Below are 72089 nucleotides of genomic sequence, written 5' to 3' on the forward strand. Positions count from 1 at the left end.
TTACTCACCTCTCATGTTTCTCCTGCTGTCTTTACATCTAATTTAAGGAGCATTTGTCCTCCTACCCACTCGTTCGATACTATATTCTCCAACCCCTCCCTTCTTTCCTCTGTTCCCAGGTCACATCCCCTTGTATTTGTCTGTGTTTTGTCGCGCACCCCTTTTCCACCTCTGGCACTAGTCGCTCCCCCTCCTGCTGGTGTGACCCCTTTCTGCCCCTCCTGATTGGTGTATGTTGAGGTGCGAATATTGGATTTGTGTACCTCTCTGCTGCCCTTAATTCTCGTATAGGGTATAATCCCTGGCTCTTGCCATAGCCCCTTTGTTCCCATTTTCAGGAGGATTTGGGGAAGTGGGGGCTGAGGGCTTTTCGCCTGGGGTCTCCTGTTGACTCAGCATCCATTGATGCTGTGCCACATCCCCTCCATCATCCTGGAACATCTTTTACAGCTTGAATATTGCCATATGATGTGTGTGTAACGGTTGTTGCACATATTTGGAGAAGCTCCTGTCCTTTGGCCATGGCTTAGACACATTACTCTCAGTGCTTCGTGTCCATTCTGCGCTATATTTACAAATTTTGTCCTTATATTGCAGAAGGGCCTTGCATAGATGATGTAGGGGCATTGTTACGCTCAACTGGTCTCTGCGGGGCCATTGGGGCACGGTTGCAGCCCTCCCTGGAACTGGCTCCCCTTGGTCAGACTTCTTCCCCTGCTCTTGTGTTGTGGACTGCGCTGGATGTTGCCACTGCCCCTGCGAGAATATGAGAGGCCGTGAGAATGCTGTGATTTGACTCTGGTCCCCCTCAACCCTTCTTGCCAGAATGTGGTGAGCATGTGCCGACCCATATAGTCTCACCTGTTTAATTATGATGGTGAGCTCTCCGTCCTGCTTCTCACTGCAGGGGTGCTTTAGATAGACCGAGTTTCTTCACTGGTCCATTTGCGTGGCAGCCCAGACCGGCTGTGGATGAACCACTCCAAAGGTAAGTATCCTTTCAATAATTCTTATTGTCCGTATCCTTCGTAATGTCTTTACTTGATTACTGTCTGTATCTTTTTGTAATATCTTTTCTTTTCCCCAATAGGTGATATGAGGCCCAGCGGCAGTTGCGGTGCAAGAAGCGAGCCCCAATGGAAGAAAAGGGAGTTCATGATGTCCCGATAAGTGGTAAGTTTGGTTTTAAGGTCAAGCGCAAGGATTGGTCTAAGTGTGACCTAAGGGTAATGTCTTTATCGCTTTTCTAACCTTGTTTTGTCTTTTTCTCTTGCAGGGATTGCCTGGCGATGTTGAACTGGAATGCTGTTATCCGAAGATCTGCCGGCGGGTGGAGGATGCCTGGATCCGCGATTATGCTGGCCGAAAGCGGAATCCCGAGTAAGTGTTGTGGCTGGGAGCCAGAATCAGGTAAGGATGCGCTCCGACTGCGGTTGCTGCTGGTATCAGGTAAGGATGTGGTCCAGCTGCGGTTGATGCTCGAATAAGGTAAGGATGTGCTCCGACTGCGGTTGCTGCTGGAATCAGATAAGGAAGTGCTCCGACGGCGGTTGCTGCTGGAATCAGGTAAGGATGCACTCCAACTGCGGTTGCTGCTGGAATCAGGTAAGGATGCACTTCAGGCAGCGGTTGTTGCTGGAATCAGGTATGGATTCGCTTCAGGTGGCGGTGAGCGTTACGCTGCTATAAGCAGACTAACGCGAGGCGCTTGCATGCAGGCACTGCCACAGAACAGCCTACTCTGTACATTTTTTGATTGTCAAAAACCAAATTCTGCACTTCCTTTTGCTCTCCTAGTCCTATACACAGACCTCACTGGTGACCTCACCTCTTCAGTAAATAAGTGAATGATAGAGTTCACCAACAGATCTAACAACAACCTTGTCCCATTATACTGCTATTTTTACAAACCCAACCAACATTTTCACATGCCCATCATCCTGCCTCCTAACGGGGAACACCAATATTTCTCGTGCTCAATCTGTACCCGCAGTGTAGCCTTGTAGATAATTGCCACTGCAAGACTTAACCAGAAAAACATCTTTCCTTTTTCCGTTTGGGCTAGCCTCCATTGCTAAGCCCTTGCACGGGGAAACCATCATCCAGGACCCAATCTAAAATGCCCAATCCACAGGAAATACAATATTTACATAACTTCTGTCATCCGTACACTTAAGTCAATCGTCTCGGCTAACCACCTGAACAGGCTCTTCCCAAAACTGCCACACCACCCTTTTGGTCTGCTGAGCTCCTCACGGACCAGAGCAGGATATTTTCCAAGATGACTCTTGACGGCCTCTGCAAGCGGTGCACCACTGTGTGACTCACACTCCGTGGGGCGCCTTACAGTCCTCCAGGCACTGCAATGGAAGAGGCAGCACTATGCCGAATAGGCATAGTGAGCCATCCTCTGCTTCCAATTTGTATAGGTATACCAGAGGACCCGGGTTCGTGCTGCACAATCATTGTTTGGCAGAGTACCCAGGGCCCAACAAACCCTCCCTCAGTAAAGGATGGAGTACTCAGCCAAAGGCAAGTTAGAACTGTCCTTTATTTTCCATAACAGACAGGGATCATACAGGAAATAATTCTCCAGCAATTGCAGCTCCCGAGCCTGTGTCAAGAGTTTTTGTGGACATGTGTCGTCACAAGTTGGGGCTCTTCCCCAAAAACCTAAGAGCTTACACTATTGAGTGGCTGGGGTGGTAGTGCCTATAGACGACACTTATAAAGGTTAGCTGACTGGCCCTTGCGTGTCAGATGGCTTTGCCTGAGCCTTCCCCCAAAACGATCTATTACATTGTTGCAGGGACGCAGGATTACCATTGGCCTTTGCCTTTGCCATGCACCCCTGGATTTGTGTTGCAGGATTGGCTGGAGGGGGTCTCCTTGGGCCTGGGACCCAGCTCCCAAACAAGCTTCACTGTGCTTGAGCGATCAAAAACATGTGAGTGGCATAGAGTATGAATCTATTTCCCATGCTGCTACACTGTGCCTTCTATAGAATACATCTGTTAAAAAAAGGGTTACTTTTTCAAATTTGTTGGGTGAGAGGCTAACATAAGCCTTGCCCAGCCACTGATGCATTGGAGCATGTCAAGGCAGAAATAGGGCCATGTGGGCAAGTAAGCGTGTAACTCTGTCTTCCACAACAAATGTGTAGTTTTTAATGAAGAAAGCTCTGCTCGAGTACAGTCCTAGTTGCGAGGTGTGGGCAAGATGTTTGCCATGCATCCGGTCCTGTCAATGCAACGTACCTGCGTTAATACACCCTGCAAGAAAAAGTGGGTGGGACTCATTAACATGTAATGGTAAGTGACGCTACTGGAAGTTATCAAATGTTAAAATGAATTATGCAAATGTCTTTTAATGGGTTTTGATTGACAAAAAGCATATAGGACCAATAAGAATTTGTCTCACAGAAGACTAATCGCAAACACCCCAAAAATATCCCAAGACACTGTTTCCTAAAGTGTTGCTAGCACAGAATGAAAGGTGCGCACTTTTGCGTACAAAACACATGGCCCGATTCATAGAAATATTTGCTTGGAAAACAGGCTACGTGTACGGCAAACTGTGTGCAAAATCCTGTTGGTCGATTCATGCAATCAAATGCGCTCGATATTCCGTGGACTTGTGTGGATTTCACGCAGGTTCGGCACATCCCTGTGAGCGGCCAAGTGCCTTTGAACGAGACTCCATACAGAGCGTGGGTGAGTGAGGCCTGCGCGGAGGGCAGAGTAGGGGGCAGAACTCAGAAAATGAAGAAGAACAAGGGAAAAGGTGGACGTGACGAGGGGTGGGCTGCTAGGCAGTCCATAGCACGCACACAAATGCGCACGGCAAAGCGTATTCATGGATGTGACCAGGCAACCTCTCGCTTGCAAAATGCCCACGTGAATCCCTCGATCTCTCTGGCACCTGAAGGCAGGCGTAAGCACATTTGCGCATAGGATTCAAAGCATCGAATTTAGGGGTGCGTGCATGCAGACAGGGTTTCCGATCGGACTGCTGGGCCACTTTACGGGGGTTTGCATGCAGATATTCTGAATTTTACCTGAGTTACGAAGTGCCATTAGCATGTTGTTGGGATGCTGGCATCATTTACGGGGAACTCTGCGCAGGGTTCCTTAGATGTAGGCCTGCTTCCGGGGACCCCACACACTGTATGAAGGGTGTGTGTATTCGCACCAGGGTGAGCGTGAAAATGTGCTGTTCTAGCTGTTTATGCTTTGCATGGGGGCGTGTCAGGGACATTCCGGGTGCGACTTGCGAATACGATTACTTTGCGCAGTAATTTCCATGAATACCCGGGGCGCACATTTTTTATTCTGCGCAAAGGGTTGCGCTGTGTCGTGCTCGACGCACAGCAATTGCGGGAGAAATGTGCACTTTTCCATGAATTGGGCCGTCTGTATTTAAATATTCCCTGCAGTGTAAAAGCTTAGTGAGATATTTCATAAGTGCCTCAAGCAGGCATTCACGTGGGCGTGTGGGTAAATCTTGCAACCCCAATCCTGATGCTCTTTGTTTGAATCCCAGCATCACCACGTTTATAGCAGGGGCAAGCTATTGCTTTAATTCCTAAAATATAAGGGAGGACAGCACCCACTAAACAAGCATTGGCAATAGCAACAGTTTCGTTTTTTTGTGTAGGAATGGCAAAGAAATTTGACAGCACCGCCATAGTGGTATTAACTGCCCATTGATGGTGGCAGCTGCAGAATGGTGCAAGTATCTGCACATTTAGCATTGCCTGGCAAATGCCTACTACTTTTAGACAAGCCTAAACTGTTGGCTTTGCCAATTTTCTTTTTTTTTTTTAACAGCACTTATCTAGCGGAAGGACATACATAGTGGTTATAAAGCAGAATGTTTGATGGTAAGGCTTGAAAATGCTTGCTCAAAGAGAGTGTTGTGGGTGGAAAGGGGAGAGATGTGGATGGGAATGGCAATAGGGATTAGCATGGCCATGGGCAGTGAATGGGTGATGACATAACGAAACGACACCTACGAACTTTGTGTCAGTCTTCATATGCCATTTCTCACTTGCTGTATTCCAATGCAAGAGTTTCAGGTTTTCGATGGCGCTTTAGCACCACCTAATAGCCACAACTAAAACTGTGGGAGGATGCTGTCCACTCCCGTGTTCCCTGGAATTGTGCCGTGCCTGCAAGTGATTATTTTACGTTCTCCTTGAAGGCAGCACCTTAATTGGAAAGCATTACTCTAGTCTGTCATGCTTTCCAGGTTCCCCAATAGTGAACCTTTCAATCCTTACATTTGAATATGTGTGTTCAAATTCTCTAACTTTCTGCATAAGAAAACGAAATCTCCCGACCTGTTGTTGTGTTGAAGATGTGTAAATAGTTAAAAAAAACTCAGACCGGTCGGTAAACTGCATGAAACAGAACCGTCCCCAAGAAAACAAGTCCATAAAAGGTCCAAATCAACAATATTGTTTTTTAAACCTCAAAACTGAGATTAAGAAATCTATACATAGTGTGTTGGTAGGAAGCTGAAAAGGCTGTGTACAAGAAAGAAGACAGCAGTATACCATTCGGAACGGTGAATGGTATTGGGGTGTTGTAAGAGGATTCAATTCAACACTACAGCTAAATCAATGCCTAGTCTGGGATACTGAATGGAAACCCTTATTGATATATCTTTATGTCCAGTTCATGCGTTCTGGATGACTACCCCTATATAACACCCCTCTGTTGGAATCCTCCTGACCCCACTGAGCCAAGAAGTAGTTCTGTTTTGCAAGTTAAAAGGTTTATTTGATAATTTAAACAATATATATATATCACACTTTATAATAAATTAATAATTGAATATCACACTTAATCTGATATGATAAAGATTAACAACGGAGAATCTGGCACTAGCACACTTCTTTATAATCACTAAGGAGTTGACATGAAATGGATAAGGTAGCACACTGGTAAATAGGTACAGAAGTATAATGTGGTAGAGAATGCTTTATAGGGTTCAAATGGATGCAATGTTGAATGAAATGCAGTACAAAAAAATCACTTGATAGGATTTCAGCAAAAGACAATGTAATCACTTTCTTGGACAATTTACCCCCCCCTTTTATGCAATGCAAGGAAATGGAAGGAAGGCACACAGTTCTCAGAAATGCAATCAAATGTGATTCAGTTCAATCCCCCCCAAGCACGCTTAAAGAAAACCGATAGGAGTTTTGAAAACACAGGCCCAAATACTTTTATATGTGCTAGCAATGGATGAGAAATATGCTGGAAATGCTTTTAATTCCCTCTCAGAGGTTCAGGGTGAGTGATATCTAGTTAATATTAGCTCAGGCTCACTCTTGCAATGATTCAAGGATAGTTTTTATGAGGCAAACGATTTTCTGGCAAATGGAAGGCAAGCAGCAGCTGATTTTTACACGTGAAGAAATTTGCAAATCGCGGTAAAATTCGCGAATGCGCCGAGCGCTATTACAGAGGAACTACAAAGACGATCACTATCGTTTTGGGGTCCTGAGAAAGCCTAGGATCTCAGCTTCCAGATGAAAGTTACTGCAAGTCTCTAAGACAAACGGTCGCGGAGATATGAGCGATTTAGTAAAGGTCGTTTTTGGTTTTGCAAATTTTAAACGCAGCACTTTTTCAGTTTTAAAAATGATGGCAGGATAACACAATTGCTAAGCTGCAGTTCTACTTAGATTAAAAATGGATTGAATTATATGATTTTAACTAAGAGATGTGTGCTGAGTTTTGCTGAGTACTCACAAGAGATTTTAAACAGGAAGGCGGCTTTGTCACGATCTGGTCAACAGGTCTGGACTTCGGACGGTCTCTGGGCACAGCGTCTGGTCTCTGGAACTGCTAACATGGGTCTGGGTCAGCTCTGCTCTCTCTCTGGGTACAGCACTGCTTCTGGATTCTGGAGATTGAGGGATTTGAAGTCTCTGTTTATCTTGGAGTCTAAGTGTTGGCTCTTTGAAGTTGATGGAGGTAAGTATGGATTTTTCCGGCAGAGCTTCCAGCGGCAGATGGAAATGAAGGTCCCTATCTGTCCTGTCTGTCTGCTTTTATGTATTTTGAGAGTGGGTGTGTATGCAGCATCACTAGCCAGCCCCTCTCCACTTATCATTGGTCAAACTTCCATTTCTCACTTGATTGGGGGAGCTAGGTTGTGTCAGAGTGATGTCATTTTACAGCCTGCAGAAAGTCCACTCCTCCTGTCAACTTACACACAAATCTAGATTTGAACCAAATACATATTTCATAACTACACAGTGGTTTGAAATTACATGCACCCATCACATCTCACAGGAGGTATACCCTGTTCAAACTCTGCTCTTACTGGGGGCTTGCATTCAGAAATGGCGATATTTTGCACTTTTTAACTGGTTTGCAATACCGTACATTACCCCAAATTTACACACATGTGCGCAAGGAGTATGGACATTAGTTGATGAAGTGTCCGATTTTTCACATGCACACATTTTGAGTAATATCCTCTTTTCCGCCAAAACCCCCCTGAACATGCCACCGGTTCTAAAAACCTCTTAAAATGTGGGCAGAAAAATCACAAGAATTATGGTGTCATTTATACAATTTTCACATGTCCGCTCTATGAGTTATTCATCTTTTTCTAAAACCATATTCTGGCTATAGAGGTGTGTCTTTTCATGTCACATGATACAGAAACCAGTCTTTCCAGTTTCTGGCAAGCTCAGAGACCCTGCCCCTCCCAGCTTCTGCCAAGAGGAAGCTCCATTTACGACTCCCGCCAATAAAACATTTGCCTGAGTCAGGACAGGGCTTTGTTCAATTTCCTGCAGAGCCCAGGTAATTCAATCAGGGAAGTGTCATATCCCTTTTAGTGTGAGCAGCAAAAGGGCAACTAGGCCTGGGAACACAGCTGTGACTCAAGTTTCACTCCTGATGGGGGTAGTTGCCAGGCAGAATTCAGTTCCTTAAGCCAGGTTTCAGATAAAATGTCACTTTTTGTTTCCCAGTTTTTTTTTACATATGCAGCTAGAATGCTGATTCTAAGTTTAAAACTATGACATTTAAACAATTGCAACCTATGTGACACTCAGAAGTAGGTCACTCAGTCAATTTAAACATTTAGATTTTTAATGTCTTTCAGTCCAAATTTACTTAAATTGCTGAAATCCACAGCGCAGCCAGTCTTGTTATAAACCTTCAAGTCACTTCAGAATATAATTTTAGATTGGATCCACCTCTCAGTGAGTCTTTCTTTGGCTTGCTTTGGGTTCATTTATTCAGTTTTCTACAAAATCTGGTGGTTTTAAAACGCCGGCTTTTGGATAGTGGTGAGTACTGGTACTGCACCCCTTTTTGGGATTTAAGAAAATGAATTCTCCACAGTTATGGGTTTGCTTTTGGCAATCAGCATTGCCATTCCCAATGGTTTCAGACTACTGTGTGGGTAGTCCAATGGTGGTTTTAGGCAGTGTCCTTCTGTGCCCATAACATCGGCAAAAATGAGTGGCAGCCTATTCTTCATGCATTTCCCTGTGCATTTTCTGGGAAGCTCTGGCCATCATGATGTTTTCCATGTCAGTACTGCACAGTTTTGAGGTATGGCTCGGATGCATGGGTAAATACATCCCACAAGCCCCCCTCTTGCGATGGCCATTCTATTTCACGAATGGGACTCGCAAGACCTGGGATGTTTCCTCATCTCCTTCCAATAGATGGCACAGTTCAGCATCTTTTCCTCCATCCGGTACTGATCGATCGGTTCTCCTCGCCGGTCCTGATGGGAAGATTGGGCGGTACCCCGGGCCCGTTGCGTCTCTGCTCGCGGTCTCCGGATCGTCCTCCTTGGTCATTCTCCATGGTTTCATCTCTCCTAGGATGATAAAGCAAAAGCGGCAATACCTACTCATGGACGTTTTTCCACCACTGTTGAGATAGTGGGGCAGCATATGCATTTCATCATAACAAAACATTACATTCTTATTTTGAAAAAAAAAACAGTATAACTAAGAGACAGTTTCACGCAAATCACAATATTTTAGAGACTAGATGTGGTATGTTTTATGGTTGGAACTGAATTAGTCTGAGACAGTGCCCGCTAGGATTCCAGAGGATTCCTCCAGTTGTTGCAGAGTGTGCCTGGGATGGCGACATTTCAACTGGTTTATGTGGACCCACTTGTCTTCCCCCGCTGCCAAAGGACCTTTGGGGATGTGTATTTTGTAGGCCACAGGGGAGATTTTGTTGATGATCTCAAAGGATCCCTTCCACGTAGGCAAAAATTTGCGCTGCGTGGCCTGGTTCCTTTGGAAGTTGTATAGATAGACCCGGTCTCCCACCTGATATTCCTTCCTGAAAGTTTTCAGGTCATAATGGGTCTTCATGCTATCAGCCGATCTTTCTAGATTCCGCTGAGCATAAGCAAAAGCATGTTGAAGGTGTTTCCTTAAATTCTCCACATACTCATGAGTTGTGGAGGCATTTATTAGTGTCTGCTCTTGGGTCCTGTAGAGCAAATGCTGAGGAAGCACCATCTTGCGCCCAGTCATCAACTCAAATGGTGACATTTTGGTTGCAGATGAAGGGGTAGATCTGATGGCCATTAGGACCAGAGGTAATCGGATATCCCAACTTGGCCCAGAATCTGCCACAAACTTCTTTAATATGCTCACAATTGTCCGGTTATATCTCTCTACTGCCCCAGAAGAAGCTGGCCTGTAAGCAATATGCAGCTTTCTCTTGACCCCCAGTATCTCCCACATCTTTGTCATTACTTCACTGGTGAAGTGGCTACCTCTGTCTGACTCAATCCTTTGAGGTAGACCAAAACGGGAAAAGATGTGGTTAATCATCAAGGCAGCTGCCGTTTCTGCCTTGCAGTTTGGGGCTGGGAGACATTCCACCCACTTGGTGAACAAGCATGTGACAGTCAACATGTACTTATTCCCCCTAGCAGAGCGAATCACGGGGCCTACAAAGTCGATTTGTAAATCTGACCATGGCAGTGTCATCCCCCGCTTTTGGAGAGGCGCGCGGTGCGTGAGGGATGATGGCTGAAATTGTGCACACACGAGACACCCCTTCAAGTATTGGTCGAGGTCCTGCCCCATGTGTGGCCAGTATGCAACCTCTCTTAAGATTTCCAATGTTGTGTGAAACCCCCTATGACCGGCGGTGGCCGCATCATGGGCGTGACTTAACATCAGGCTTCGGAATGAGGTAGGAACCACCCACTGATCGTGGCCAGCTTTGGATTTCCTTACCAACAAACCGTCTTGGATCCGGAACATTTTTGGACACTTCATCAACACTCTTAGGTCCTCTTTCCCAATGTAATCGGTATCCGTCAGGGGAAAGTTCTCAGGGTCCTCAAGGTGCTGGTAAAATTTACCAATTATTGGATCCCCCTTCTGAGCGGTAATCAAATCAGCATCAGGGGTCTCCTTACTCCATTGTGCAATTGAAAGGTCGTTGTGAGCATTTGTCTGGGACCTAGTGATAGCAGTGACCTGGATTTCCCCCAACAGGGACTCAATCTCAATTAGATCCCCTTGGATGGCCCCGGTTTTGGCCAGCTGATCAGCTAAGTCATTTCCAGTTTTGTCTGGTCCCTCTACTTTGGAATGACCCTTGATCTTTTTCCAATAGATGGTCATCTCATTCGAGGTGACCAGATCATCAATGTTTTGGATCAACTTCCCATGTTTCAAGGGTTTGTTGTTAGCACATAACATGCCTCTGGTTTTCCAATTAACCAGGTGCTCCACGAACCCGTTCCGTACATAATCCGAATCTGTGATTATGACCAGTTCGCGGAGTTGATGCTGGACAGCAGTGAGGATGGCCTGATGCACAGCCATCAATTCTGCCACCTGACTACTTCGGGGACCAATTTTGTATCCAGGGGAGGGTTCTGGGGACTCATTCACCCATGCATTCCCTACGCCGGCCACCAGTTCTTTCTCCCCGTTGTTGTCAACATGGTAAGAGCATCCATCCACATAGACAGTGGGCATTCCCTCACACTTGTCCTCTTCAAAGACTTTGTGTGGGAAATTAAGGTATGCCTCCGTGTTGTCCTTGATTTTTAGACTTTCGTCCTCGAGACAGTTTTCTCTGGCACAATCATGCAAGTCAGCCAGACCTTGCGCGAGGGGACTCTTCTTGTTTTGGCCATATCGGACCTCCACAGGAAAGCCTTGCATTGACAGAATCCAGGAAGTAATTCGGGAATTACTCACATTTCCGGCCCGGATTCTGTCACTTTGGAGATGTTGCAGAGGCTGGTGTGGAGTCTCCACTATGATGTGTTCCCCCTGGATAAACGGGCGGTAATTCTTCAATGCCCACACCGTTGCCAGGAGTGCCTTCTCACAATCGTTGAATTTTTCCTCCACAGAGGATAAAGTTTTGCTCGCATAGGAGATTACTTTATTGACCTTGTCATGCTTTTGGTATAATACTGCCGTCAAGCACGTATTAGAGAACCCCGTCTCCAGGAAGAACTCCTTGTTTCTGACAGGGTAAGCTAGGCAAGGTGCTTGTGAGAGGCTTCTTTTGAGTTGTTTTACTGCCTCGGCTTGTTCTGGACCCCATTCCCACTTGACCCCCCCCTTCAGGAGATGAATCAGGGGTCTGGTGATCTCTGCGTAGCCCTCAATGAACTTTCTGCTTTAATTAGTCAGTCCAAGGAGGCTCCTTAGTTCCCGCAGAGTTGTGGGGTCTTTCAGTTTCTGAAGTGCTTCCACTTTCTTTTCCTGGGGACAGAGGCCCTGAGGAGTAATCCCATGCCCCAAGAAATTAACACGGGTTCTACACCACTGTGCTTTCTGAAAGGAAAGTTTTGCTCCGGCGGCCCTCAACTGTGTCAGAACATAACGGATCTCCGCTATGTGTTCCTCCACAGATGAACTTTTGATGAGGACATCATCTACATAAGCCAGGTTACCCCTCGCACCCAGGTCGGGCATGGCCTTATGTAGGAAAATGTTGAATTCATTGCCGGAGTTGAGGTATCCGAAGGGAGTCCGGGTCCATGTATACTGCTGGCCCCCAAAGGTAAAAGCCAGTTTGTATTGGTCCTCCCTGCTGACAGGCACAGTCCAGTATCCATTGGTCAGGTCTATTGCAGTGAATACCTGTGACCCCTGGATCTGGGCCAGCCCTTGGTCAATGTAGGGCAGAGGCCATCGGGAGGTATGGACCCGTTTGTTGAGCTCCCTGAGGTCGGCGCAGAGTCTCCACTGGCCGTTTGGCTTCAATATTCCCAGCACCGGATTATTGAAGGTGCTGTGGACTGGACGGATTATTCCCCGGGACTCAAGGTTCTTAATTATTTCAGTAAGGGACTCCATTGATGCGAGAGGCAAGCGATATTGCTTCACAAACACAGGAGTCATGCCAGGGTCCGTGGGGATTGTTGTTGTGTGGATGTCAGTGCGACCACAGTCATATGAGTCTACCGCAAAGAGATCTTGGAAATCCAAGAAAACTTGTTTCAACTTTTGCTTTTGTTCCAGAGTCACACAGGCATCAGCTAGGTTGACTCTCTCTTCCACCATCTGCCTGAAGCCTGGAAAGACTTCTGGTTTGGCTATCTCAGCGGCCTCCTCCAGCTGGGTGGAGAAGTCCCTGGTCAGAGTGCTGATTTGGACTGGAGGCTTCAGGTGGAAAAGGCAGCCCTCATGGACTTGGAAAATCACCTCCTCCCTCCTGAAGTCACAAGTCACATCTTCCTTACCATAGGGGCAGGAAGTGTACACCAGGAAGTTCCCCCCATGCCGGGTAAAAATCCTGTCTGGTGTTGTTTTGTCCTCACTGTCACTGTCAAAACAGTCCTTGGGGATTGGTCCTAACAGTTCATTTACTAAGTCGATGGAAAAATGTCGGTCATCAACCGCCATTCCAATAATGGTGCCTGCGGCTAGAGTAATACTCTTTAAGTCGCTGTTATCCACCTCTATTAGAATGGTGTCATGTTCTATGTTGACTAATGGTGTTGGGTTTACCCCCAACCCTTGCTGTTGGAGAGAAGCGTTTAGATGTATGTAAGCATCAGGGTTTTTCAAATGTTGTCCTCTTTTAACTTTCACTTCCAAGGAGAATTGTCGGGTCCTTTCTGGGATGGTGACTTCCTCTTTAATCGAATTTAAACTGCATAAGGTAGCAATTGAGCTGACCTAAATGCTTTTTCTGGATCATCAAAGCCCATGGGATTATCCGCTAATCGGGACCAAGCTTTGAAGTTTATTAGGTCCAAACTAATGGCGAAGCGATTGAGAATGTCACTGCCTAAGTAAAAGGCGGCAGTGACGTCTCGCACGACCCAACAATTATGGACTATGCTCTTGTTGCCAATGGAGATTTTGAGCATACACCTGCTTGGCAGGAGATGTTTGGAATTAGGTGCTTCCAGGTCCATTTCCCATTTTCTATCAATTTGAAGGTGGGAATGGCTGGATCTTTTGGGTGTTGGCGGAACATGGCTTCGCTGATGAAGCTCTTACCGTTGTTCACACACACTCGAGCGAGAACAGAGTCCTTCCCATCATTTAACTGAACAGGGATGAACAACTGCTCTCCAATTTGCTGAATATCAGCCAGGCTCTGAGCTGATTTCACATCTTTCTGGACTGTAGGAGTGGGAGTTTCTGATTGTGGATTAGTAAAGAATTTCAGGGTGTTTCCTTCCAGGGTGGAATACCACCTTAAACTGGAAGGAAGGTTGATTTTCAGAAATAGAGAGGACCCCCCATCACCAGTCTGTTGTCCTACTGCTATTACTGTCACGTCTGGAATTTGGTTGTTCTGGAAGTGAAATTCTACTTGGTCAGATTTTTGTTCAACCATGTGGCAGGTGCCGTTTAAACTAACATGGTTGACACTCTGTTTTAATTTTATTGGTCGGCTAGTCTGGGTCCAGAGGACCTTGTTTACACAATCTATTAGGGGTGACAACCTTCTCAGGAGGTCATTCCCCAGTAAACAAGGGGTCCCCTCCGGAGTCACAACTATGACTGGGTGTTTCAACTTGTGTCGCCCAATTTTAATGTCCAAATCTGCCGTCCCCTCAACGGGAATTTCCTTCCAGTCAAAGTTCTGCAGTTGTCCAGGAAGAGAGGTGAGAGGGATTTGGTAATTCTCTCCCCTTCCTGCATTCAGTTCATCAAAGGCCCTTCTGGACAGAAGGGTAGCTTGAGATCCAGTGTCCACCAGTGCTGAGATTGTACCCTGCCCCTGTACTTGTACCGGGGCATAATATCTTCCCTCCTTCTCCTCAAGGGGGCACAGATAATGTACATTTTTGGACAACTGGTGGGCTAACTTTCTGGTTTTGGACATTGCTAGCGAAGAGATTTGGGCAGAATTCTGTGGAGAGCCTTGGGAATCTGAAAGAAAAATTTGGCAACTGGAGATCAGAGCCATTGTGGGGTCCCCTGGCTCTGGTTCTGGGCCGCCCCCCCCTTTTTGGAGGCAGTCACCAGGATGGGTTTGAACCAGGGGATTTTCTTGCTGTTGGTTCTGGGATGAGATAGTGGGCGGCGGTAGCTCAGTCTCCACATCTCCCCAGTCTGGATTTGCATCCCTAGGGACCCATTTTTCTTTGGGAGGAGTTCCCCCCTCTCTGAAGGAGAAGATCCTTTTCCCAGGATCCTCTGAGGAGCCCTCTCCCTCAAGTTGGAAGATCTGTACCTCCTCCTCAAACTGAGTCTGTTTGGGTCTTTTGTTTCTCCTACCCCCCCTCTGCTCCTTAGGAGGCAGACTTTCAGGGGCAAGAGATTTTGTTTCCGGTTCCTGGGTTTCCAGGGGCTGTTTACAAGTGAGGAAGGAAGCTTCCTCCAAAGCTTTACACCCCCCTTCCCTTTGTGCCTCCTCCCTGGGAACCGGTGAGTTATCGGGGTGCTGCCCCCGTCATTGTTCTGGAGCACCAGGTCCAGAGTTGGGTGCGTTCTGCGCCGGCATGCCGATCTGAGGGTTCTGCTGAGCCCTCAGTATGTGACCCAGATCCCACGCCATGTTTTGAACCTGGCGCTCTAACTGGGAAACCCGCTCAGGCTGATACGGGGCCCTGTTTTCTCCCCTGGGCTGATCCCGGGAAGCTTAGCTGTCCCTCCTCTGGTAATACCCCGGGTTGGGAAGATTTGGGTACCCCTCCACCCTTGGCCTCCCCTCTCCCGGATTAGGTTGTCTGGGCTCAGGGAATTGGGGAAAGAAGGATGGATGATTTTGGGGTTGGAAATTGGGTGGATACCTGGGGAAAAAGTTCTGCCCAGGATTTGGAGAATTTCTGCCCTCCTGTGGGAAGTTGGGAGGGAAGTTCCCTGGGTTAGGTTCTTGGCTGGATCTCCCCCCTTGGGCTGGAGGAGTCCACACATAACCCAGGATGGGTCTGTTTCCCTTGTAACGGGGGCTTACATAATCAGGAGAGCGAGGGACCCCATTTGTGGGGCTGCCTCCCTGGCTCCCTGTCTGTGACTGGCCCGAGGACCTTCTGGGCCTAGCATTATTAGGTGCAGGTAGGTTTTTAGGCCCCCCCATCTCCAACTCTAAAACGGGGGTGACCTTTACCTCTGCCACCTTGGCAGCAGCAGGGGTGCTGTTGGCTTTGGGGTTTTTCTGGGCATTATTTTTGCTATCTACCGGTTTCTGCACCTCATAGATCCGGGTAGCCTGTTCAATGACCCAGTCTAAAGATCTTTTCTCATGAAAATCCCTCACGAGCTGGGTCATGATATATTTGGGCAAGGCATGAAAAAATGTATTTATGAATTCTCTACTGTCTGTGCGCACCCTTCTGGTGGTCTGCGCAAAAGCACGTTTCAGTTCTTGCACAAATTCTTGTGGGGCCTGATCCTCCCCACATTGCAAATTGTAGGCTGCCTTGCGAGCCTCTTGAGGATTTCTGTGAACAGAAAAATGTTTTAAGATGGCCGCCTTATAGGTGGACCATCTTAAATGATTTTGGTCCTCCAGCCCCGCAAAGAAACTGGAGTATTCCGGGGAGAAGGTCCACTTTACATATTGAATACAGCTTTGGCTGTCCTTCAAATGGAAAGTCTCCATCATTTGTTCAAACAACTCTAAGTGCTCCCAAACAGAATACTTAGCGTTCTTATGGTAAGGCGTGATGACGCTCCTGATCGCCTTAATCTGCCTTAAGGGGTCCTTAAGCAAGGCCCTTTTTGCCTTATTGGCCTTTTTGGTTCGGGTAACCCTTGTCCATTCGTCCTCGGACTCGGAGGCACTGCTCCCAGAGGTTCCCGTCTGTTCTTCCAGGTTTTCCCGGATTCTGCGAGCCTGGGAATGGCTGGCAGAATGTGGGGACCTGGTCTCCTGTGTCCTGCGCAGTTCAGAGGAGTCTTCAGATTCCTCCTTGCTGCCAGGATTTGATGGGTACCCCCTCCACTGACCTAACTGGGCAGAGGTTTTCAGGATGCCCTTAATGGGCCTACTCTCCTGGGGTTCCCCATTGAACTGTACTGTACTTGGGTGCCCATACCCGGATGCCCACCCCTCCATTCCTGAGTGGTACTGGCCTATGAGCCCCATACTCTTAGCTGGATAGTAATCTGCCATCCCTGTGGCCCTGTGCTCATGTGCGCCAGGGGACATGGGGGTGGTAGAGTCCAGGGACTGGGGGAGATGAAGGCCCCTGGTGTTAGGGCTCTTGCAGTTATGGTCAGGAATCTCTCTTTCCCAGCGGACCTCATCTCTATCCGCCCCTGCTCCCTGTTGCAATGCAAGAGCCTGCATTTGTGCTTTCAGTTCCTCTGTTAAGGCCTTACTCGACTCTATCAGTTTCTCCTGCATCGCTACCTGTTGCTGGAGCCTCTCATTGTGCTGGCAGAGAGCCTAATTTTCCCTCTGTGCTTCCTGATTGGTCCTGGAGCACTGGGCCAGTCTTTTCTGCAGGAGGGTTACCTCCTGATTCCCATCCCTACTGGCCTGCTCCTTTCTTGCCAGAGCATCTTCCACCCTTCTGGTGTGCTCTAACAAGTTTGCATGCTCTTTTTGGAGATCACCCAGCCCCTGGAGGGCCAAGTGATTTTCTTCCGTTTTTCTTTTTAACTGGCAGACTTCCTGGCCTAAGGTGTCCCTTTCCTGAGTAAGAGCCTGCATCTGTGCCGCCAGGTCATCCCTCTGCCTTTGAAGGGCAGCAGCTTTCCGGCGCTCCTGATCAAACTCTGCCTGGGTATCCAGGTCTTTCAGAATTAGTTTGTTGCTCTCTGCCTTCACTCTATCTAGGTGGCTTTGCAGGGTGACTACCTGCTCAGCACATACCCTGTTGAAGTCCAGTTGTTGCTCCAGCTTTTTCTGGCTTTGCAGTAGGGAGTCCAAACCTTCTTGGTGTTCCTTCTGCAAGGCCAGAAATCTGGTATCCTGTTCTGACTTTTCCTTTTGCAGCACATCCATATCCTCCTTTATTTTAGTGATGTACTGCCTGGTCTCATTTTCTGACTCCTGGCTCCTGTGCAGCCTTTGCTCAGAAGAGTCCAGGTCAGATTGGGCCTTCTCTAACGCCATCTGTTGTCTTTATGCCAGATCATGGCCTTCAGCACATTTATTCTGTATGGCTCCCATATATAAATATAAATATGCCGCTATCCTAACAATCTTGTCGTGTTCATCTTTGGCCTTAGGAGCCATTTTTGGTTCACTCAGGGCCACATGTAATGGACCCTGATCTCTCCATAAGTCTGACCCTGTTTCAGTGACCTGTCGCGTGATGGCCTGCAACCAGGCATCCTGGCCCTGCTCAGCCCATTCACCTCTCACAAATAGTTTATGTAAGAAGTGCTCTCTGGCTATTTTCATATCTACCAAGGTCGTCATTCTAGAGATTGGTCTCTGTCCTGACTTACAGAAGTTAGTATTTTATTTTTGCAGAACAGAACTTTTCTTGGAGTGTCCCTTTTGAGGAATGCTTCACAGCGTAATGCAGCGTGGTGATCCGACTGGATGTATGTATCCCGTCAGTTAGCACACTGTATTAAGCTGCACAAGTGGTATTCTAACCCAGACGTCCGGCCCGAGCCCCCAATTTGTAAGAGGATTCAATTCAACACTACAGCTAAGTCAATGCCTAGTCTGGGATACTGAATGGAAACCCTTATTGATATATCTTTATGTCCAGTTCATGCGTTCTGGATGACTACCCCTATATAACACCCCTCTGTTGGAATCCTCCTGACCCCACTGAGCCAAGAAGTAGTTCTGTTTTGCAAGTTAAAAGGTTTATTTGATAATTTAAACAATATATATATATCACACTTTATAATAAATTAATAATTGAATATCACACTTAATCTGATATGATAAAGATTAACAACGGAGAATCTGGCACTAGCACACTTCTTTATAATCACTAAGGAGTTGACATGAAATGGATAAGGTAGCACACTGGTAAATAGGTACAGAAGTATAATGTGGTAGAGAATGCTTTATAGGGTTCAAATGGATGCAATGTTGAATGAAATGCAGTACAAAAAATCACTTGATAGGATTTCAGCAAAAGACAATGTAATCACTTTCTTGGACAATTTACCCCCCCCTTTTATGCAATGCAAGGAAATTTTATGCAATGGAAGGAAGGCACACAGTTCTCAGAAATGCAATCAAATGTGATTCAGTTCAATCCCCCCCAAGCACGCTTAAAGAAAACCGATAGGAGTTTTGAAAACACAGGCCCAAATACTTTTATATGTGCTAGCAATGGATGAGAAATATGCTGGAAATGCTTTTAATTCCCTCTCAGAGGTTCAGGGTGAGTGATATCTAGTTAATATTAGCTCAGGCTCACTCTTGCAATGGTTCAAGGATAGTTTTTATGAGGCAAACGATTTTCTGGCAAATGGAAGGCAAGCAGCAGCTGATTTTTACACGTGAAGAAATTTGCAAATCGCGGTAAAATTTGTGAATGCGCCGAGCGCTATTACAGAGGAACTATAAGGACTATCACTATCGTTTTGGAGTCCTAAGAAAGCCTAGGATCTCAGCTTCCAGATGAAAGTTACTGCAAGTCTCTAAGACAAACGGTCGCGGAGATATGAGCGATTTAGTAAAGGTCGTTTTTTGGTTTTGCAAATTTTAAACGCAGCACTTTTTCAGTTTTAAAAATGATGGCAGGATAACACAATTGCTAAGCTGCAGTTCTACTTAGATTAAAAATGGATTGAATTATATGATTTTAACTAAGAGATGTGTGCTGAGCTTTGCTGAGTACTCACAAGAGATTTTAAACAGGAAGGCGGCTTTGTCACGATCTGGTCAACAGGTCTGGACTTCGGACGGTCTCTGGGCACAGCGTCTGGTCTCTGGAACTGCTAACATGGGTCTGGGTCAGCTCTGCTCTCTCTCTGGGTACAGCACTGCTTCTGGATTCTGGAGATTGAGGGATTTGAAGTCTCTGTTTATCTTGGAGTCTAAGTGTTGGCTCTTTGAAGTTGATGGAGGTAAGTATGGATTTTTCCGGCAGAGCTTCCAGCGGCAGATGGAAATGAAGGTCCCTATCTGTCCTGTCTGTCTGCTTTTATGTATTTTGAGAGTGGGTGTGTATGCAGCATCACTAGCCAGCCCCTCTCCACTTATCATTGGTCAAACTTCCATTTCTCACTTGATTGGGGGAGCTAGGTTGTGTCAGAGTGATGTCATTTTACAGCCTGCAGAAAGTCCACTCCTCCTGTCAACTTACACACAAATCTAGATTTGAACCAAATACATATTTCATAACTACACAGTGGTTTGAAATTACATGCACCCATCACATATCACAGGAGGTATACCCTGTTCAAACTCTGCTCTTCCTGGGGGCTTGCATTCAGAAATGGCGATATTTTGCACTTTTTAACTGGTTTGCAATACCGTACATTACCCCAAATTTACACACATGTGCGCAAGGAGTATGGACATTAGTTGATGAAGTGTCAGATTTTTCACATGCACACATTTTGAGTAATATCCTCTTTTCCGCCAAAACCCCCTGAACATGCCACCGGTTCTAAAAACCTCTTAAAATGTGGGCAGAAAAATCACAAGAATTATGGTGTCATTTATACAATTTTCACATGTCCGCTCTATGAGTTATTCATCTTTTTCTAAAACCATATTCTGGCTATAGAGGTGTGTCTTTTCATGTCACATGGTACAGAAACCAGTCTTTCCAGTTTCTGGCAAGCTCAGAGACCCTGCCCCTCCCAGCTTCTGCCAAGAGGAAGCTCCATTTACGACTCCCGCCAATAAAACATTTGCCTGAGTCAGGACAGGGCTTTGTTCAATTTCCTGCAGAGCCCAGGTAATTCAATCAGGGAAGTGTCATATCCCTTTTGGTGTGAGCAGCAAAAGGGCAGCTAGGCCTGGGAACACAGCTGTGACTCAAGTTTCACTCCTGATGGGGGTAGTTGACAGGCAGAATTCAGTTCCTTAAGCCAGGTATCAGATAAAATGTCACTTTTTGTTTCCCAGTTTAAGTCAAGACAATTTTTTTACATATGCAGCTAGAATGCTGATTCTAAGTTTAAAACTATGACATTTAAACAATTGCAACCTATGTGACACTCAGAAGTAGGTCACTCAGTCAATTTAACAATTTAGATTTTTAATGTCTTTCAGTCCAAATTTACTTAAATTGCTGAAATCCACAGCGCAGCCAGTCTTGTTATAAACCTTCAAGTCACTTCAGAATATAATTTTAGATTAGATCCACCTCTCAGTGAGTCTTTCTTTGGCTTGCTTTGGGTTCATTTATTCAGTTTTCTACAAAATCTGGTGGTTTTAAAACGCCGGCTTTTGGATAGTGGTGAGTACTGGTACTGCACCCCTTTTTGGGATTTAAGAAAATGAATTCTCCACAGTTATGGGTTTGCTTTTGGTAATCAGCATTGCCATTCCCAATGGTTTCAGACTACTGTGTGGGTAGTCCAATGGTGGTTTTAGGCAGTGTCCTTCTGTGCCCATAACATCGGCAAAAATGAGTGGCAGCCTATTCTTCATGCATTTCCCTGTGCATTTTCTGGGAAGCTCTGGCCATCATGATGTTTTCCATGTCAGTACTGCACAGTTTTGAGGTATGGCTCGGATGCATGGGTAAATACATCCCACAGTGTCTTCTTGTACACAGCCTTTTCAGCTATATTAAATGTCATGTATGTGCGTGCAGGTGCCGAGGTGTGGCCAAGGCTAGACAGATTTCCCCTTTGCCAGGATATTTCCTGAAGTGCCGAGGAGGTACATGAATTACAAGAAAAGGGGTCCTGCCTCCTCATGGCTCATTTACCACGTGCTTTGGAGATAGAAAACATGAATGAATTAACCTGCACTGTTTATTTTGGGGAGGGCTCCCCGCCTTCACTTCACATCGAGGCAGGTGGGGGGAGGGGGTCTCATTCGAGTGTGTGCTACACAGCTTGTACGTCTAAACACCCCCACCTGCCAGATCTCGTCCGTGGACTGGGCTGCAATCAATGTTCATGCTGTCGCTGTTTTAAGGCAGGTCAATTTTCTCTACTCATTAAACATAAACCTTAGGTTGCCATGGACAACGCAGATGTGTCGGAAATGTAGTGAAGGGTGGTCATTATCATTGTCAGGGGAGTAACTAGGTCTGGAAAAGACCCGGGGCTAAGCTGAAGTCGGAACTGTTGGGACAGGGGGCTAGCTAGTCTTTTGGCTGTAGCTCCTGAGATTCTATCAGGGGCTACAACCAAAAGATCAGGGGCTATAGCCCCCTTAGCCCCCCCCCCAGCAACGCCCCTGATCGTTGTGATACACAAATCTGCATGGGCAAGTAAAAATGCCACGCAAACACAATTTGGCTACCTGCGTTCACTTAGACACAAATAGAACGCTTTTTAAAGTTCTCTCTTTCTTGTATATAATGTCTTCTTGTGTAACAGTCATACAAATAAATACGAGTGACTGAACGCTGGTATCTTTATTGCAGGCTGTTTGTAAGAATGCCTCGAAATATTCAAAATATAATTTAGTGAGCTGTTCATTGCTTTTAATCTAGCGTTACTTTGCATTGTGGTACTTGTAATCCTTAATTGATTAAGGGAAACAGACACTAAAAGTGCATTCGAGCAATGAAAAATAGAAGACATGAGCTAGAAGCCCTACATGTAGAATATCATTTGAGAGCTCATTCGCTGAATATTTTCTAAAGTAGGGAGTGATGCAGACATTACCTTCTGTTCATCTTCATTACTCCCAGTCTTGCTCTTCCTCATCACAGCACTTACTTGTGAGGTAACCTTACCTCTCATTCCGGAACCCTCCTTTTTCATTCTCCTTTCCTGTGGTTCCTGCCTCCTCCATCAGTGACATAACTTACCACCTTGAAGTAACAAGCATTAGTAACTTTGCCAATGAAAACACAGGTCCATTCCTTTATTATTGATGGGGTGGGAGGAGGAGGGATGTTAATATTGTGATGAAGAAGAACAACACTAGGAGTAATGAAAATTACCAAATGCAATCCCTGCATTACCTCCACACCCATCTTCCTCATCCCAGTGCTTTCTTGTGAGGTATAGTAAATTGAAGTGATAAATGGGCCTAGATTAGCAAATGCACCCAGACAACCGATGTCATGCACACCACCCATTAACTGTTTATTCTGAAAGCAGTATTCAAGACGTGTAGAATTAATCACACCACTCAATACCTTAGACCCAAAAGGTTACTGCTTCGTCTCTTTGCATCTTCAGTCTGTAGTGCTTGATACATGTATTTGGGTTTGTTGAAGTAGTGCGATGGATTGCCATTTGGCAAAGGGGTCAAAGCCTCTGCTTTTTTGATTTTCATTAAATTATAAAAGGATGCAGGTAATTCTATTCCTGAAAGGGTCTGTTAATCACCTTACCATTTATAAGCTCCATGTCAAAAAGCATACCTGTGACTGGCTGCATCAGTATTCTGACAGTCGCAGAGACATCAAAGTCCCTATGGTGCAGACGAGGAATTTAAGATTTAGATACCCCTCTGTACCCAAATTACGATGATCATGAGTACCCCATGCTGGTGGCAGGGTAATCTCTAAGAATAAACTATGCCTCAATTTAGGCATAGTGTATGGCGATACTTATGGTCATGGCTGCCACATCCCAATAGATATTGCACAGATGTCAGCTCCTGTGAGTCAGCTCCACTGTGTGTCCGGGTCAGACGGCAGGACAGAAACCCAGGGGACCCCGCCTCTCTTTCATTATATTTAGGAGGTCCAGTCTTCCCCCCAGACCCACAGAGAGATAGCCACACCCTATATATAGAGATAGCTGCACAGCAAGCAGCTGTTCTGGGCCAAGGTATCAAAGTAGCACCCACATTCAAGAGGGGTAGCCTCACACTAGGGTGCTGCATATGCAAAAGTCTTTGTTGGTGTAAGAGGGAACTCCGTGGGAGTAGGATAGGCAGAGGTGCTCTGGACACTGGAAGAAGCCTTCCACTATTTTGCTTTTCACTGTTTCTCTTTCCCTTTCCTGTTTCCTCCACTTCCTCTGGAGCAAAGCATGTTGGGTGCAAGATCCACAGGGTAAAGTCCACTGCAGCCAGGAGCAGGGATTGGTCCCCTAAAAAAGGCTAGCTTCAGACCAATTGCCTGAGGATTGTGCCCCTTCATCAGAATTCCCTCAGTTCCTCGAGTATCCTTTAAGGCTGTGGAGACGTTCTGAAGATTCTCACCTGGACTTCCTTTGGGACCGTTTGTACTGTCTGAAGTCCTCTACTGGAGATGAATGAGTCATCATAGACAGAAGGAAGATCTGTCCCCTAACCACTCCCAGAGAACATCAGGAGTGTCCAGTGCTGTGGACCAGGACAAGCCAATCTGCAAAGATCTTCTGTGCCAGAAAAGCACACCCTGAATAGTAGCATTGCACAGTAGCATTCTTTTCTCGAGTCCTTTGCAAAGGCCTCAGAGCAAACTGGAGGGTCAGACCAGCTGACGATCCCTGTTCTCTTGCATCAAACAGGTTGATCCCTGTTCACCCCATATTGATCAAAAGGGAATAAGCTGTTGCTGGTGTCTGTGTTCCTCCAACCAGCCGAACTATTGGACTGCATCGAAACTAGCTTGACACAGCATCGCGTTCTAGCAAAGCACGTCCATTGTTAGGCCTGAAGTGTCTGATCAACGCCGGAACTGAACCAAATCTCTGAAGGGTCACTAGCCGACTCTAACCAAGGATTGGCTAACCCGAGAACTGGCACCACATTGATTGCACATTGACGCACCCTCGATTACCACATCAAGAACTGTTGCCCACTGACTAGAAATGCTGGAGCGTCACTCACTGACCTCTTCCAGCAGCTAAATCCCTACTCGGACTGGTCAACAGCAAAGCATTCTTGGGACTGTGCTGACATGCATCACTTGATCCACTGCTGTTAGACTGCACAGAGCACCCACATTTGACCCTAAACGATGTCTGCTTGCTACCAGGCCCTTCACAATTCTATGTGCTGAACTGAGCCTGATTAGCTTGCATCAACGTTGGAACAATGGTCTGATGAGTCAGCCCTCCAAGAGCTGAAACAATTTACTGTGTGTTCCGCTCAACTGGTCTCTGCGGAGGCGTTGGGGCACAGTTGCAGCCCTCCCTGAACTTGAATCACCCCCTTCAAGGCCTCACCCTCAGTAGAAAAGCTGTGAGCAGTGGTACGTGGTGATACTGCTCCTGCGTGGAGATAAGAGTGTGTGAGTGCACCAATCTGTGATTGTTGTGCCTCTCCTTCACCCCAAAGTATGGTTTCTGTGAGCATATGCCGGCCCATAAATCTCACCAGTGAATTATGGAAAATAAGCTCTCCGACCTGATACTTCTGGCAGGGGCGTGTCAAATGGGATCTAGTTCCTTCACTGATCCCTGATAAGGATTAGTCCATTCCAGCTGCGACTATGCTTCTCCTTATGATTGGTAAGTCTTTCTTGAGCTCTTGTGATGCTGTTCGTTTTGTTTGATGTCTTTATATGTTGCTCCTATTTATGCCTGCTATAATGTCTCTCTTCTGTTTTCTTCCCTTAGATGGAAATGTGGCCTCAATGCAGCTGTGAGACGCAGCCGGATGGAAGATGAATGCTACCACAATGTTCGACAGCAGGTAATTGATGGTTAAGGAAAAGCGCAAAGTATGGCGAAGCGCAACCTTAAACTGAGTGTTTTTTCCATGTCTAACCTTGTCTTCTGTTTTTCCTTGAGGTGCTGCTATCGACGATGGAGCGTGTCGTGCTGCGGTGCCAAGATGAAGATTTCGGCGTTCCGGAAAGTGTAAATATTAATACTTGGTTCGCCAAAGAGATGTACAGGTAAGAACATCTTCCCCCAGTTGGTAAGTATGCTGCTAGGAAGCAGGATGTCCAGAAAGCAGGATATTCAAAGGTAAGTCTGACCTCAGGTGACGGTGAGCGTTACGCTGGTTTCAAGAGCAGAAGAACACGAAGCGTCTGTCTTGAGGATCGGGCATCTTATATAGCTGAGATCATGGGAACGCCCATTAGGGCTGGCTTACCAGCCACACCCTGCCACTCCTAGCGAGTGAGCACATGCGAAGGCAATCCATTAGCAGCCACACCCAAGAATACAGTTGGGGCTGCTTAATGGATGGAATGTTCAAGGTTAATGCATCCTGCTTAATGGATGGAATGTTCAAGGTTAATGCATCTGAAGTGCTATGTCCATAATAAAAGCGTTTTGGTGTTAAATGGCTGTTCTTGTTTACTTTTGTTCATGAGCCTGGTGCCAAAGGCGCCAGGACAGTGTCCGTCCGGGTCTCCTGTGCATACGACCCCTGCATGCCTGTGTCCCTGACTTCATGACCATGACACTGTGACACTGAACTAGCTCCACTTTCCACTGGGACCCTGGAGACTGGTCAGATCACGATCCCTCCTGCTTTGTACAACATATCTTTTTATGTTAGTACCTTACCTTCCACCCCTGGAACTACGCCAATTTCTCAAGTCTTTGGCATCTCTTCTGTTCTTTCCTCTGCATCTGTGTTTTTACATAGTAATCTCTTTTCTTTCCTCTTGCAGATGGTGGTTTTGTTAAAGTGTTTATATTTGTTATAGACCTTGATTGGACATTATTCTGAACTGTGATACTGTGTCGTCTGGGTCACTACAGGTTCACCTTCACACCCCTCTTAAGAGTATAGCCTTCCCGCGGCCCGCTTTACCACAAAAGGAAAAGGGGGAAAATCTTGTTATGTTCTCCCGTTGATTACATTAAGTAAATTACTTCATCGTGATTTACTTTGTGTATATTAGTTCAAATTACTTTGAATTTCTGTAGGTTTTTGTAGGTTAATGGGTAAAAGGGGGGTGGGGAAGAGTCTGGGGTGAGGGTGGTAGTGAAGGGGAATTGCAATGTACATGAAATAAATTACAACAAAGTATTTGTTTTCATTGCAAAAATATAGAACCCTCTTGAGTGTCCCTCTTTGCATTCAAGATTGCGCTGTCTCTTGGTTTGTAGAAGTGTGAGGGCTGAGCTGGCCATTTTACCCTACTCCTTCCTTTTACTCCTGTGAGGCAGAATCCAATTTGTCACAAGTAGCTCTACAAATGTCCTCAATTGAGAGCACGTAGGCCTCAGCCCGTGGGGCTGCCATTGACTTTGTTTACCTCCCCAACACCCCATGGAGGGGGGGGCGGTGAAAAACCAGAGGATTCATATGCCCAGGAGACTGCTTTTTTCAGCCAATGCCTAACCATGGCAGCCTTGTTTTTCGAACCTGGACAGGATGCATCATAGGTTACAAAGAGGCTGTCAGAAGTTCATAAGTCCTGAGACCTCTCCAGATAGACCAGTGTACATCCAACTCAGTCCACTCGACTTTCTATGGTGAGGAAAGGTTATGAAAAAAAAGATGGGGGAAACAATTTGCAGAGACCTATGCAATTTCGAGACAGCCTTAGAAAGGAAAGAGGATTGCCTCGGAGAAACAAGGCATCAGGATAAATGATTTGATGTTGAGCTTTGCAATTCAAGATACAGATTGCCCCCCATATTCTTGCTGAAGTGATGGCCACAAGAAAAAACATCTTGAGAGTCAAAAGCTTCAATGGAATATATTATGATGGTTCAAAGGGGCTGTCTGTAAGGCTCTGGGGACCAGAGGGAGTTCCTGGGTGGCACGCCTGAAATAGGTGTGGGTCTTGAGAGGGAAAAACATTTCAGTAGCCTATTTACTAAGCTCTGATCTTATGAACACTTCCCTCCCATATCATTACAGGAACAAATAGCAGCCTCAATGGAGAACCTGCTGTGCCCAAATTATAGCCATCCTAGAGGAAATGAAAGACTTTACACAAAGGATTTAGTGTTGTGGATAACCACCTTTGCTCACAACAAGTCTTGCGTTTTCCCCAGTGACGGCAATGCGCTTTTAGGGTTGATGGGTTCTTATAATTTTGAATAGAAAAGGCTACTTCTCCAGTTACCCTCTGAGCTGCAGTCTCGCTCTCTACACTTCCAGACTCCCACACCAATTTTCTTGAACAGACCACCCCTTGGAACTAGGTTAATGGATTTGGATAGTGGGGACAGGAAATACTTGGCCATCACTAGGTCCAGGAGAAGTGGAAACCAACTGCCAATGCGGGACGACTACGATAACATTTGCTGCTGAGTCCCTGATTTTTTGCACAACCATCATTAGGAGCAGAGTGAAGGCTTAAACAAGACAATTTGCCCACATTATAGACATTCAATCGACCTCCAAGATCCAGGGCCAATAACATATCACATTAAGTAAAAATTAACGGAGAACCAAATTAGATAATGCAGTTGAGCCCACTGGGTGACCAAGTAGGTCAATTAATTATGCTCAATAGGTTTTAGGTGTGCATAATAACCAAACGGGAAAACACTCTTGAGTACTGGAGAAGATAGAATTCGGAGATGCTAAGACTATGTAAGTAAGTACATGGATTATACCTACATCTGCAGCAGGTGTGATATCTGTTAAGGAGGCTAATACTGACCCAGTGTTATATTATTTGTGTCCACAGTGAGAATGTGTTAAACATGCTACAGGCAAATGGTGAAAAAACTAAATGTATCGTCTGCTGAATAATACCATCCATTCTGTTAGGCAATTGAGGAATATTTTGCCAGCAGAGGGTATAAATAATTGAGGGTCAAGAGTGTGAAGCCCTTGCAGGTGCAGTGTACAACAGGACCCATAAGTAAGGGTAAAAGATTGTGAAGCCAAGTGAGTTGAAGTAAGGCACATTAAATCAAAAAGAGTAGGTTCCAAGTAACTGGTTAAACATTGTATTGACTAGGGTATCCCTTTAAGTGTAAAGATACACAGAAGTTCCACCTGAGGAAGTTCAATGATTCAATGAAAGCAAAGGGAAAGAAACATGTAGAACAGTATGCAGTATGGACTTCTCTCTGTACTTTACATATAAAATTAGAATGGTTTCATTTAGCAGGACCATTTGAGTTATGCGAACAATGTGGAATTGGCCACGAGGATGATTTAATGTTTCACTCCAGGGCTGAAGTGTAAATGAGTCTATGCTCACAGGCATAGGAGCACTTTATCAGCACTTTGCACTTTGTTATAATTGCACAATATAAACATGTTTAATTGTGGTATTAGGTCAATGTGTATATGTATTATGTGTGCGTTTTTTTTTTAATATGACTCTCTGCGGGCATGGGCATGTGGAATTTCCCAAGTCATAAAATGATAGTTGAATTTTGCTATTGGGTAAATCGAAATGTAAGTATCTGAATTCAATATTGTACACACACTGGAAGACAAGGAGGATGGTTGTTTTCCTGTGTTTATTCATATACACCAGCATTGTTACCACACAGCTTTAATTGATGACCTTGGTAGTGCTAAATTTTCACTTTGGAGCCAAAACTAACAATGAAATGCAAATCTCAACTGGCTGTAAACAGCCTATTTAATTTCACTCAATAATAAATAGGTTAATTCGATGGTGTATATTTATTAATTGTATTTACATTTTACTTATAATAAAAATAAACTATTAATGTTGCATGAATTGAATTTTATTTATGCCTAATTGGTACGACCCAACTGAGAACATTAACTCATGCAAGCAAAGGAAACATTTAGAAATATGTTGGACAATAGTAACCATGCAGTGAATATTAACACGAGACTCAATTACGAATAGGTGGCCCATTCAATGAAGCAGCAAAGGCTACTGCATTGTCTTGCGAAGGCGGACACAATGGGCATGGAATACTACAGGTGTGTAATGGCCCATGATTGTTCGCGTACAAAAGAGAGCACAACACGCTACAGTCTGCTCAAAGCACTATGGAAACAGAGCAAAATAATACATCGCTAAGTATTCAATCTGACGTTGATGGCTTGGGATTATTAAAATTCAACCTTTTTAGCAAGAATATATTCTGGGAAACGGGTTTTAGAAATGCTGTGAACTTTCAAACTGAAGCACAGAAAAGAAATGCTAAAATGTTCATCTCAAGGAGAGGTGCTAAAATAGGCCCAGATTGGTAATAGACCAACATGATTAATCAGTACATTCAGAAAGGTCCAGCTGAATCATATAATTGTGTCAGTCAGAGGCAAGGCTGATGGCTCCAATATCCTGGGGAATGATTGGCAGAGATTTAATTTGAGTATGGCACACTTGATCATTTTATTCAGACTTAAGCAAAGAAATATGTTTGAAAAATATCACATCAAACCTATCTATAGACCTACTGGGGGACTTTGACATTGAGAAAAGTTTGGTGTTGAAGGTAATAACCTTGGAAATGAAAATGAGAGTGAGTTCCTGCCAATACATCTGATATCATCTCTGAGATTGAGTGCAATAGGTGCAGAAAAATAAAAAGTTCACAAAAACTTTTAGAAACAGCCAATTAGATACACCATAATTGTACATATATATTTCTGGTGAATTTAATCATTACATATCGTTTGAACTATTTATTCGAAGTGATGCCTGACTATTACAACGAAATAGTAAAACATGTCGTCCCGGCATTGGTATAGACCAGGATCGTGATGGACCAATCAGTAACACGGTTGGACGTTTGCCTTTTTAACCACGCCTGCTGACCCCTTGCATTTTAGGACCCTTCCTCTCATAACCATCTTGCTGCTGTGGAATACTTCCCCTCCCATCTTGTGCAGCAGTCTTTTATTACCACACTAGGCTTGCAGTACATAAACTCCTTTACATAGCTGCATACTTGGGAGAAATTTGTAGAGCAGGTGTGGTTTTTGGCTTCTTCCTCAATCATTGAGTGAGGGTGCTGGTCGTGAAAGGTGGCATGCCTCATTCACAAGTCGTGGGGTATAAGTAGAGAAGGCTTGTTGCCATGTATGTGTTGTAGTTGAATGCCTTCATGTGTATTTCCTTATGTTACAAGTAAAGCATAGCATATCTTAACGCCAGAGAAAGGGCATGACTAACATGTGAGCTAATCAGACACCACCCATAGCCGAGGTGAATGCTTATAGTATAATTTTAAAATGTGTGACACTCTAAACTGAATTAACTCTAGAATAAAGAACACAACAAGGGAGAGACACTTACAGAAAGGTCCAGATGTAAGAGAATAACGAGGTGTTTATGCTGCAAATATACAATGGTAGAGTACTGTGCATCTGTGGTGAACCACACATCAACTATCTCCTCGGGATGTGTACCTGCCTTGCGGAATTACAAAAATGTTTTCACCAGCTGACTGTGACATGCAATTTGAGACATAGGGATAGATTTTGAATTTCAGACATGTGCATGCACTATCATGCCGACATGTAAATGTGAGGTAGGCTATTAAATATCACCCGGTAGCCCACCACAAGCCAGACCATGGCTCTTTGAAAGTCAGAAACGCAGTAACCTTTACTAATCCCAGAATTTAAATGAATATCCGACTTCTTTACCCTCTGTAATTGTTGCAGTTGATGAGCCAGAAGCCTAATGTATAAGGCTTAGGCATGGTGCAGTCTAGTGTATTAATGGTCTAACAGCAGAATTCTGTTCTTCTGCTTTCATTGCCTACCAAAGGGCTTGCCGTGGATGATGGAGAGGACACAATGGGGAAATTGCCTTCATGCCTAAGTCAGATTCCCCCAAAAGGTCAAGATTTGCAACATTTTCAGAGAAAGCAAATCATAGGGCAGCATCAGTGAGTGAGTGCGAATGGGATTGGGACATGGACCACAGCCCCCCACCAAATGTGTCCCTTTTCTGGAGGCCCTTCTACTTTCTGGCAACGTCATCCTCTAGCCCACGGGCTTGTAAGACATGTGCATTTACATACCATAAGCATGGGAGTGGTTCTGTGAGCCCCGCTCCCTGAACAGAATATTGAGTGGTCAAGGATTTATAATAAATCAACAATGGTGACCTTTGCAAGGCATGCCAGAATGAAATGTGTGGACTAAGGAAACAATCATACTGGTAGTAATGCCACATCAGCATCTATCTAATGGTAACCTCCTATACTGGAGAATCTTAAATTGACCTTGCATGCTGAAATCGATTCTTTCATAGACTAGCAATTGCCCTTATCAATCTGATTTGTAAAATAGTGTTTACATTCTAGGGATACAGATTGCCTCACATTGTTTGGGGAGAGCCAGAGTGGAATCATAATTTGCACAACTGTACCATTTCCTGGTGAACACTCTGGCTGGTATCCTTACCATCACTTCCGTGGTGTTGAAAGTAATTTTACTGGCTCTACTGGTTTGATTGTACACACCCTCTCCCCCTCAGCATCATCTATTTAGTCCAGGCATGCCATGTCCACAAAGAGGCCTAAGGAAATGAGTGTACCAGCAGTTATTTGCATGTTAGCAACTGTATTTACTTTATGTAAAGTTGACAATGATTTTTCATTTATGTAGTGCTTATGCCTAAGCAATGTACATTGAACATATTTACAAAGATTAACAATCCCAACCTAAATTGGTACTTATTTATCCACCTCAGAAGTATGAAAGGCTGACTTGGCCTTGCCAGGATGCAAACCTGTGACCTGCAGATCACACATAGATGGCAAAAGCGGGCACTGAGCTCACTGAGCTATCTTACCGGCTTGCAAAGTATGGTGCAATATATTCTTTTGAGGATCTGCTGTTGCACTTTAGCTTATGTTTTCATTTTAAATCAATGTTTAATTATAGATACAGTTTGCCCCATATTGTTAGGCCACACTGGATTCATAATTTGCTAAATAGTGGCATTTCACAGTGGACACATGGGCTGGTAGCCTTAAAGGCATCTCCCTGTTGTTGACTAACTTTTGTCTAGCTCTAGTAGTTTGACTGAACACGAATCTGAAAGCCTCCTTTTAATCCGGGCATGGTGTGGTCCCACAGTGAACAAGCACAGCAGGAGAAACAAAAGGTGATTGAAAGGCATGCACATCTGCATCCTTCTGCCCCTGACTCGGGACCAGAGGCATGGGTGCTGGTTGTTTACAAGAGAATAATGCACACTGCACCAGTTAGAAATACCATACAAGGCTTTGCCACCAACATTTGTTTGTCTGACAAGCACATACAGCTGTTAAGAGTAGAACATGTATATCATCCGTCCCCCTTTCTATAGTAGCAGGGAATGAGCAGAGATAAATTGTGAATCTGGAAGGCATGGTTTCTGGTAACCAATGTGAGTTCCTTTAGATGTCTTTGTAAGGATAGTATCTTTAGATGTTTTCATTCCTATCTGAGCCACTCTCAGAATTACATTGATCGAAGTATGGAACTTCACTCCCCAGGACCAATTGTGTTGGTAGATTGGGTATTACGGCCACTAATAGCTGTACTTGTTTTGCCAGTATCGTAACAGGGATCTGAGTCTGTGGGTGTCTCTTTGTGTGGCCATGAATACACTGTATGAATTTTCGGCCAGCAGATTTCCACTCCTGAGGAAGTAAATCAGTTTTTATTGCACATCCCTTACTTCCTCTATCTAATTTGCCCCAAATGGTTATCCCCTGTAAATCAACCAGGATTCTGTAAAAATAGGTATCCCCAGTACACAGTATAGTTCTGGATTTATCTGAAGAAGCTAGTTCTTTAGAATGAAAAGATATAGTGCTTTCACATGAAAATCCAACCTTTGATTTTTGTGGCTCTTCCGGTGAATTCAAAATTTTTGTTTGAGCAGGACAATGGTGTGTAAGATGTCTTCAACTCCCACAGATACAACATCATATATTTAAAGAATGGTCATTTTCAAAAGACTCTGAATTTTGCCAAGAAGGATCTGAATCCTTGGAATATCATCATCAGATTCTTTATTTTCAGGTTTTATGTTTCTTCGAGAAGCCCCTTCCAAGTATGTTGGTGATTTGGCTTCTCTCCCTAAAGTTTTTTTTTTTCTTTAAGAATGTTGAAATCAGTTTATTTTATCAGAGAATAAGGATAATAAATGCTGGGCTTGTATTTATTAAATGGTTTCTACGTTTGTATTTTATTGATGGATCCCAATAAATGTCATACACCAGGTTTTCCTCTCTTCTACCCCTACCGATTTTAATGGGAACGTTTTAGAAAAATGAACCTTTATTCTGCTCCACAGGAACAAAGGGGCACCATATTCCATCTTCCCACCTTACACGGGATAACATAGAGGGATACACTGGTAGGGCAGTCTCCCCTTAACTGCAAAGAAACCATCATTTTATCCTTTCCAGCTATCACACAGTCTTGAGGAAAGACAATACAGTAAATATTGACCTCTATAGTTTTCCTAATGGATACAATGGCTTGACTCTATAACCACTTAGTGACCACCCCTATATTAGAATGTAAAGGGAACATGGTTTCATGGTCTTCTCTTAAAGATGATGTTTTACTGGTGCAGAAGAGAACTTGTTTTGATTTTTCTCCAGACATAGATGTTAAGGAGATCGAATTGTTTTAAGTTCTTGGAGATATGAGCCATTAGTTGGAGGAGTGTTACTATTCCACTCTTCGCCAGATTTAACATATGTGGGGCTAGTACCTATTATACTCATGTGTTATCCCCCGTTTGAGTCAACTGAATCCGATCCCACATCTGACACCATATGTGTGGGTCAGAAATGAGATACAGACACAAAGTGGTAGTGTTTTCAACATCAGCCATCTTTATTAAAAGAAATGGGTTGGACAAAGGCCTCTCTTTCCCTATCCTACAGAAAGTTTCGATGCCTAGGAAACTAAAACTAAAGATCAGTCTGTGTCTTGTCATCAAAATTATCTAAACTGTCCTTGAATCCAAGTCATATCTGGTCCCACACTAAAAATGGACAACTAACACATGTAAAGAAAACGTGTTTCTGACTTATGTTTAACCAAAATGTTCAAAGGTGAAACAAATAAATACAGCTAACAAGAATGGTTTCTCCAAAAGAGAACTCTTTGGATCCAGAGGGTAGTTCCCAAAATATGGAAACATGATTTTGGTTTTACCTAATTGCTTCAAGGATGGTAAAGCATCTCTTTCATACAACTATTTCAAAGATGACAAAAAATCTCTTTTTCACAACTGATTCAAAGAAGGCAAAGTGGCTTTTTTGCACAACTGTTTAAAAGATGGCAAAGTGTCTCTCTTACACAACTGCTTCAAATATGAATTCCTGGCATACTCCCTTATCAGGGATTATTCAATACATTCCTCAGATCCTCTGGTATACTCTCCTGACAGATATTATTATATAATGTATATTTATTTCATACACTTTGAGTAGACTCCCTTGTGTACTCTCCTGCCAGGTATGCCCTTTTGGGTTCAATGGATCCCCCGGTGTACTCTCCTTCTAGGTATCTTTCCCCCAAAAGTCTCACTGCCTGATATATCCTATTGAACAGCTCTTCTTTCAATTTTCTCTTTATTTCATAGTATAGCGCAGTTTACTCCTGTACTGTCTATACTTCATTGACTCTGGATTTGACTTGTCCCAAGCTTCCCCATATGGACCACTCGCATACAAAGACTTGTTTGAGTTCTGCTTCTTAACTCCTTCAGCAGTGATTACTTGTTTATGGCAATGCTTGCTCCAACTTTCCCGATATGAACTTCTCATGTATGGAGACTTTTGTGAATCTTGTCTTTCAGCTTCTTTCATTAACATTCATCTGCTTGTAATCACATTTGCTCCAGCATGCCCCATATTGACATTTCAGGCATGAGGAATTGTTCAATCTTCTGCTTTTACTTGGTCGATATTCAAAATGTACTTTCAATTGTCTGCATGCTTGTCGGTACACCTGGGGTCCTCACTATCCTTGGGCCAACTCATTGGTATCACATGGTATTTCCAACCTCCTGCACATCGCTGCAGCAAAGTCTTAGTCCGGGAATGGTGTCTCCCTCCTGGCAGACCCGCTTTCAGCTCTTCTCTCAGTCTCATTTTCATTTGCTGGTAAAGTGGATGCTTTTTGGTCTGACCACATTCTGCACACCTTCCCCTTTACTTCTGGTCGCCTTGCGAACTTTCCCTGAAGCCTGCCATGCTCTTCTGGGTCTCTCGCCACCACAGCGTGAATTGCTGATGAGCGGCAGCTTGGGAGCATCTCGCCTGCTTCAGCACAGTCGGCTCCTGTGTGTCCGCCTTTACCGCCAGCTCAGCCTCCAACTTCGCCAAAGCTGCTTCTCTGCTCTCAACTTTCTGATTGGCAATGAAACCATATTTAAATGTCCCATGCATCTTATTCATCTCGCAACAACTAGAATGCAGGTTTTGCCACATAAACTCCTACTCCCTCGTCTCAGTACTTGAGGTATTATGGGAGTTGGAGTCCATAGGATTAACAGGACCTCTAATGAGATTTTGTTTAATATTTTTACCTAGTAAAAATAATCAGGGATAGGGTATGTGATTTGCGTGTTATGCACATTTGAGATATGAATGGCATTCAATCTAGAATAGTTATTAAAAATTGTTTGAGTTTTGTAATTGGAGCGATTTGTATAGTGACAGCATGCCATTAGAGAATTAGAAATGATAAGGTCCTGCTAATTTATAAAGTAATAATACCACATTTCTCCTGATGGAATCAACACACCTCCCCTACATCCATCTCCTCCCATATTGTCTAAATTTAATTTTCAGAAATGTATTTTAAAACGTATGTAACTCACCTTCATCCACCCTGTATGGTATGTATTTCCCGCATGTTTTAAACTGTACTATTTGCTCGCTGCATTGTTCAAAACGATCCCTAGTACTTCCAGATTACTATTCCCTTCAGCATTGTCATTCCAAGCGCTCATTTCCATAGTGCGCCGGCGCATTAGGGGCAAGCCGGTTTGTGCCGGTATATCAAGGCACTTCCTTTGCTTTCCCCTGCATTCTCTGATTATTTCAAACCTCCTCCTCTGCAGGGGAGTTGCTAGGTCTGGAAAAGACCCGGGGCTAAGCTGATGTCGGAACTGTTGGGACTGGGGGCTAGCTAGTCTTTTGGCTGTAGCTCCTGAGATTCTATCCGGGGCTACAACCAAAAGATCAGGGGCTATAGCCCCTTTAGCCCCCCCCCTAGCAACGCCCCTGCTCCTCTGCACCGCACATTAGCTCCACCTTATTGGTAGCCTTTTACATATATTAAAAGCCATGTTGATCATCTGTATTTTATTTTTCGAAATGTATTTTAAATTGTATGTAACTTACCTTCATCCCCCATGTATGGTGTGTATGCTGTCCTTAATGTTTTAAACTGTACTATTTGGTCGCCGTATCATTTAAAACTTTCCCTAGTGCTTCCAGTCTACAAGTCCCTTTGGCATTGTAGTTCTATATGCTCATTTTTATACTCCTCAGGCGCGTTATCGCCAGCACATTAGGGGCAAGCCGATTAGTGCCGTTTTGTGTCCAGGTTGCGTGGTGACCCACTCTGCTAATTGGATCAATAGGTACAAGCTTTCACTTCTTTGATTGTTTCAAAATCATGCACGCACCGGCAGATATTATACCTTCTATTTCTTCAGAAAAAATTGCTTCCCCAAGACATGACACAAACATGCATTTTTCTTTGCTTCATATCCGTTCCTTATTAAAATATGTGGCAGAAATATACGATAATTTCACCATGACACCATGCGATATTATGGCCATTACTGAATCATGCTAACGGACACGACTCAAACTGCCACTACCCTTGCTATTCCCACAGATTACTGCATTTTCAGAGCGCATCCCTCTGATCGTAGAGGTGAACGGTTGGCTATTATTGCCAGAAAGTGTTTGGACATCCATGTTAACACTCACCCCTTCCCCGAAGGCTGTAAAAGTCTGGTTGCCAAAATCAAAGTTGATGCCAATTGGTCCCTTACCATTGTGTTTATTTATCGGCCACCCTCTACTACTCCCTTCTTTGAGGCGCAATCTACAAATGTGCTTACTAGCCTTACTAGGGCAACCGCCCCCGTTATTGTCCTCAGAGATTTTAATCTATGGGCTAATGAGTCTCATGATAAATGGTCAGTCTCGCTCCTCTAAGCAATGTACACTATTGGTTTTTCCCAGATGCTATTTGCTGTGACCCATAGAGACGGACACAGAATAGACAATAGACTGGGTTCTTAAACACCAGTTATCTACTAGTAACATTAATATTGTGCCCTGTCCCTGGTCCAACCATTTTTTAGTGCACAGTACACTTATAATGTCCGCCTAACCCCGTTCCTTGAGTCCCACCCTAAACACTCTCCTCCCATTTTCTGGCCAAATTATCCTCAGTTGATACTTTTTCCTGCACAGGCAGTCTTGCTATCCATATCACTAGTACCATCAATGATATTATAGAGGCGCTAGTCCCGAAAAAATCTAAAGCTGTTAAGACTAAAGTCAACAAGAGTGACTTTTTCGGAGATTCGATTACTGTTCTGCACCGTATTGTCACGCCCTCTCACGCAACCCATTTCTCACTTCCCCCCTCACACCTGTCTCCTTCATCAGGCGCTTCTCGCCGTCGTATTTCCCATTCACACCAGCGGGGGAAACACGGCAGGCGGAATACCGTGTTGGGCGGACCTGCCTCTTTTCGCCCTTTTCCGCATTGGCGGTTGCCATGGCGCCTCCAGCACAGCCGGCAACGCCAGGATACCAGGACGTACCGACAGCCCCAATCGCTGGCCACGTTGCGCTCCACGCGACGTGCGCGAGCAGTCACGTGATGCGTCACGTGATACCGCTCGCCTCTTCAAAAGAAGCCGGCAAACAAGACTCTTTGCTTCACAGCTACTTCTACGGAGGACTGCCAGGCGTTACCTTTGCTTCTTGTTTTCTCTCCTTGCTTCGACCTCGGAACGCTTTTTAGAACTGCTTTTGGATTACCCTTGGACTCTGGCGTGCTCTCGGATTTCCCGGACATCTGACATCTATTTGTACTCTGGACTTGCTTTTGGATTGCCCCTTCTGTTTTGCAACCCTCGGATTGCTTCACGCTTTGCCACGGATCCAGTCTTGCTCCACCAGGTGCTTTCAGGAGTGTTAACTACATCATTCCAGCCTGCTGTGGGTTCCCCTGCATAGGTTCCTTACCTACACTCCACCCCTGTTAGGTAAGCTGGTATCACTGCATCTTGTTTACTCCTTCTGTCCATTGCCAATTGCCTTTTTGAGTGTTTTCCTTGATTATAACCCTTTGCCTTACAGTACTCAGGGGTCCTTCCGGCGTTCCCGATACCAGGCTGACGACAACACTCCCACCTGTGGCCTCAAAGATTGCTTGGGCAGTAATTTACTTTCTGCTCGAGCGGTACTTGGGGACGGAGGCATTACATAACTGCACGACCATCAAGTCGGACCCATCAAGTTAGAACACGTATCAAGTAAAAAGCCGAGAGAACGTTGAAGATAAACCCCTCCGCCACCATATTAGATCATTATAAAAATTAATTTAAAACATTGAAGATAGCAGTTGTTGCAGCTAAATCACAAAGCTACAAAGACAGGATTTCCTTCTCTCACTCAAACTCGAGTGAGCTATTTGCCATCCTTAAAGAGTTTGAGGGGAATTTACCCAAGGTGACAACTTTACCTAAGGACTCGACCTAGTGCCAATCTATTCATGATGAGTTTAATACCAAAATCTTACCTCATCAACAATCCATTTCAGTTCAGCAAATGAATTTTAGGGAAGGTAGCACTAGTCCCTCATGCTCATTTGTGCCAATCATCTCCCCCACCTTTAGTAATCACCCTCATGTGGTTTTCCAATTTCAGCCATGCACAGAGTTCCAGATCTGTAAAATAGTAACTAGCATGAAATCCACATCATGCTTAGGAGATAGCTGTCCCACATTCATCTTTAAAGCCTGAATTGATACCCATGCTCCCTGCGTAATCACACTAGTCAACTTGTCCTTCTCCCAATCTACTGTTCCTCTAATCTTAAAGGAGTTGGAGATTACCCATCTCCTTAGGAAAAATAACCTGGATCCTAACGTATCCAAAAATTATCGACTGATCACAAATATGCCATTCCTCCTAAAAATTCTGGATCGTGCTGCATATATACAATTCCAGGAATTTATCGAAAATAATAATTTCTTGAACCAACAACAATCAGGTCTCAGGCACATGCACAGGAGAGAAACGTCACTAACTGACCGCAAATCCAACATTGCTAATATAATAGATACAGGCAAACCTGCTCTTCTTTCGCTGCTCGATCTTTCTGTGGCCTTTGACCTGGTTGATCATTTACTGTTTGTCACCAGGTTAAGTGAATAGGCATAATGCTCCAACAAGGCTGCTCAGTGGAATCTTTCTTTCCTCTGCCCAAGGGGTGCCAGAGTTGAAGTACAGAATGCCAGTTCAGTACCCATGCTCACTACTGACGGCGTCCCGCAGGGGTCATGTATTTCTCTGCTAACATTCAATGTTTATCTCATGTCATTGCTTGCTCTATTGGATGGCCTAGGTGTTCAGTTTGCAAATTATGCAGATGATGCACAGATCATCATAGAGCTAACTGGCTGTGATAGTACTTACTCCAATGCTATTAATCACATCTACAACACTATTCAGGACTGGATGATCAAAAACTCTCTTGCACTCAATCCCAAAAAGACTGAACTCCTGATCTTTGCATCAGAACAAAGACTAAAAACTCTGTTTCCAGACTACAGGAGCTTTTCCATAGCAGGAAATCAAATTCAAGATTCCAGGAAGGTGAAAACACGGAGTGTGGTGCTGGATGCAGAACTTTCTATGAAACCCCATGTTGCCACTGTCGGGCCTCTTGTGGATACGTTTCAAAACTACTTAATCACATTCATCCATATATTTCATTAAAAAACAGATCCATCTTAGCCACCACCCTAATCAATTCACACCTTGATTTTTTTTTTTTTTTTTTTTTTTTTTTTTTTTTTTGCAACTTTATTTTAGAAAAAGAAGAAAAGACAATAACATATTCACAAAAAAAATTACATACCAGTTCACTGAAACATCAAAAACAAGAATATTTTAAATACAAAACCCAACCCAACCCACAGTTCACATCACATTACCTATAAAATCAAACTCAATACAGATCCAAAAAAGTCCCCCATATTTTTGCAAACAAACCATTCTTACCCTGTTTCCTATATATACATTCCTCCATAGCTGCCAAATCTCGCATTTCACTTATCCACAACTCTTTCTCCAATGCAGCAACAGATTTCCAATTTCTAAGGATAATTTTCTTACCCACTGCAGCTCCTCTAAATAACCATTTTTTCTGGCATTGAGAGAGATCATCCAAGTTGAAGTCGCTCCCCAGAATGATTGTCTCGAAATTAAAATCAATTGTCACATCCAGGATTTCTTCACAAATTACACCGACATCATTCCAGAACCCTCGAACCTTCACGCAATCCCACAACATATGCTCCATTGTACCATTCTCCTGAACACATGCCCAGCATTCCGGACCATCCCTTAAACTTCGCCTCCACAATTTTTCCGGGGTCCAATAGACCCTATTCAGGATCTTAATCTGTCTTGTCCGCTCAGTCAAACTCAAGGAACACAGTTTGACATTCTCACACATCCGTGTCCAAACTTCCACAGAAATGTCCGTGCCAATTCTCCTACTCCATTCAAATCTTAGAAAATCATTGCCTTTATATTCAAGCAGAATCTGCCTGTATACTCTGCTCGCTAAGCCGCCCTCATTCACCAAAGATTTCCTCGTAAGAAATTCCAGGTTCAGACTATTTTGAAAATCACACACACCAACAACCAACTTCAGTTTCCTGTAGTCTGAAAACTTGAAACCCTCAATGCGAAATTCTCTCTGCAAATCTCTAGCGCTTTTCCATTCACCCTCAGTGAAGAGGTCACCAACCCATTTGACACCACCTAAAAACCATTCAGGCCAAAATATTGTTTTGCCGTTTAGTTTGATAGAGGGATTCATCCATAATGACGCATTCGGATCTCTGCATGCATCCACACCTAACAATGCATTCAGATTCTTCCAGGAATTTCTCAATGATGTAGTCAATATATCTTTCACACCTTTCGATACTGTGGTCAACAATGCCCTAGGTGACAAAGGGCCATTAGCACTCGCCTCGGCCACAGCCCACACACTAGGATTTGTTTCCATGAAGTCAACCACAAAAGCACAATTAAAGGCTAGATGATAGGCCCTGAAATTTGGTACTCCTAACCCGCCTTTCTCCAATGGCAACTGTAACTTCCACAAACTCAATCTTGGCGGTTTCTTGTCCCATAAAAATCCTTGTGTAAGCCTGTCTAATTCTTTCCAATAAGAAGCCTCAATATTCAATGGGATCATACCTAAAATATAGTTGATTTTAGGGGCGGACACCATCTTCAAAGCGTTAACCTTCCCCCAAAGCGAGAGATACAGTAATTCCCATCGTTCCAAGTCATTTTTAAAAGCCACAGTAAGCATATTCATGTTCACTCTTACCAAGTCACTAATCCTCGGAGTGATCCAAATCCCCAGATATAACACCTTATCTGGACACCAACGAAAACCCAGATCAGTGACATATTTTTTGCTACATCCAGGAACCAGCGGCATCACTTCCGATTTGCTCCAATTTACTCTATAACCAGAAATCTTCTGGAATGAAGTTAAGACATCCATTAATGCTGGTAAAGATAGATGCAAGTCCCGCAGGACCAAAAGTATGTCATCTGCAAACAACCATATTTTCTGTTGTAAACCCCAACACGAGACACCGTCAATATCCAGTTCATTTCTAATAACAGCTGCCAAAGGCTCAATCGCCAGAACAAACAACAAAGGCGAAAGCGGGCATCCCTGTCTCGTCCCCCTTTCCAGACTAAAAGGAACAGAGCGGATCCCATTGGTATTAACATCTGCTGTCGGCTCCGAATATAAGAGCCTGATCCACGATCTAAAATTCACTCCAAATCCCAATTTCTCAAGGACTAAGAACAAGAAATCCCATTCCACCCGATCAAAAGCCTTCTCCGCGTCCAATGAAAAAACGGCTGCATCCCCTGACTCATCCGTCGCCTTATTAATCGTATGGAATAAACGCCTGATGTTGCTAGATGTTTTTCTCCCTTTCACAAAACCCGATTGATTTTCATTGATCAACTTCGGGAGAAGATCCTCCACTCTAGAGGCCAAGATCTTCGCCAAAATTTTGTTGTCCGTGTTAATAAGACTAATCGGACGATAACTCCCAGGAAGCGTCTCATCCTTTCCCTTCTTCGGAAAGACAGATATCATGGCGTGTCTAGTCGAAGGCGGCAGTAGGCCACTAGCCAAAGAGGATACATACATGTCCCTAAGTAGATACAGGGCTGAATCCGGCAATATCTTGTAGAACTCAACCGGAAAGCCGTCTGGCCCAGGTGACTTCCCAACATTTAATTTGCTAATAGCCTTCTTAATCTCATCCAATGTCAGGTCCTCCTCTAGTGTCTGCGAATCAAAATCAGAAACTCTAGCAAGGTTCGCCCTCTCAAGAAAGTCCACACTCCCGAGTGGTTCATCGATTTCACTCTTATATAAATGCATGTAATAATCCCGAAAAACACTGTTAATTTCATTTGGCATAAATGTGATCCGGCCATCTTTATCCTGAATAGATGCAATCGACCGTTCAGATTCCCTCATCTTCAACCTATATGCTAACCATCTATCACACTTCTCACCTTTCTCAAAGTACTCACATTTCAGGTTATGGTATTTCTTTTCCGCTCTCTCCTCAATTATATCACTAAGTTCTCTCTTTAGTTTTTTCAATTCATTAAGACCATCTCTGTCAAACGGGTCAGTCATGACCACCTTAGATAAATCACCAATCCTCACCTCAAGTTCCTTCTGCCTACCAGAATTCTTCTTTTTCAATCCACACGTCAAATTAATCAGATAACCCCTCATAGTGCATTTCAAAGCTTCCCATACAACCTCAGGACTCAATTCGCCCGTGTGATTTACTGAAACAAAAAAATCAATTTCTGCCCTCAACTTCTCCACCTCCTTATCCATCTTCAAATACGTATTATCCATTCTCCAAGTATATTGCTTCTGAACAGGACCTCCCAAGCTAATACACATCACCACGTGTGCATGATCCGTCAGTAAGATTGTGCCTATTTCACTGGATTTATAGTTCTTCGTCATTAGTCCAGCTGTCAGCAACATGTCCAGTCTAGAGTAAACCGAATGTGCACCTGAGTAAAAACTATACTCTCTAGCATGTGGATGTTCCAACCTCCAACCATCCCGCAAAGCATGTTCCTCCAGCAAGTCCTTCAGAGAAATCAAATGGCGGTCACTATGTCTATAATTTCCAGACACACATCTATCCAAATCATTATTCAAAACAGTATTAAAGTCACCACCAAGAATTATATTATCCGAACCCAAGTCTTGAAGCGTCTGAGCCACCTTCCTAAAGAATGAACCATCATCCACTGATGGGGCATAAATATTACATAGCGTCACAAAACAACCTTGAATATTAACCAGCAAAGCCACCTTGATTATTGCAACGGCTTGTTGGTTGGGACATCCAAGGTGAATCTTCAGTCCTTGCAAGTCACACAGAATGGAGCAGTCAGAGGTGTCCATGGGCTCTCTCAAAGGGAACATGTCACAAGTGCCAGGCGTAGTCTCCACTGGCTCCCTGTCAAACAACGTGGCATGCACAAGCTACTTTCTTTGACCTATAAATGATGTTGTTAGGGAGAATTCCCAAGAATTTGCTCATTTCCCGTACCTTTTGAGACCCCCAGGATTTTTTGCTGGAATGAAAGAGTGTGAGCCTTTTTCCGCACTCTTTCATGTATATTTATGTGTGTTTTACTTTTGTGCTCTTTGGAAATGGGGTTTTAAAATAACTCCATGGGCATTATCTTGTTCTTATGTGTCACACAGCACCTTCAGTGCAGTGGCACAGGGGTGTCTTCCAGACTCCCCAAGGTTTAAATACCTTCTCTGGGACTGACTACCATCTCCCAGAGCATGTAAAGTTAAATTGACTTTGCTAGTCTTTTTAAATTCATAGACCGAGCACAACGTATCTTCCTATAGAGTGCTGGAGGAGTTGCCTAGCATCGCCTGTGTCTAAACACTCCTGTAACAGTCTGATGTTACCCTTTCCTATTGAAATGGCTGGTGGCAGTGGTTTTAGAATGAACTACCTTGATTTTTCCCGACCGCGAACACCGGTAGCTAAAAATCAGTTCAGCCATATTTTTCAATATGGCCCCCATTACCCCTCTGTAAAAACAGACTCCGGTCATCTTTTTTCGCCGTTTCTTTTGGGAAAGGTCCTTCTTCTGTTTAACTCTGTGCGCCAAACCAGGTTTGGTCCCTTTGTTCGATGCCCTTTGGCAGGCTTCAGTGCTGAAGCCCTCCTCTGGCGCCTGAGTGTTTGGGGTGGAAAGAATGTGAGGTAGGTGCCTGAAACTCACTTTGCTTAGTCTCCTTGGAGACCTGAATGCACTCTGGCATGATTGTCTGGCTGACTGTCCGGCAAGGACAACCACTCTGCTGGGTGAGTGGCAGCTAGGCTGGGATAAACGGGAGAAAACTGTTTTTTTTAAAAGTAGGTCTCCTGGACTTGGAAGGCAGAGTCGACCACTGGAACAAAAGAACCGAAGACGAGCTGAAGGAAGATGACTGCTGCAACTCCTGGACCATAGATTTGCCCGGTGAAGCCCTGCTGCAGGTCCGAATTGCCTGAAACTCCATCGACAGAGAAGATCCTTCAAGGACGACTTCATCCCTTGTGCTGGTGGGAACAACCAACTCGTAAGCCACCTGGACACCATCTCCATACTGGTCGAATTTTCATAAGAGTGCTGTTGAAAACTGGATAGCCAGTGAGAAGGATAACAGTTTGTGGACTTTAAGGCACTCACACCTTAAAATCGATGCTTAGCCAAGCTTGTGGCCTCTTCCCTGGGCAGTGCAGGAACCTCCCGATGTCTCTTTCTTGTCCCCACGACTGAAGCTCAGGACCAGCAAGATCTGCAGGACCTGCTTGGAACAACTGCCTCAGCAACCGCACTTGGAACGCCGTGTGGAAATCATTTCTGCCGCGGTGAAAGTTTGTTTAACTTTCCCCACTTTGGAGTCTTGTTCACTCCTAATCCGACAAATAACTCTTTTTCTGGCAAACTACTTTTTCTAACAATGGCAAAGGCTTAACCGTTTACTACCAGAACTGTGCTATCCTATCCAAGACTCTGAACCATTGCATTTGGCCCAAGCCTATTGAATTGCATTGCCAGTTGTAGTGAACTGAAACTATTTGCCCTGCCTATGAAAGTAATCGTGCTTTCATTCTTTTAACCCTTGTCTTTCTACCCCTTTTGAAAGTTACTAAAGTGCAATTTTGCTCCCACTTCAGGGGAGCCTAACTTGTTCAGAAACGTATTGGTTGTGTACTGTAGTGTATTGAAATTGTGATATTAAGCTGCTTCTTACTAGTGGAATGTTTTCCAACTGACTGTGTAAATAAATGTTTATTCTTTTACCAAGAAACCTTGAATAGTGTTTGTTTGAACTACTGTTATTGCAAGTCCTTTGTGTAACATCTTTTACTGCTTACATCCTTCTTGAGATATGTTTGGCTGCTCAGCTGTAACTGTGTAGTACAGGCTTGTACCAAAGGTGAGATTGTGCTTACACCTGCAGTCTTAATTGTGTGTAGTGTTCTGAAAGGGTACTGCATGTAATTCTGCCTAACTGATGTCACAACTAATTTGTTCAATCTTGATCCAGATTAAGCCACAAGACAATTGATCATAACAGCCCATGTGAGGTTCCTCTGGACCCCGCCCTTGATAATCTGTTCTGTAAGTTTTGTTTTGTTATACGTGCGCTTTGAGGACTACGGACGAGTAGGGATTTATAAAACTATATACAAATAAATAAATAAATAAAATCCTCCCTCATAATACCACCGCTAGGTTAAGGTTAAGGTTATTGGCTCCCGTCCCCTGGCCATTTGGGAGGAGATCTTAGGCTGGGGATCAATGATGACTCCACAGGATTCTCCACAAATCCCACTGAAACCACCCAATGATGCAGTGAGTGTGAACAGTGAAGTCAGCAAATTAGACACAGTAATTTCCTCTCCCTTGAGCTCAGTCAATTTGGCAATCCAGATATTTCCCAGGCCTTGCTGTAGCTTACTTTGCAACTCTCCTTAGAACTCCCGTTTTCAAACATGTTGCTATCCCTGGCACATATTCTTCTGGCTATCTCTTGGGATCCAGATGGCTTCATAACAACATTATTAAGGATCCACTGTTTGTAAATGAATGTCTTGCATTTATACATACTACAAAGCCCAGTTGTCCCAACCTCCATAGAGGGCACTGTAGCCATGATCTAGTTTAGCACTTTGGCCATCGCTCTACTCAAGGCTTTGCAAACCAAAATATGTCCTTCACAACTATTCTACTTTTCTATCGTATAGTTCACAAACCGTAATTCTACTTTTCACTCAAAACTCCAAGGAACAGCTAGGTCATGCAAAAATAACTAATATGTGTGATGCATCTCACCCTTCCTCCAAGGACCTTGGCATGCTGAACACTCGCTAGGGGAAGCAGGAATAATGTTTAATAAAATGGAAGAACAGAGACTGGCATCTGCAGCCTAGTGCCCTGAATGGCAGAAATCTACAACTCTAATAGGGCCTATTTAAAAAAGGCAGGACTCTGGCTAATGTGGCAAGAGGCACGTATGTTAATGGAACCAGTATCAAGATCTGTTGCTGCCCTTCATTCCACTACTTGCTCAGTAGCCTAGTGCTCTTTAGAATGTGGCAAAACTAAATCCAATCCAACTAAGTCCCTTTACTAGCCATTGATGTCCGGCTGATATGACACAGGGTTATACTCTGTTACCACAGTACTTTAGTCACGCATTTTGCAGATTTGATTCATAATTGTTCCTGTAAACACAGATATCAATCCACTTTTAGTAATTGTTCGTGCAGGAACCAGTATTTGGCATTGAGAACGACCCGGTGGTCGAAACACTTGTCGGCTGTCTAACTTTCTGAATAAATATTGTCATTCAAGAAATCTGTACTTGTGTAAATGTCCATATTGAGACAATACATATTGGTCATTGAATGATTCCTCCTGTAACTTGAGCACGACTCTCCTACCCATCATGGTATTATATAGTGCTGTGTGTTACAGAGATGTCAAGTAGTGCCAGTAGGTAAGGACCACCTTTGACAATGAATCATTATGGTGCTCACTCCATCTTTCTCCTGATCAGCCTGAAACTAAACTCATCTTCTCTCTTTTCTTTTCCCATCTTGACTACAGCTCCACTATTTTAGTCAGTCCTTCTTCTTCCAACCTTGCTGGTCTCTTTTTAATTCTGCCATTTGGCATATCTCTCCTTCACTGCTCCTTTGTTACTCCTTCTCTTCTTTCCATTTGCCTTCTCTGCTTCAACTCTTGTATATCAATCTGTTTCCTATGTATTGTCTATAAATGTATCCATGGCCTTGCTAAGCTATATCTATCCTATTTGATTTCCCTGTACATTCCTTCTTGCTCTCTCTGCTCACAGTCACTCCACCTCCCTTCTGTCCCTAAAACTCCATGTGCTCAATATCATTTCCCCTCTTTCTCTCTCTTTGCCCTGAAGCACTGAAATGCACTCCCTATAGCCAGTAAGATAGCTCAGCAGGTTAAGAGCTCTTTGGTGTGATCTGAGTTTGATCAGCAGATTGCAGGTTCAAATCTCGACACGGTCGACTTAGCCTTCAATCCTTCCAAGGTCGATAAAGTGAGTATCAATTTCGATTGGCTGATAATAATGTATCTACTCTATGTTCTATGTAATGCGCTTTGGATACAGAGCTGTATAAATAACAAGTTATTATTTGATCTCTCTCTCTTCACATCTTCTGTTGCCACCTCAGTGTTATATTTCTTTGGTACTTTCAGACTCACAAACCCACCCTTACATGTTGACATTTATTTATCATGTGTTTGTTTTTCGATCTGCCATTATATTGTACAACAGTTTGGAGAAAGCGCTATATAAATCATAAAAAATAGAATAAAATATAAAATACAAACCAGCTACTATGATAGTCACTTCATTAGTGCATGGGTTTAAGCCATGTGATAGGATTATGGAGTGGCCAGTGTTGGCTTGAATCCAAAATCCCACAGGGATGGGAGGGATCTTAACGCAGTCTTCATCTATTAGGGTGACAGGCCAAGTTCGACATACAGTGAAGAATATCATAAACATTTGTAACAATGAACTTGGTGACCTGAATGTGTTAGCAGAGTTTGACCACTTGATCACAGGTCTTTACCCTTTTGTCACCCAACCTGCAACAGGGATTAAACAATGGTCACTAAGAAGCAATGGTTCGACAGTGAGAGTAAATAAGCCAAGAAAGAGATAATGCTACGTCTTTCTGCAGAAGATCGGGTAGACAAAGGCAAATAGCGCCTTTGTAGAGCTAAATACAAGTCAACAAGAAAGGGGAAAAAGAAGTGTAACAGAAGTCCAAGTGGGAGGAGCTGCTGAAGGCTGCCAGCGAGGGGGACTCTAGGGTTTTTGGTCCTTGGTTGTGAGCAAAAAGGAACTAGGTATAAACATATTTTACTGTACTTTAGACCCAGAACAATGCCTCAATCATTTTGTGGACTATGAAGTCACTGAAGATCACATTAACATCCAAACTGGGAGGGCTAATGGTGGGAATCAAGTGCTCATAGAAGCTAATGGGCAACAGATAACTATCTCCCCAAAAGAATTACATGAAGCTATATGTAGCTTCAATGGCCAGAAGGCCCCGGGCCTGAAAAGGGTGCGTGAAGACCTATTGAAAGACGTGCCCCTTGTTTGGACATTGGTTTTATGGAGGCTTTTTATGGCAGTATTCACGTTCAACAAGGTGCCTGATTCAGAAAAATATAAGAAAGGCAAAAGGAACAGCCCTGGCAAATACAGGCCAGTTTCATTGCTTGACACTTGTGGCAAAGTTTTTGAAAAGGCTAGCCTCAAACGATTACAAGATTGGCAAATTCTATCAGCCTCATCAATCACCTCCAAGCAGGATTCCAATAGGGGACCATTATGGTTCGATACATGTTTTCGTTTGTTCCTCATCTTGCAAAAGTACTCAGTCCTAAAAAATGAGGGTTTATGCAGTCTTTGTTGATTTGAGGACTGCATTCAATTGTGTCCCCAGAAATCAATGTTGGCAGGTATTGAAGAGCAGGGAGGTCCCTGATACATTATTGAGTGTAATTTGCCAACTCTCTACAGACAATACAGCTGTTGTGCGCTGGCAACTTGGCCATGAGACCACTGAGTCATTTGACAGGGGCGTGCGGCAGGGCTGTGTCCTTGCCCCACTCCTGTTTTGCATGTACATTGATGAGAACATTTTAGATCTATTGGACAAATGCTGAGTGGAAATATTTGACTCCCAAGGTTGGGTGCCAATACACTTCCGGCACTCTTCTTCGCAGATGATGCCGCTTTATTGACAACGTCCCCAATGGGGGTTGTTGGGTGTCCTGACCCACGTTTGAGTTATCATGCTGCAACATTTGGTGCTGTGGGCTTAGAAAATCCAAGATGGCCAAAAAGCCCACAAGTGCACCAGAATCCAGGAGAACCACGCAGTTTGTGCGCACACCAAAATGGTTACCTAACTTGCCACCCACCAGTGTAAAGAAAGATCTTTGTTAACAAAATCCACTGTTACTGATGTCAAAAAGTTGCTGAAATTGTGGCTCAGTGGACCACTTTAAAGATTCAACCCTTTTGTGGGGTTCCACATAACCATTTTACTGTAAGGAGCCCCATCAAAACAATGTTAAGCAAGGATTATTTACTACCATGTAAGAACAATTCCTGTTTAGAATGCATTAATCCAAGAAAGATCCCAAAATTGCATGCAGTACCAACAAAATCCTCAAGGCGGCGCTAGCGGTCTAAACTCTGACAGGAGAACTGAGTGCAGTTGCTGACAAAGGGATTTGACTCAGCTGACTTCAAAGGCTGCATTTTAATTAAAAATTAGCCACCTGCTGTTCCCAGAGGCCTGAAGCCTGGGAAACCCTCTCACCTCCAGAGATTCACACCAGGAGTTAGAATCTCACATGACCTCTTGATTGATAGAAGGCAGACAGTCAGGACAGATAGGGACATTCTATTCCATCTGCTGCGGGACGCTCTACCGGGAAAATCCATACTTTACCTCCATCAACCTCCAGAGAGCCAACATAGAGACTTCAATCTATCCACCTTCAGAGACCAAGACTTTACTTCAGAATTTGTAGCAGAGAGGTCAACTACAAGCTAAATCCCTCTTTAGCAGGCCTTCAATCATTGCCACTATTCACAGCCAAGCGAGTTGTTTGAATTCTTTGCAAGAACTCTTGCCATTTGCCAGAGAGCAGTGTTGTATCCAGAGAGAGACCAGCTGAACCGGAGTCCGCTGTATCCGGACCCACAGACCTGATCAGAACCAGAGACCCAGACCAGACCAGCAGAGTAGAGCTGACCCAGACGCTGTGCGCAGAGATCGTCCGTGGCGAGTGAAGAAAACCTGACCAGATCCGTGGCGAGGCCCATTCTATTTCTAAATATATTGTGAGTACCTAGCAGAACTGTGCAGAACCAATCTCTTAGTTAAAATAATCTAATCCAAGCTATTTTAATCTAAGTAGAACTGCCTCCCAACTGTCACCTGTCATTTGCAAAGCTGTCACCTGTCATTTCTAGTTGCTAGCTGTCACTTGTCACTTTGAACTTTAAAATTTCAAATCTGAAAAACAACCTTTACCATATCACTCATATCTCCGTGACCGTTTGTCTTAGAGACTTGCAGTAACTTTCCTCTGAAAGCTGGGAATCTTGGCTTTTCAACTAACCTAGAACCGCATTCCTATTCCATACACTTTTGCCGCAATCGCGAAAAACGCACTCGTGAATTTACCGCGATTTGCAAAATTCTCCACGTGTGAAAACAGCAGATTCCTTGCTTTCATTTGCCAAAAATTCGTTTAACCTGCTAGTTACTCCTAGATCCTTGCTAAAGTGAGCCTGAACTCATCCCAAGTATATTTCACTCACCCTGAACCTCCTAAAGGGAATTAAAACCATTTTCAGCATATTCCTCACTTCATTGCCACCACATATAAAAGCATTTTGGGCCTGTGTTTCAAACTTCTGTACTCTAAGCTTGCTGGGGTGAACTGAATCACATTTGATTGCATTTCTGAGAACTGTGTGCTTTCCTTCCATTTCCTTGCATTGCATAAAGGGGGGAGGGGATTGCCAGAGAAAAGTGATTACATTGTTTTGTTAAAATCATATTGAGTATTTTCTGTATTACATTTTCATTCAACATTACATCCCTCTGAACTTATATAAAGCATTCTCTACCACCTTATTCTTCTGTTCCTATTCACAAGTGTGCTAGTGCCAGACTATCCATTATTGATTACTGCTCAGATTCAGTGTGATATTCAATTATTAATTTATTATAAAGTGTGATATATGTATATATTGTTTAAATTATCAAATAAACCTTTAAACTTGCAAAACAGAACTACTTCTTGGCTCAGTGGGGTCAGGGGGATGCTAAGAGAGGGGTGTTATATAGGGGTAGTCATCCAGAACACATGAACTGGACATAAAGATATATCAATAAGGGTTTCCATTCAGTATCCCAGACTAGGCATTGACTTAGCTGTAGTGTTGAATTGAATCCTCTTACAAATTGGGGGCTCGAGCGGGACGTTTGGATTAGATCTAATACTTGTGCAGATTAATACAGTGTGCCAGCTGACCAGATACACATATCCGGTCGGATCACCACGCTGTGTAAAGCACTCCTCAAAGGAACGCTCCAAGGAAAAGGTCTGTTTTGCAAAAATAAAATACAAACTAAGTAAGTCAGGAAGGAACTCAAATTCCAGAATGACGACCTTAGTAGACATAAAAATAGCCAGGGAGCACTTCTTACATAAGCTATTTGTGAAAGGTGAGTGGACCCATCAGGACCATACGGTCTGGTTGCAAGCAATCGCACCCCAGATCACGGAAACAGGGTCAGATATATGGAGAGATCAGGGTCCCTTACATGTGGCCCTGAGTGAACTATACATGGCTCCTAAAGCTGAGGATGAACAAGACAAGATGGTTAGGATAGCGGCATACCTGTACCTATATATGGGAGACATGCAGGATAAATGTATTGAAAGCCAAGATCTGGCGAATAAGCGACAGATGGTGTTAGAGAAGGTCCAATCTGACCTGGTCTCTTCTGAGCAGAGGCTACAGGGGAGCCAGGAGTCAGAAAATGAGAGTAGACAGCACATCATTAAAATAAAGAGGGATATGGACATCCTGCAACAGGAAAAGGCTGACCAGGATACCAGATTTCTGGCCTTGCAGAAGGAGTAGCAAGAAGGTTTGGACTCCCTACTGCAGAGCCAGAAAAAGCTGGAGCAACAGTTAGACTTCAATAGGGCACGTGCTGAGCAGGTAGTCACCCTGCAAAGCCACCTAGATCGGGAGAAGGCAGAGAGCAATAAACTGATTTTGAAAGACCTGGATACCCAGGCAGAATTTGACCAGGAGCGCCAGAAAGCTGGTGCCTTCCAAAGGCAAAGGGACGACCTGGCGGCACAGATGCAGGCTCTTAGTCAGGAAAGGGATACCTTAGGCCAGGAAGTCTGCCACTTAAAAAGGAAAATGGAAGAAAATCACCTGGCCCTCCATGGACTGGGTGACCTCCAAAAAGAACACCATAACTTGTTAGAGCACACCAGGAAGGTGGAGGATGCTCTGGCAAGAAAGGAGCAGGCCAATAGGGACACAGCTCAGGAGGTAACCCTCCTGCAGCAAAGACTGGCCCAGTGCTCCAGGACCAATCAGGAAACGCAGAGAGAGAATGAGGCTCTCTGCCAGCACAATGATAGGCTCCAACAACAGGTAGCGATGCAGGAGAGACTGATAGAGTCTAGTTAGGCCTTAACTGAGGAACTGAAGGCGCAGGCTCTTGCATTGCAACAGGGAGCAGGGGCGGATAGAGACCAGGTTTGCTGGGAAAGGGAAACTCCTGAGCATAACCTCAGGAGCCCTAGTACCAGAGGCCTTTATCTCTCTGAGTCCCTGGACTCTGCCACCCCCATGTCCCCTGGCACACATGAGCACCGGGCCACAGGGATGGCAGATTACTATCCAGCCAGAAGCATGGGGCTCATAGGCCAGTACCACCCAGGAATGGAGGGGCGGGCAACCGGGTATGGGCACCCAAGCACAGTGCAATTTAATGGGGAACCCCAGGAGAGTAGGCCCATTAAGGGCATCCTGAAAACCTCTGCCCAGTTAGGTCAGTGGGGGGGGTACCCATCAAATCCTGGCAGCAAGGAGGGATCTGAAGACTCCTCTGAGCGGTACAGGACACAGGAGACCAGGTCCCCACATTCTGCCAGCCATTCCCAGGCTCGCAGAATCCGGGAAAACCTGGAAGAACAGACGGGAACCTCTGGGAGCAGTGCCTCTGAGTCAGAAGATGAATGGACAAGGGTTACCCGAACCAAAAAGGCCAATAAGGCAAAAAGGGCCTTGATTAAGGACCCATTGAAACAGATTAAGGCAATCAGGAGTGTCATCACACCTTATCATAAGAACGCCAAGTACTCTGTTTGGGAACACTTGGAGCTCTATGAGCAAATGATGGAGACTTTTCATTTGAAGGACAGCCAAAGCTGTATCCAATATGTAAAGTGGACATTCTCCCCAGAGTACTCCAGTTTCTTTGCAGGGCTGGAGGACCAAAATCATGCGAGGTGGTCCACCTATAGGGCGGCCATATTAAAACATTTTTCTGTTCACAGAAATCCCCAAGAGGCTCGCAAGGCAGCCTACAATTTGCAGTGTGGGGAGGATCAGGCCCCACAAGAGTTTGTGCAAGAACTGAAACGTGCCTTTGCGCAGACCACCAGAAGGGTGCGCACGGATAGCAGAGAATTTATTAATACGTTTTTCCATGCCTTGCCCAAATACATAATGACCCAGCTGGTAAGAGATTTTCATGAGAAAAGATCTTTAGAATGGGTCATTGAACAAGCCACCCGCATCTACGAGGTGCAGAAACCGGTGGAAAACAAAAACCAGCCCAAAAACCCCAAAACTAACAGCAACCCTGCTGCTGCCAAGGTGGCAGAGGTAAAGGTTGCCCCCGTTTTGGATTTGGAGATGGGGGGGCCTAAAAACCTACCTGCACCTAATAATGCTAGGCCCAGAAGGTCCTCGGGCCAGTCACAAACAGGGAGCCAGGGAGGCAGCCCCACAAATGGGGTCCCTCGCTCTCCTGATTATGTAAGTCCCCGTTACAAGGGAAATCGACCCATCCTGGGTTATGTGTGGACTCCTCCATCCCAAGGGGGGAGATCCAGCCAAGAACCTAACCCAGGGAACTTTCCTCCTAACTTCCCACCGGAGGGCAGAAATTCTCCGAATCCTGGGAAGAACTTTTTCCCCAGGTATCCACCCAATTTCCAGCCCCAAAATCCTCCACCCTTCTTTCCCCAATTCCCTGAGCCCAGACAACCTAATCCGGGAGAGGGGAGGCCAAGGGTGGAGGGGTACCAAAATCTTCCCAACCAGAGGTACTACCAGAGAAGGGATAGCTACCCTTCCCGGGATCAGCCCAGGGGAGAAAACAGGGCCCCGTATCAGCCTGAGCGGGTTTCCCAGTTAGAGCGCCAGGTTCAAAACATGGTGCGGGATCTGGGTCACATACTGAGGGCTCAGCAGAACCCTCAGATTGGCATGCCAGCGCAGAACGCACCCAACTCTGGACCTGGTGCTCCAGAACAATGACGGGACAGCACCCCGATAACTCACCGGTTCCCAGGGAGGAAGCACAAAGGGAAGGGGGGTGTAAAGCCTGGGAGGAAGCTTCCTTCCTCACTTGTAAACAGCCCCTGGAAACCCAGGAACTGGAAACAAAATCTCTTGCCCCTGAAAGTCTGCCTCCTAAGGAGCAGAGGGGGGGTAGGAGAAACAAAAGACCCAAACAGACACAGTTTGAGAAGGAGGTACAGATCTTCCAATTTGAGGGAGAGGGATCCTCAGAGGATCCTGGGAAAAGGATCTTCTCCTTCAGAGAGGGGGGAACTCCTCCCAAAGAAAAATGGGTCCCTAGGGATGCAAATCCAGACTGGGGAGATGGGGAGACTGAGCTACCGCCGCCCACCATCTCATCCCAGAACCAACAGCAAGAAAATCCCCTGGTTCAAACCCATCCTGGTGACTGCCTCCAAAAAGGGGGGGGCGGCCCAGAACCGGAGCCAGGGGAACCCACAATGGCTCTGATCTCCAGTTGCCGACTTTTTCTTTCAGATTCCCAAGGCTCTCCACAGAATTCTGCCCAAATCTCTTCGCTAGCAATTTCCAAAACCAGAAAGTTAGCCCACCAGTTGTCCAAAAATGTGCATTATCTGTGCCCCCTTGAGGAGAAGGAGGGAAGATATTATGCCCCAGTACAAGTACAGGGGCAGGGTACGATTTCAGCGCTGGTGGACACGGGATCTCAAGCTACCCTTCTGTCCAGAAGGGCCTTTGACGAACTGAATGCAGGAAGGGGAGAGAATTACCAAATTCCTCTCACCTCTCTTCCTGGACAACTCCAGAACTTTGACGGGAAGGAAATTCCCGTCGAGGGGACGGCAGATTTGGACATTAAAATTGGGTGACACAAGTTGAAACACCCGTTCATAGTTGTGACTCCAGAGGGCACCCCTTGTTTACTGGGGAATGACCTCCTGAGGAGGTTGTCACCCTTAATAGATTGCGTCAACAAGGTCCTCTGGACCCAGACTAGCCGACCAATAAAATTAAAACAGAGTGTCAACCATGTTAGTTTAAACGGCACCTGCCACATGGTTGAACAAAAATCTGACCAAGTAGAATTTCACTTCCAGAACAACCAAATTCCAGACGTGACAGTAATAGCAGTAGGACAACAGACTGGTGATGGGGGGGTCCTCTCTATTTCTGAAAATCAACCTTCCTTCCAGTTTAAGGTGGTATTCCACACTGGAAGGAAACACCCTGAAATGTTTTACTAATCCACAACCAGAAACTCCCACTGCTATAGTCCAGAAAGATGTGAAAACAGCTCAGAGCCTGGCTGAGATTCAGCAAATTGGAGAGCAGTTGTTCATCCCTGTTCAGTTAAATAATGGGAAGGACTCTGTTCTCGCTCGAGTGTGTGTGAGCAGCGGTAAGAGCTTCATCAGCGAAGCCATGTTCCACTAACTCCCAAAAGATCCAGCCATTCCCACATTCAAACTGATAGACAAATGGGAAACGGACCTGGAAGCGCCTAATTCCAAACATCTCCTGCCAAGCAGGTGTATGCTCAAAATCTCCATTGGCAACAAGAGCATAGTGCACAATTGTTGGGTCGTGCGAGATGTCACTGCCGCTTTTTACTTATGCAGTGACATTCTCAATCGCTTTGCCATTAGTTTGGACCTAATAAACTTCAAAGCTTGGTCCCGATTAGCGGATAATCCCATGGGCTTTGATGATCCAGAAAAAGCATTTAGGTCAGCTCAATTGCTACCTTATGCAGTTGAAATTCAGATCAAAGAGGAAGTCACCATCCCAGAAAGGACCCAACAATTCTCCCTGGAAGTGAAAGTTAAAAGAGGACAATATCTGCAAAACCCTGATGCTTACATACATCTAAACGCTTCTCTCCAACAGCAAGGATTGGGGGTAAACCCAACTCCATTAGTCAACATAGAACATGACACCATTCCAATAGAGGTGGATAACAGCGACTTAAAGAGTATCACTCTAGCCGCAGGCACCATTATTGGAATGGCGGTTGATGACCAACATTTTTCCATCGATTTAGGTAATGAACTGTTAGGACCAATCCCCAAGGACTGTTTTGACAGTGAGGACAGTACAACACCAGACAGGATTTTTACCCGGCATGGGGGGAACTTCCTGGTGTACACTTCCTGCCCCTATGGTAAGGAAGATGTGACTTGTGACTTCAGGAGGGATGAGGTGATTTTCCAGGTCCATGAGGGCTGCCCTTCCCACCTGAAGCCTCCGGTCCAAATCAGCACTCTGACCAGGGACTTCTCCACCCAGCTGGAGGAGGCCGCGGAGATAGCCAAACCAGAAGTCTTTCCAGGCTTCAGGCAGATGGTGGAAGAGAGAGTCAACCTAGCAATGCCTGTGTGGCTCTGGAACAAAAGCAAAAGTTGAAACAAGTTTTCTTGGATTTCCAAGATCTCTTTGCGGTAGACTCAGATGACTGTGGTCGCACTGACATCCACACAACAACAATCCCCACGGACCCTGGCATGACTCCTGTGTTTGTGAAGCAATATCGCTTGCCTCTCGCATCAATGGAGTCCCTTACTGAAATAATTAAGAACCTTGAGTCCCGGGGAATAATCCGTCCAGTCCACAGCACCTTCAATAATCCGGTGCTGGGAATATTGAAGCCAAACGGCCAGTGGAGACTCTGCGCCGACCTCAGGGAGCTCAACAAACGGGTCCATACTTCCCGATGGCCTCTGCCCTACATTGACCAAGGGCTGGCCCAGATCCAGGGGTAACAGGTATTCACTGCAATAGACCTGACCAATGGATACTGGACTGTGCCTGTCAGCAGGGGGGACCAATACAAACTGGCTTTTACCTTTGGGGGCCAGCAGTATACATGGACCAGGACTCCCTTCGGATACCTTAACTCCGGTAATGAGTTCAATATTTTCCTACATAAGGCCATGCCCGACCTGGGTGCGAGGGGTAACCTGGCTTATGTAGATGATGTCCTCATCAAAAGTTCATCTGTGGAGGAACACATAGCGGAGATCCGTTATGTTCTGACGGAGTTGAGGGCCGCCGGAGCAAAACTTTCCTTTCAGAAAGCACAGTGGTGTAGAACCCGTGTTAATTTCTTGGGGCATGAGATTACTCCTCAGGGTCTCTGTCCCCAGGAAAAGAAAGTGGAAGCACTTCAGAAACTGAAAGACCCCACAACTCTGCGGGAACTAAGGAGCCTCCTTGGACTGACTAATTACAGCAGAAAGTTCATTGAGGGCTACGCAGAGATCACCAGACCCCTGATTCATCTCCTGAAGGGGGGGTCAAGTGGGAATGGGGTCCAGAACAAGCCGAGGCAGTAAGACAACTCAAAAGAAGCCTCTCAAAAGCGCCTTGCCTAGCTTACCCTGTCAGAAACAAGGAGTTCTTCCTGGAGACGGGTTTCTCTAATACGTGCTTGACGGCAGTCTTATACCAAAAGCATGAAAAGGTCAATAAAGTAATCTACTATGCGAGCAAAACTTTATCCTCTGTGGAGGAAAAATTCAACGATTGTGAGAAGGCACTCCTGGCAACGGTGTGGGCATTGAAGAATTACCGCCCGTTTATCCATGGGGAACACATCATAGTGGAGACTCCACACCAGCCTCTGCAATATCTCCAAAGTGACAGAATCCGGGCCGGAAATGTGAATAATTCCTGAATTACTTCCTGGATTCTGTCAATGCAAGGCTTTCCTGTGGAGGTCAGATATGGCCAAAACAAGAAGAGTCCCCTCGCGCAAGGTCTGGCTGACTTGCATGATTGTGCCAGAGAAAACTGTCTCGAGGACGAAAGTCTAAAAATAAAGGACAACATGGAGGCATACCTTAATTCCCCCCACAAAGTCTTTGAAGAAGACAAGTGTGAGGGAATGCCCACTGTATATGTGGATGGATGCTCTTACCATGTTGACAACGACGGGGAGAAAGAACTGGTGGCCGGCATAGGGAATGCATGGGTGAATGAGTCCCCAGAACCCTCCACTGGATACAAAATTGGTCCCCGAAGTAGTCAGGTGGCAGAATAGATGGCTGTGCATCAGGCCATCCTCACTGCTGTCCAGCATCAACTCCACGAACTGGTCATAATCACAGATTCGGATTATGTACGGAACGGGTTCGTGGAGCACCTGGTTAATTGGAAAACCAGAGGCATGTTATGTGCTAACAACAAACCCTTGAAACATGGGAAGTTGATCCAAAACATTGACGATCTGGTCACCTCGAATGAGATGACCATCTATTGGAAAAAGATCAAGGGGCATTCCAAAGTAGAGGGACCAGACAAAACTGGAAATGACTTAGCTGATCAGCTGGCCAAAACCGGGACCATCCAAGGGGATCTAATTGAGATTAAGTCCCTATTGGGGGAAATACAGGTCACTGCTATCACTAGGTCCTAGACAAATGCTCACAACGACCATTCAATTGCACAATGGAGCAAGGAGACCCCTGATTCTGATTTAATTACGGCTCAGAAGGGGGATCCAATAATTGGTAAATTTTACCAGCACCTGGAGGACCCTGAGAACTTTCCCCTGATGGATACCGATTACACTGGGAAAGAGGACCTAAGAGTGTTGATGAAATGTCCAAAAATGTTCCGAATCCAAGACGGTTTGCTGGTAAGGAAATCCATAGCTGGCCACGATCAGTGGGTGGTTCCTACCTCATTCCGAAGCCTGATGTCAAGTCACGCCCATGATGCGGCCACCGCCGGTCATAGGGGGTTTCACACAACACTGGAAATCTTAAGAGAGGTTGCATACTGGCCACACATGGGGCAGGACCTTGACCAATACTTGAAGGGGTGTCTTGTGTGTGCACAATTTCAGCCATCATCCCTCACGCACCGTGCGCCTCTCCAAAAGAGGGGGATGACACTGCCATGGTCAGATTTACAAATCGACTTTGTAGGCCCCGTGATTCGCTCTGCTAGGGGGAATAAGTACATGTTGACTGTGACATGCTTGTTTACCAAGTGGGTGGAATGTCTCCCAGCCCCAAATTGCAAGGCAGAAACTGCAGCTGCCCTGATGATTAACCACATCTTTTCCCGTTTCGGTCTACCTCAAAGGATTGAGTCAGACAGGGGTAGCCACTTCACCAGTGAAGTAATGACAAAGATGTGGGAGATACTGGGGGTCAAAAGGAAGTTGCATATTGCTTACCGGCCAGCTTCTTCTGGGGCAGTAGAGAGATATAACCGAACCATTGTGAGCATATTAAAGAAGTTTGTGGCATATTCTGGGCCAAGTTGGGATATCCGATTACCTCTGGTCCTAATGGCCATCAGATCTACCCCTTCATCTGCAACCAAAATGTCACCATTTGAGTTGATGACTGGGCGCAAGATGGTGCTTCCTCAGCATTTGCTCTACAGGACCCAAGAGCAGACACTGATAAATGCCTCCACAACTCATGAGTATGTGGAGAATTTAAGGAAACACCTTCAACATGCTTTTGCTTATGCTCAGCGGAATCTAGAAAGATCAGCTGATAGCATGAAGACCCACTATGACCTGAAGACTTCCAGGAAGGAATATCAGGTGGGGGACCGGGTCTATCTATACAATTTCCAAAGGAACCAGGCCAAACAGCGAAAATTTTTGCCTACATGGAAGGGACCCTTTGAGATTATAGGCAAAATCTCCCCTGTGGCCTACAAGATCCGCATCCCCAAAGGCGGTTTGGCAGAGGGGGAAGACAAGTGGGTCCACATAAACCAGTTGAAGTGTTGCCATCCCAGGCACACTCTGCAACAACTGGAGGAATCCTCTGGAATCCTAGAGGGTACTGTCTCAGATTAATTCAGTTCTAACTTAAAATATCCTACATATCGCCAATCAAATTCTGAGTTTCTCAATGTGGGTGTTTTCGGTTTTGAATGCAAAAAGAAATGTGCAAGTTCATATGTTTTGACTATAAATGTATATGCCACCCCACTATACCAATGGTGGGGGAGAAATGTCCATGAATAGGTATTGCCGCTCTTCCTTTGTGGTCCTAGGAGAAAGAAAACCTCGAGACTGGCCAGGGAGGACGATCCGGAGACCGGGAGTAGAGACGCAAGGGGCCCAGGGTACCGCCCAATATTCCCATCAGGACCGGCGAGGAGAACCGATCGATCAGTACTGGATGGAGGAAAAGATGCTGAACTGTGCCATTTGCAGAATTGGAAGAAGATTATGCAGACAGACCAGTGCGTGGGTCAAAACCCTTGTGCACCCGACTCCCCATCGACTCAAATTCAAAGGGCAGTCACGTGGGGGGATCTGTTGGGTGTCCTGACCCACGTTTGAGTTATCATGCTGCAACATTTGGTGCTGTGGGCTTAGAAAATCCAAGATGGCCAAAAAGCCCACAAGTGCGCCAGAATCCAGGAGAACCACGCAGTTTGTGCGCACACCAAAATGGTTACCTAACTTGCCACCCACCAGTGTAAAGAAAGATCTTTGTTGACAAAATCCACTGTTACTGATGTCAAAAAGTTGCTGAAATCGTGGCTTATTGGACCACTTTAAAGATTCAAACCTTTTGTGGGGTTCCACATAACCATTTTACTGTAAGGAGCCCCATCAAAACAATGTTAAGCAAGGATTATTTACTACCATGTAAGAACAATTCCTGTTTAGAATGCATTAATCCAAGAAAGATCCCAAAATTGCATGCAGTACCAACAAAATCCTCAAGGCGGCGCTAGCGGTCTGAACTCTGACAGGAGAACTGAGTGCAGTTGCTGACAAAGGGATTTGACTCAGCTGACTTCAAAGGCTGCATTTTAATTGAAAATTAGCCACCTGCTGTTCCCAGAGGCCTGAAGCCTGGGAAACCCTCTCACCTCCAGAGATTCACACCAGGAGTTACAATCTCACATGACCTCTTGATTGATAGAAGGCAGACAGTCAGGACAGATAGGGACATTCTATTCTATCTGCTGCGGGACGCTCTGCCGGGAAAATCCATACTTTACCTCCATCAACCTCCAGAGAGCCAACATAGAGACTTCAATCTATCCACCTTCAGAGACCAAGACTTTACTTCAGAATTTGTAGCAGAGAGGTCAACTACAAGCTAAATCCCTCTTTAGCAGGCCTCAAATCATTGCCACTATTCACAGCCAGGCGAGTTGTTTGAATTCTTTGCAAGAACTCTTGCCATTTGCCAGAGAGCAGTGTTGTATCCAGAGAGAGACCAGCTGAACCGGAGTCCGCTGTATCCGGACCCAAAGACCTGATCAAAACCAGAGACCCAGACCAGACCAGCAGAGTAGAGCTGACCCAGACGCTGTGCGCAGAGACCGTCCGTGGCGAGTGAAGAAAACCTGACCAGATCCGTGGCGAGGCCCATTCTATTTCTAAATATATTGTGAGTACCTAGCAGAACTGTGCAGAACCAATCTCTTAGTTAAAATAATCTAATCCAAGCTATTTTAATCTAAGTAGAACTGCCTCCTAACTGTCACCTGTCATTTGCAAAGCTGTCACCTGTCATTTCTAGTTGCTAGCTGTCACTTGTCACTTTGAACTTTAAAATTTCAAATCTGAAAAACGACCTTTACCATATCGCTCATATCTCCGTGACCGTTTGTCTTAGAGACTTGCAGTAACTTTCCCCTGAAATCTGGGAATCTTGGCTTTTCAACGAACCTAGAACCGCATTCCTATTCCATACACTTTTGCCGCAATCGCGAAAAACGCACTCGCGAATTTACCGCGATTTGCAAATTTCTCCACGTGTGAAAACAGCAGATTCCTTGCTTTCATTTGCCAAAAATTTGTTTAACCTGCTAGTTACTCCTAGATCCTTGCTAAAGTGAGCCTGTACTCATCCCAAGTATATTTCACTCACCCTGAACCTCCTAAAGGGAATTAAAACCATTTTCAGCATATTCCTCACTTCATTGCCAGCACATATAAAAGCATTTTGGGCCTGTGTTTCAAACTTCTGTACTCTAAGCTTGCTGGGGTGAACTGAATTACATTTGATTGCATTTCTGAGAACTGTGTGCTTTCCTTCCATTTCCTTGCATTGCATAAAAGGGGGAGGGGATTGCCAGAGAAAAGTGATTACATTGTTTTGTTGAAATCATATTGAGTATTTTCTGTATTGCATTTTCATTCAACATTACATCCCTCTGAACTTATATAAAGCATTCTCTACCACCTTATTCTTCTGTTCCTATTCACAAGTGTGCTAGTGCCAGACTATCCATTATTGATTACTGATCAGATTCAGTGTGATATTCAATTATTAATTTATTATAAAGCGTGATATATATATATATATTGTTTAAATTATCAAATAAACCTTTAAACTTGCAAAACAGAACTACTTCTTGGCTCAGTGGGGTCAGGGGGATTCTAAGAGAGGGGTGTTATATAGGGGTAGTCATCCAGAACGCATGAACTGGACATAAAGATATATCAATAAGGGTTTCCATTTAGTATCCCAGACTAGGCATTGACTTAGCTGTAGTGTTGAATTGAATCCTCTTACAGGGTCAAGCACTGCCTTGGGTGTTTTGTTGACAAATGTAGCCAAATGAGCTTGACTCTGAACAAAGCAAAGACCAAGGTCATGGTGTTCAGGCCCAGGAGATCAACACCCTGTGCTTGCTCTCTTGAGGCGGATGCTGCCAAATTGGAACAGGTTCATTTTTTATGACTACATTAGCTTGAGATTTTCAGACACTGCCCAGGTTGATAAATCATCCATCATTTTGGGGAAAATATATTTTTGGGTGAATCATGGAGAAGGGGCTACCTCAGCAGCTATTGAAGTCTATAAAATACAAACTACCCCAGCAGCTTGGTATGGGGCAGAGCTAGGAGGCTACAGTGAGAGCTATAAACTGGCCCCCATTGAGAATACGTTTCTGAAGTCGCTCCTTAGACTGGCGAGGAGCTTTCCGGCCAGTCTGCTACATCTAGAGTGGAGGCTGAGGCCACTTTCTAGCGTGATATTGGAACAGGCTCCAGGCAACCCTGGAATTGCTAAAGTACAGAGTGGCCCTAACTTACATACTATGGCTACCTAGAGGACACTCACTTGATTGCATACAACACATTAAACAGATGTTGAGTGACCTTAACCTGAGCCACTTGTGGTCGGCTTGAAATGATAACCACATGTAGTAAGCGCGTAGCAAAATATGCAGCCATGGGAGTCATGCGTGAACAACCGCTAAACTCCTGTTTACAGCTGAAGATAGGGGTGCATTATTTGGCAAATAGTGACATCTGTCTGTTGTGCGGCAATGATGTGGAAACCGCTATGCATTTTATGATCTTCCGCGACTCACTCAAGGACATGAGGCTGCAGTATCTGTTTCCGCTGTTTAAGTAGGTATTGATTCCTACAGTAGCAGAAACATTATTGTTATGCCAGGTGACCACTGATTTGAACAATGTTTTCTTGGCGGCAAAGTTCATTTTTAGGGCCTGCGCCTCGGCCTGCAGGAATCATTTGATTGGACTTTCACTTGATGCTAATTGATAGCTTTCTTCTCTTTTTATGTATTCATATCTATATTGTGACTGAAGGCTCGAACGCCGCTGATTGATCTTAATTGCAATGAATGTTTATTTCTCATTGACTTGTGTATTATATGCTGTGTGCTAAAGACCACTGTGTGGAATAAAGCTTTTATGAACTGAACTGAGCAATGCCACTGCTTTTTCTAGGAGTTAGTTAGGAAATTAGAGGTTTGTGCTGCAGTACTTGCACAGTTTGATAGTGCTGAGAAGTAACTTTTCAATCAGGGGAGTATTTGTCCAGTCATGATAGAGCAACCTCCATTTTATTTTTTAACATATTTTTACTTTTCTAACGTCATTTAATAAAGGGGACATCTAAAACAGCAGACAAGCTAATACTTGGCACAGTCGATTACAGCACCTTTTTTTTAAAACATGTAGGAATTAGCATAATTATACAAAATCTGTGCAGATAGCATATGCACGTGTTGGTTTTTATAATAGGTTACAATGTAGAGTTACTATGAACAGTGTCTATTAATAACTCCTCATTTTTAGATGCCGTTGAAGTGTATAAAACATTAATTTCTGAAGGCTAAGTAGAACTTTTGGCAATACAGTAAGTTATTCAGGCGGGCTCTGTGCCCTACGCCATTTAGAGGAGGGACATGTACACCCTTAGATACCTCTTGCAGACAGTGTTTGTCCTGGTACATGGGAGCTCAGTCACAGAAGCATAGTGTCCCCTAGACAACTGGACCCTGAGTCACTTTGTCAAAACGCCATCGTATTTTCAGCTAAAACCGGTCTGGAACCTTTAGAAGCAGTGTATTATCTGCCAGCATGAAGGAATGGATTAGCACATTGCGGCTCCGAACCATAAGTAAGAAACCTTTGATTGTCTAGACTAGCTGCCAGGGCTGGACAGCAGAAGCAGCTGTCATTCACAGAAATCCTTTCTGTTTGTAATGAGAAAAGTGTTTAAGGTTTGCAACACTTAATCCTCATCTTCCCCTACCGCACACGTCTCTCTGATGGGCAGCGCGTAAACCATTGTTCTAATATTGATACATTGACTAAAGGGCTATTAGCTTACTGTAGGAATCAAAACTAATGTTCTAAGCTGTCTGCTGTTTTAATGCATGTATTCCTTTTCAATGCATTTGCAGTACATGTGTTCCATTATTTTAATGTGCTTTATTCCACTCAACAGCTGCTCTAGTAAGTGGAGAAGCCTGGTGCGGCCCTACGATAATGCCATATTTATGCATTGTTAAGAATATCGTATACTTAATGGTTTAGGCTGGCCTGACTGGCCAATCGAATTAAACTGAAACCTCTGACCGGCATTCAGAAAAAAAAATAATAAAAAACAAGAGTGTTTCAAATATGGCGCTCACCCAAAGTCTTGCCTGGACTTTCATGCAAGTTTGACTCGTGGGCTTGACATGGCAGTCCAATCAGAAATGCTAAACCTCTCTGAGCGATTTCATGGTCCAATTAGAGGTTTGGCAGAAATATGAAGGACTCACCATACCTTGTGTTTGTTTCGTAGTGGGTTGCGCTTGGCTGTTAGAGCAGAAAGGCATGTGCTTTAGTGATTAACAGCAGTTTCCATCTCTTTTTCACATTCATTCTAAAGCCTTTTAGTGATATTACATTTTTTGTTGTGCTTGTTTTGTGAAGTTCCTTAAAGTGTGAAACCCTCGTGAACACCTTTCTCTTAGTGCCCCCTGGGAAGATGCTATGAATAAAAGCAAAATGAGCAAAGCTAACAACACGTGCAGGGATATATAAACTAATTTTGCGTTTGTTTCAGTGCACAAAACCCCAGGCATATAAGCGCTAGTTACAGAAAATGCATAGAACATAAGAAAAGTGCAAGAGTGTGAATATTGGTTACAAACAGAATAGGTGAGTGTATACAGACTGGCAAAGTCTCACCTCATGGTGCAGGGGGCTACATCAAGTATGCAGGTACACATAGGTGAAAAGTGACATTAGTATGGGTGCACAGATTGGGAAAACCTCACCTCATGGTAGGGGGGCTATTTCAAGTATGCAGGTACAAATTGGTAAAAACTGACATTAGTATGGGTGCACAGATTGGGAAAGCCTCACCTAATGGTGCGGAGGGCTACATCAAGTATTCAGGTACTAATAGGTAAAAAGTGACATTAGTATGGGTGCATAGATTGGGAGAGTCTCACGTGATGGTGCAGGGGGATACATCCAGTATGCAGGTACAAGAAGGTGAAAAGTGACATTAGCATGGGTGCATAGATTGGGAAAGCCTCACCTCATGGTGCGGAGGGCTACATCAAGTATTCAGGTACTGATAGGTAAAAAGCAACATTAGCATGGGTGCACAGATTGGGAAAACCTCACCTCATGGCATGGGGGCTATTTCAATATGCAGGTACAAATAGGTAAAAAGTGACATTAGTATGGGTGCACAGATTGGGAAAGCCTCACCTTATGGTGCGGAGGGCTACATCAAGTATCCAGGTACTGATAGGTAAAAAGTGACATTAATATGGGTGCATAGATTGGGAGAGTCTCATTTGATGGTGCAGGGGGATACACCCAGTATGCAGGTGAAAGTAGGTGAAAAGCGAAATTAGTATGGGTGCACAGATTGGGAAAACCTCAACTCATGGTACGGGGCTATTTCAAGTATGCAGGTACAAATAGGTAAAAAGTAACATTAGTATGGGTGCAAAGACTGGCAAAGCCTCACCTCCTGGTGTGGGGTGCCACATCAAGTATGCAGGTACATGTAGGTAAAAAGCGACATTAACATGGGTTCATAGATTGGGAAAGCCTCACCTTATGGAGCGGGAGAGTAACATCAAGTATGTAGGTACAAGTAGGTAAAAAAAAGATATGTATTAGTATGGGTGCATAGATTGGGAAAGCCTCACCTTACCAAGTGGGGGGTTGCATCAAGTATGCAGGTACTAATTGGTAAAAAGCTTCATTAGTATGGGTGCATAGATTGGGAGAGTCTCACGTGATGGTGCAGGGGGATACATCCAGTATGCAGGTACAAGAAAGTGAAAAGTGACATTAGCATGGGTGCATAGATTGGGAAAGCCTCACCTCATGGTGCGGAGTGCCACATCAAGTATTCAGGTACAAGTAGGTAAAAAAAAGATATGTATTAGTATGGGTGCATAGATTGGGAAAGCCTCACCTTACCAAGTGGGGGGTTGCATCAAGTATGCAGGTACTAATTGGTAAAAAGCTTCATTAGTATGGGTGCATAGATTGGGAGAGACTCACGTGATGGTGCAGGGGGACACATCCAGTATGCAGGTACAAGAAAGTGAAAAGTGACATTAGCATGGGTGCATAGATTGGGAAAGCCTCACCTCATGGTGCGGAGTGCCACATCAAGTATTCAGGTACAAGTAGGTAAAAAAAAGATATTAGTATGGGTGCATACATTGGGAAAGCCTCACCTCATCGTGCAGGGGGTTACATCAAGTATGCAGGTACTAATTGGTAAAAGCTACATTAGTATGGGTGCATAGATTGGGAGAGTCTCACGTGATGGTGCAGGGGGATACATCCAGTATGCAGGTACAAGAAGGTGAAAAGTGACATTAGCATGGGTGCATAGATTGGGAAAGCCTCACCTCATGGTGCGGAGGGCTACATCAAGTATTCAGCTACTGATAGGTAAAAAGCGACATTAGTATGGGTGCATAGATTGGGAGAGTCTCACGTGATGGTGCAGGGGGATACATCCAGTATCCAGGTGCAAGTAGGTGAAAAGCGACATTAGTATGGGTGCACAGATTGGGAAAACCTCACCTCATGGTATGGGGGGCTATTTCAAGTATGCAGGTACAAATAGGTAAAAAGTGACATTAGTATGGGTGCAAAGACTGGCAAAGCCTCACCTCATGGTGCGGGGTGCCACATCAAGTATTCAGGTACACGTAGGTAAAAAGTGACATTAGCATGGGTGCATAGATTGGGAAAGCCTCACCTTATGGTGTGGGGGAGCCACATCAAGTATGCAGGTACAAGTAAGTAAAAAACGACATTAGTATGGGTGCATAGTCTGGGAAAGTCTCACCTCATGGTGCGGGGAAAACATCAGGTATGCAGGTACTAATAGGTAAAAAGCCTCACCTCATGGTGCAGGGGGCTATGTCAAGTATGCAGGTACAAGTAGGTAAAAAGTGACATTAGTATTGGTGCACAGATTGGGAAAACCTCACCTCTTCGTACGGCGGGCTATTTCAAGTATGCAGGTACAAATAGGTAAAAAAGCTATATTAGTATGGATGCACAGATTGGGAGAGCCTCACATCATGGTGTGGGGGCTACTTCAAGTATGCAGGTACACATAGGTGAAAAGCGACATTAGTATGGGTGAAAAAATTGGGAAAGCCTCACGTCATGGTGCCGGAGGATAAATCAAGTATGCAGGTGCGAGTAGGTACAAAGCGACATTAGTATAGGTGCATAGATTGGGAAAGCCTCACCTCATGGTACGGGGGGCTATTTCAAGTATGCAGGTACAAACAGGTAAAAAGTGACATTAGTATGGGTGCACAGATTGGGAAAGCCTCACCTTATGGCGGGGAGGGCTACATCAAGTATTCAGGTACTAATAGGTAAAAAGTGACATTAGTATGGGTGCACAGATTGGGAAAACCTCACCTCATGTTACGGGGGCTATTTCAAGTATGCAGGTACAAATTGGTAAAAAGTGACATTAGTATGGGTGCACAGATTGGGAAAGCCTCACCTTATGGTGTGGAGGGCTACATCAAGTATTCAGGTACTAATAGGTAAAAAGTGACATTAGTATGGGTGCACAGATTGGGAAAACCTCACCTCATGGTACAGGGGGTATTTCAAGTATGCAGGTACAAATTGGTAAAAAGTGACATTAGTATGGGTGCACAGATTGGGAAAGCCTCACCTTATGGTGTGGAGGGCTCCATCAAGTATTAAGGTACTAATAGGTAAAAAGTGATATTAGTATGGGTGCATAGATTGGAAGAGTCTCATGTGATGGTGCAGGGGGATACATCCAGTATGCAGGTGCAAGTAGGTGAAAAGCGACATTAGTATGGGTGTACAGATTGGGAAAGCGGCTACATCAAGTATGCAGGTACAAGTAAATAAAAAGTGACCTTAGTATGGGTGCACAGATTGGGAGAGCCTCACATCATGGTGTGGGGGCTACTTCAAGTATGCAGGTACACATAGGTGAAAATCGACATTAGTATGGGTGCAAAAATTGGGAAAGCCTCACGTCATGGTGCCGGGGGATAAATCAAGTATGCAGGTGCGAGTAGGTACAAAGCGACATTAGTATGGGTGCATAGATTGGGAAAGCCTCACCTCATGGTGCGTGGGCTACATCAAGTATTCAGGTACTAATAGGTAAAAAGCGACATTAGTATGGGTCACAGATTGGGAAAACCTCACCTCATGGTACGGGGGCTATTTCAAGTATGCAGGTACAAATAGGTAAAAAGTGACATTAGTATGGGTGCACAGATTGGGAAAGCCTCACCTTATGGTGTGGTGGGCTACATCAAGTATTCAGGTACTAATAGGTAAAAAGTGACATTAGTATGGGTGCACAGATTGGGAAAACATCACCTCATGGTACGGGGGGCTATTTCAAGTATGCAGGTACAAATTGGTAAAGTGACATTAGTATGGGTGCACAGATTGGGAAAGCCTCACCTTATGGTGCGGAGGGCTCCATCAAGTATTAAGGTACTAATAGGTAAAAAGTTACATTAGTATGGGTGCATAGATTGGGAGAGTCTCATGTGATGGTGCAGGGGATACATCCAGTATGCAGATGCAAGTAGGTGAAAAGCGACATTAGTATGGGTGTACAGATTGGGAAAACCTCACCTCATGGTACGGGGGCTATTTCAAGTATGCAGGTACAAATAGGTAAAAAGTGACTTTAGTATGGGTGCAAAGACTGGCAAAGCCTCACCTCATGGTGCGGGGTGCCACATAAAGTATGTAGGTACAAGTAGGTAAAAAAAGATATTAGTATGGGTGCATAGATTGGGAAAGCCTCACCTCATCGTGCGGGGGGTTAAATCAAGTATTCAGGTACTGATAGGTAAAAAGCGACATTAGTATGGGTGCATAGATTGGGAGAGTCTCATGTGATGGTACAGGGGGATACATCCAGTATGCAGGTACAAGAAGGTGAAAAGTGACATTAGTATGGTGCACAGATTGGGGAAACCTCACCTCATGGTACGGGGGACTATTTGAAGTATCCAGTTACAAATAGGTAAAAAGAAACATAAGTATGGGTGCAAAGACTGGCAAAGCCTCACCTCATGGTGCGGGGTGCCACATCAAGTATTCAGGTACACGTAGGTAAAAAGCAACATTAGCATGGGTGCATAGATTGGGAAAGCCTCACCTTATCGTGTGGGGGAGCCACATCAAGTATGCAGGTACAAGTAGGTAAAAAACGACATTAGTATGGGTGCATAGTCTTGGAATGTCTCACCTCATGGTGCGGGGGGGTTACCTCAAGTATGCAGGTACTAATAGGTAAAAAGTGACATTAGTATGGGTGCACAGATTGGGAAAGCCTCACCTTATTGTGCGTGGGCTACATCAAGTATGCAGTTACTAATTGATAAAAATATACATTAGTATGGATGCACAGATTGGGAGAGCCTCACATCATGGTGCGGGGGGCTACTTCAAGTATGCAGGTACATATACGTGAAAAGCGACATTAGTATGGGTGCACAAATTGGGAAAGCCTCACGTCATGGTGCAGGGGGATGAATCAAGTATGCAAGTGCAAGTAGGTGAGAAGCGACATTAGTATTGGTGCACAGATTGGGAAAGCCTCACTTTATGGTGTGGGGGCTACATCAAGTATGCAGGTGAAAATAGGTCAAAAAGCGACATTAGTATGGGTGCACAGATTGGGAAAGCCTCACGTCATGGTGCGGGGCATACATAAAGTATGCAGGTGCAAGTAGGTGAAAAGCGACAATAGTATGGGTACAGGGATTTGGAAAGCCTCACCTCATGGTACAGGGGGCTATGTCAAGTATGCAGGTACAAGTAGGTAAAACATGACATTAGTATGGGTGCAAAGATTGGGAAAGCCTCACCACATGGTGCAGTGGGCTACATCAAGTATGCAGGTACATGTAGGCAAAACGAGACATTAGTATGGGTGCTCAGATTGGGAAAGTCTCTCCTGATGGTGCAGTGGGCTACATCAAGTATGCAGGTACAAGTAGGCAACAAGTGACATTATC

The sequence above is a fragment of the Ambystoma mexicanum genome, chromosome 9, assembly GCF_040938575.1.
Source record: "Ambystoma mexicanum isolate Mex_15411 chromosome 9, UKY_AmexF1_1, whole genome shotgun sequence".
NCBI classification, from domain to species: Eukaryota; Metazoa; Chordata; class Amphibia; order Caudata; family Ambystomatidae; genus Ambystoma; species Ambystoma mexicanum.